Source organism: Mytilus galloprovincialis, chromosome 12 (assembly GCF_965363235.1).
Source record: "Mytilus galloprovincialis chromosome 12, xbMytGall1.hap1.1, whole genome shotgun sequence".
Lineage (NCBI taxonomy): Eukaryota > Metazoa > Mollusca > Bivalvia > Mytilida > Mytilidae > Mytilus > Mytilus galloprovincialis.
In genome coordinates this window covers 50013956-50082737 of record NC_134849.1, presented here as the reverse complement: position 1 = coordinate 50082737, position 68782 = coordinate 50013956, and the positions used below count along the sequence as shown (strand labels likewise).

Here is a 68782-nt window from a genome sequence, read left to right as displayed (position 1 = left end):
TATACCGGTTTTCAAGAAAAGGTTTCTCTATAGATAAGTTATCAAGATGATAGCCAATAAAAACAACAAAACTCTGAAGAGCCAAAATTGCCCAAAAAGGACCTTTACTATAGAGTATACTCAGACACATTGCACTATTTGTTATTTTTTTTTAAATCTATTATAGTTTCCAGGATAAACGTAAAATATTAAAAGCCGCTGCCGAAAATCTTCACTTTGAAAAATTAAAAACACAACTTTCTATCTGTAAGAGAATAACAGGTCTCAGTAAACAATAAATAAATGCATTGTTTAAGTTCATTTAAACCAATCTGATTAGATTACAGGTATTGTGTGTTCAAGCTCTGCTTCCGCCGATCTGGAAACGCTCAATTCAAGACCATTGGGATTCTCTGGTTTTGTCGGATTGATCCACACCTTCAAATATATGAAGGCTGAAATTTCATTGGCTGATGTAATATTAACCAGGACATAAAGTAAAACGAAGTGTTATTAGATCCTTTAACCAAAGCTTAGATAATTTCATTATTGTTTTATTTTGGCCTGATTTTAAATGGAAACAATCTATTTCGCTTCCCTTCTGGAAATATATAAAATTTCTTTCAAGAAATTTGGAAATGTCCCCCCCTCTCACCAAATAATGAGCGACTTCCCACAAAATATTTTATATTGCGGGTTACTGCATGTGGTGGTGCTTTCGTGGTAGCATGTTCGCATAGATTGGGAGAGGTCATGGGTCGACCCCGGCCGGGTCAAATCCAAAGACTTTCAAATTAATATTTGCTGCTTCCCTGCTAAGCACGCGAAATTAAGGAATAAGAGCAAAAGGCTGGCCGGCTCGGAATTTGTCCGGATAAGGTGACATGTCTTCCTTCGGAAAGTTACCTTGTGAACTAGCATGTTAAAAATCCGGCTCAGGTCTAGTACAAATAAGGGTTAATATTCCTATCACATTACAGCTATTTTCCTAATGCATGTAGTTTAAAGGTTTGATTGGCTTGATTGCTTTGTTTTTATAACTGTTTGCTCATGCATTTTTTTAAATTAAGTGTTACAATTCTAATCAACAGAAAACCTGAAAGCAAATGAAATACACCGAGTTGAAGTTTATACCATATCTCCTTTAAACCATTTCGGATGAAAGAGATGGGCGCTCGCTGATCGAGTGGTGTGAATAGTCGAACTACTGTATCACTAGTCTGTCGACACTTAGGTGTGTGAGTCCGAATACCGCATAAGGCAGGTAAGCTCGACTCCTATCTTAATTGACAAGAATTTTCAGTTTTCCAAACGAAGGTCGGTTGGTTTCTCTGGGAACTTCGGCTTCTTCCACCAATATAAATTCACCGCTACGAAATAGCATGAAAGTGTTGAAAGTGGCGTTAAATATTAATTAATCAACAAATTAATCAATCAATCATCCATATCGGTATAATTATGACCTCTAAATCTATATCATTATTCTCATAAAGTCAATGTATGACATCAGTACAGAGATAACAATAATAACTTTACAATATATACAAATTAAGAGAGAGAGAGAGAGAGAGAGAGAGAGAGAGAGAGAGAGGTTTCAAAAGTCTTTAGTCAGGAGGACAAACGCATGTGTTTATATTTTATTTTTTTTTATAAATGAACAAACTTTAAGCTTCTTCAGGAATGGTTTTTGAGTACTCGACACAATATATTAAAAAAGTTACGATATATTTCTAATTCTTTTTTTCAAGTAATATTTTTACTCAGTAAGAATTTTTTTTAGTCAATCAAAAGTAAAGTCAATAGAAAAGGTGATAAGTTTTCTCCTTGTCGAACACCATTGTCGTGGTCACCAAGCAAGCAATGTATTCCGAATTATAATAACTAGAAGATGCCAGCGAAATCGCGGAACAATTGGGCAAGAGTTGAAACAAAGAGTGTGGACACAGTAATAAGGTGGATACAGTAATAAGGTGGATACAGTAAAGATTTGGACACGATTAATGCATTTAATTCTTTTTCTTTAAAGAGACGAAAACAAGGAACATAATGCAAAAGACGGGCATCAACCCATTCATCTCTGTTGGAAAATCAAAATATCAAATACCCTAAATTGAAAAAGTGTGGCAAAGTGTGATTTTCAGTGTTTTTTTTTTGTTTTTTTTGCACTTTTAACTAAATAACCGTATGAACTACGTAAAATCCTTTGACATTACCGAAACGGATCAAAATGAGTACATAATGAAAAAAATCCCATCTAATCGGATGAAAAATAAAATCCAAAACACTTCACCAGGAATCAACCCCTTTGTATCTCAGAAATCGTTGACGCCACCCCAAATCCGTTGACATACTCAAGTTGCAGAATTTTATTAGCAATGACAAAATTCTCCATGAAAATAAGTTTAGAATAAACAGTTTATACAAATATGTGAACATTACCCAACCTGACCATTTCGCATTTCGCGGGCAGTACGTTGACTAAGCATGCGGTCTCCGAATTTGGATATTTTGGCTTTTTCTGTGGAAAAAAGATTGTTTCAAAGACAAATTAAGGAAGTACAAAACACTACATGTATACGTCATATCACAAATATTTCCGACTTTGTATTGTTTTGGAGGAGTAATACTACATTATACACCTTACAATTTATATTATTCAATAACATTTTATAAAACAAACCATCTCGCCATATTATGCATGAGTAGATAATTTTATAGCTAATGTTGTGAAATATTTTTAAAACTGACTGTGAGTTCAATGGTGTATTTTGCAATGAATAGAACTAAGAAAATGTGGTATGAGAGCCAATGAGAAAACTCTCCATCCAAGTCATAATTTGTAAGAGTAAACAACCATAGGTTAAAGTACGACCTTCAACGCGTAGCCTTTGCTAAACTCAAATAGCAAGCTATAAAGAGCCTCAAAATTTGGTTTATCATATTTTCGCCACAGCCGCAAATTTCGCCAATTAGCTCCTGTATTAATTGATCTTATAATATTCTCCCTCCGAAATGTTTGAAACGTTGATTTTGTTAAATTGCATTGTCTCATTTTTTCCTATTAATTGCACTCTCGCTAGTGATAGACACATGTTTGAGCCGGGTTTATAGTTTACAGAAGCAGATCGGAATCAGTTATGACGTAGACAGTATTCATTCTAATCGTATTCATGTTCATTGACCATAACGACGATGAAAGCACATCATATAATGACGTTTCGACATCATAAAATGAAGTAAACCAAACCACATCATATAAGATTACAAGCACATAATATACTGACACAACCACATCATATCAAGATATTTGCACATAATATAATGGTAACTACACATCATATAATGATATGTACACATCATATAAGTATATTTGCACATGATGTAAGTATATTTGCACATCATATAATGACAAGTGCACATCATATAAGGATATTTGCAAATCATATAAAGGTGTTTGCACATCATATAAGTACATTCGCACATCATATAAGTACATTTGCAAATCATATATAAGTATATAAGCACATCATATAAGTATATATGCTCATCATATAAGTATGTTTGCACATCATATAATGATATTTGTACATCATATAATGATGTTTGCACGTCATATAATGATGTTTGCACATCATATAAGGATGTTTGCACATCATATTAGGATATTTGCAAATCATATAAAGGTGTTTGCACATCATATAATGACAAGTGCACATCACATTAGGATATTTGCAAATCATATAAAGGTGTTTGCACATCATATAAGTACATTCGCACATCATATAAGTACATTTGCAAATCATATATAAGTATATAAGCACATCATATAAGTATATTTGCTCATCATATAAGTATGTTTGCACATCATATAATGATATTTGTACATCATATAATGATGTTTGCACGTCATATAATGATGTTTGCACATCATATAAGGATGTTTGCACATCATATAAGGATATTTGCAAATCATATAAAGGTGTTTGCACATCATATAATGACAAGTGCACATCACATTAGGATATTTGCAAATCATATAAAGGTGTTTGCACATCATATAAGTACATTCGCACATCATATAAGTACATTTGCAAATCATATATAAGTATATAAGCACATCATATAAGTATATTTGCTCATCATATAAGTATGTTTGCACATCATATAATGATATTTGTACATCATATAATGATGTTTGCACGTCATATAATGATGTTTGCACATCATATAAGGATGTTTGCACATCATATAAGGATATTTGCACATCATATAAAGGTGTTTGCACATCATATAATGACATGTGCACCTCATATAAGGATATTTGCAAATCATATATAGGTGTTTGCACATCATATAATGACAAGTGCACATCATATAAAGGTAAATACACATTATATAATGAAAATGGTCATAACAAGACAGTGTTGGCGTTCCATAGTATGATAAAACCATATAAACAGGAAAACCAACGGTATAATCTATATAAAATAATTGAGACACGGGAAACGCTTCTGTACGTATATTAGACAAATAAGGACATGTGGTACGATCATCAATGTGATGACTACTATCAATCAGAGACAAAAAAGATGTAGAGAGAGGTGTAACTTCGGCCAACTTTATTATCTCACTTGACAGTCTTTAATGATGAGCAAAATTGTTACATTTTAAAGAGAAATAAAAGATTTTAGCATGAGAAAATGTAAAACAGTTAAACAAAAGAACCAACGGACGGATTAATAATCAAACAATAAAGGAAAAACATAAACTAAACATTACCCATTTTTCACAACATAAGAGCAATTTTACAAAATCTATTGGTATAAGAAAATCCAGCCAGATCGGCATATAGAACAAAAGGAATTAACAACATTTATAGATATGATGCATCGATGTAGGAGCACTAGCAGCTACTAAAACAAGTTTAAAAGCACATTACAAAATACTCATGTCGTCCGACACACATTTATCGGTATGGTGGAATTTGATGCGACTGTCGTACGGTCGAGGGATTTAAAACCAGGTTCAATCCACAATTTTTACAGAAGAGGGAATATGACAGTTGTTATCCATTCATTTGATGTGTTTTGATTTTGCCATTTTATTAAGGACTTTCCGTTTTGAATTTTCCTCGGAGTTCAGTATTTTTCTGATTTTACTTTCTGTTCTCTCGCTTAGTATTCTTTTTAAACTCAAAGACCCGCATAGTGTGTTCAGATTTGTTTTATTAACGTATCACTCAATGCTATCAATATCAAACAAAGTTTTATGTAACACTGAGACATTTACCCATGTGATATCTGACAAAACAAATATCAGCACCAATACATATTGTCCCACCTACACCGTACATGTAAAACAACTGTAAAAATAAAATGGACAAAACATCAATTTAAGTAAGCGAAAGTGCCACAGCTGACAAATTGGTGTCAATATAGATTATTATGCGTCTGTTATATAAGTAAGATGTTTAGCTTGCCTAAAAACCAGATCTAAAAGACGTGTTAGGCGAATAATAAATGTCTGCATGTCCGATTCAAATGGTTTTAATGATCTCGCCAACAGTTTTTTTGGGGGAGGGTATTGTAAACTGTACCGTCTTTCCGTCCTTTTGTCTGTCTTTTTGGCCGTTATACACTTGATACCACTCTAGAATCAACATCAGAATCCTGTTGAATAGCAAGGGCAAAGGTCAAGGTCACAGTTAGACATGCAATTTATTTGATATCCTTTTTAACTCTCTAGATTCGTGATAGTTCGACATAGTTAAATTGATTTAACTTAACATATACGTCACCCGTATGAATATCCCACACTTAATTCATTTTCATGTTCATAGGTCAAAGGTCAATTGAACTCACATTGTTATACTGTTTGGAACATTATGGAGACATCAATAGATCAACTTAATAAAAAAAAAAAAAAAATCTTTTTTTAGCTTAACGTTCAACTGTGTGCTGGACTTGTTTTCGTTTTAAAAAAATGCTACCCAATCATACAAGTCTTAATAAATGTTATGAGGCTATTGAACATACAATCCCAAATATACATTTTTGAAATAAATCAATAAGCATTTATCTTGTATAAATCTTAATTTATTTTTCAAAATCGTTCCAGAATTAGAGGAAACGATAGTTTGTTTTCATTATGAGATAAGATAGGAAAAAACAGTTGTTTCTTTATTTTTGGCAAGAATGTGTTGATTCTCCAAAAAAAAAAAAAACATGTTCCCCTTTTCCACAAAAGGTAAAGATTTACCTTATTGTTTTATTGATTTTTGCATTCTGTAATTAAATTATTAAAATTACAAGTATGGTTATAGTTATCAAAGGTACCAGGATTATAATTTTGTACGCCAGACGCGCGTTTCGTCTACACAAGACTCATCAGTGACGCTCATATCAAAATATTTATAAAGCCAAACAAGTACAAAGTTATAATTATCTTCAATATACCGCGTAATTGATTTTAAAATTCACATTTTTAAATTAATTTTTGGTCTTTAAAATACTCGATTGATTATGTCTTGAATACTATAAGTAACGTATTTCACTAGCCATAAAGGTAAACGAGAGTATTTATACTTTTAAAGATGACCCCTACATCATAGTGTATTCATCTTCCATCCAACACGAGCGCAAACAGTAGTATCGACTTTTCTATCACGTCTAATCAACTATTATTCACATAAGGAAATGTATTTATCTAGGAATATAAAAATTGTTTTTTATTTATCAAAAGCTAGAGATTTTTTTTTTTTAAGAAGGGACTTTCCGTCATGAACTTCCCTTGAAGTTCGGCATTTTTGTGATTTTGCTTTATACTTATCATTCTGTTAACTTTCCTATTTATTTGGCAGTGTACATACTAAAAATTGTAATTGGATAATAATTGGATAATATATATTGTCTATACTTGAATTGTTTCATTTCATTAACTTTAAATTTAGCTGTTTCCCATTCATCGTCATTTAGTCAATAAAATAATAAACCTTATCGCTAATCACGGCTGACCCGGCCGCTTGAACTTTTGACGCATACAACAATCACTTTTCAATTGTGGCGTCAGATATTTTGTTTTGTGACGTCAAAATTTTACGGGAACCTGTGTGATATCCAGTAATGGTGGACAAATAGCGATAAGGTGTATAGTAGTTGTGGTCTGCTTCATTGAATCCCACATAGAACTGATCTGCCTACATTTTTGTCCCGCGGAGATTTTAAACTAAGCTAGTAAATGACTTTTAGAACTATGAAATATATTTTGGGAATCATTAAAGGTCAACTCAGACGAATGATGGCGATTTCGGGTAAAAGTAAAATAAATGGACGAGTCGAGATTGATTTATATTATAGATATGAATACAAGCAGATAAAAGGTATAGTGAGGAGGACCGATAACAATACAACAAGATAAAATCCAATATATTGCATAGTCCCAAGTAAGTTTTCGGCGATCGAGTTAGACTTGGATTGAGAAACTGAATTACTGAGAAAGCTTTTCCGTGAAAAACAAACAAACAAAAATTGAAAATATGAAAATCGTAAATAAACAAAACTACTAGTATATTGAGTTGAATCAGATGCTCCTCTGTTCAGTCATGTAAGACATTAGCCGATTATCGCTTTTTTACGAAATTTTCTTTGATCTTATTGATTGATAATTTTCTTTCTCAGTACAGGAGAGTGATATAAAAAATTATCGCTTGAAACTAAGAATGCACGTGATGTTGACAATGAAATTAATAACATCGTCATAGGTAAGATAGCGTTCATCAGATTATCATTTGCCATCTCGTATCGGCTCAAGCGAGAAAATTAATTTCGTTGAAATGACCATCGATAATCCATAAATATTTTATTGCCAAGAGTGTTTAAGAACGAAACAATTAAAGAACTAACACATGATATATCTCTTTATAATCAGAACAAAAGATATCGAATGTCTCATACACAAAGGAAACCCATCTAATTGTACACCATTTGTCCCACCTACACCGTACATGTAAAACAACTGTAAAAATAAAATGGACAAAACATCAATTTAAGTAATCGAAAGTGCCACAGCTGACAAATTGGTGTCAATATAGATTATTATGCGTCTGTTATATAAGTAAGATGTTTAGCTTGCCTAAAAACCAGATTTAAAAGACGTGTTAGGCGAATAATAAATGTCTGCATGTCCGATTCAAATGGTTTTAATGATCTCGCCAACAGTTTTTTTTGGGGGAGGGTATTGTAAACTGTACCGTATTTCCGTCCTTTTGTCTGTCTTTTTGGCCGTTATACACTTGATACCACTCTAGAATCAACATCAGAATCCTGTTGAATAGCAAGGGCAAAGGTCAAGGTCACAGTTAGACATGCAATTTATTTGATATCCTTTTTAACTCTCTAGACTCGTTATAGTTCGACATAGTTTAATCGATTTAACTTAACATATTCTTCACCCGTATGAATAGACAACACTTAATTAATTTTCATGTTCATAGGTCAAAGGGTCAATTGAACACACATTGTTATACTGTTTGGAACATTATGGAGACATCAACAGATCAACTTAATAAAATATTTTTTTTTTTTTTAGCATTACGTTCAATTGTGTGCTGGACTTGTTTTCGTTTTTAAAAAAATGCTACCCAATCATACAATGCTTAATAAATATTATCAGGCTATTGAACAAACAATCCCAAATATAAATTTTTGAAATAAATCAATAAGCATTTATCCTGTGTAAATCTTAATTTATTTTTCAAAATCGTTCCAGAATTTGAGTAAACGATAGTTTGTTTTCATTGTGGGATAATATGGGACTATACAGTTGTTTCTTTATTTTTGGCAAGAATGTGTTGATTCTCCAAAAAAAAAAAAAAAAAAAAAAAAAAAAAAACATGTTCCCCTTTTCCACAAAAGGTAAAGATTTATCTTATTGTTTTATTGATTTTTGCATTCTGTAATTCAATTATTAAAATTACAAGTATGGTTAAAATCATCTTCAATATACCGCGTAATTGATTTTCAAATTCACATTTTGAAATTCATCTTTGGTCTTTAAAAATAGTCGATTGATTATGTCTTGAATACTATAAGTAACGTATTTCACAAGCCATAAAGGTAAACGAGAGTATTTATACTTTTAACGATGACCCCTACATCATATTGTATTCATCTTCCATCCAACACGAGCGCAAACAGTAGTATCAACTTTTCTATCACGTCTAACTAACTATTATCCACATAAGGTAATTTATCTTACCTCATATACATTTCTAGGAATGTGATTGGTTAAAAGCGCCCTCGTGGAGACCGTGTATATTTGATATTAGGTTAGTAGGGAGGCGGGGCTTATCTCATACACGGTTAGTAATGGAGTTACGTCCCTTAATATTCCTTATACGGTAGAAGAGAGGCGGGGCCTATTTCATACACGGTTAGTATTGGTGTTACGTCCCTTTATAAAAGCAAAACGGTACTGAGAAAAAATCGTAAAGGTTTCAACAGACGAAGAAAGTGATGATTAAGATTGAAATAAATTCATAAAACATTTAAACCTAAGAAGTTGTTATTGTTGGTATCTGTTTTTGTAAGATCAATGGAAGTAGTTTCTTAATGCTAACAGTATTGAAGACTTGCTCATTTTAATAGGACACTAGTCTAAATTTCTAAAATTAAGATAATCGGTAACTAAAGATAAATTCGTTACATCGTGTGCTAGTGACCTAATACGGTATATATGGGGTCAGTAAATTCCATATGGGGATTCGAGCTTCGCTTTCACCCCATATGGAATTAACTGACCCAATATATACCGTATTAGGTGACTAGCACACTATGTAACTAATAGTATTTATCTAAGAATATGAAAATATATGTTTTTTTATTTATCAAAAGCTAGAGATTTATTTTTTTTGAAGAAGAGACTTTCCGTCATGAACTTCCCTTGAAGTTCGGCATTTTTGTGATTTTGCTTTATATTTATCATTCTGTTAACTTTCCTATTTATTTTGCAGTGTACATACTAAAAGTTGTAATTGGATAATAATTGGATAATATATATTGTCTATACTTGTTTCATTTCATTAACTTTAGACTATTTAGCTGTTTCCCATTCATCGTCATTTAGTCAATAAAATAATACACCTAATCACGGCAGAACCGGCCGCTTGAATGTTTGACGCATACAATAACTTTTCAATTGTGGCGTCAGATATTTTGTTTTGTGACGTCAAAATTTTACAGTACCTGTGTGATATCCAGTAATGGTGGACAAATAGCGATAAGGTTTATAGGAGTTGTGGTCTGCTTCATTAAATCCCACACAGAACTGATCTGCCTCCATTTTTGTCACGCGGATATTTTAAACTAAGCTATAGCTAGTAAACGACTTTAATGAGCTGGTCGTTAAATACAGAATTGTTGTTTTCAAGTACTAGTTTTAGCAACTGAACCAGACAGTCGGTAGGGGGATTTTTTCACTTTTCAATTGTGGCGTCAGATATTTTGTTTTGTGACGTCAAAATTTTACAGTACCTGTGTGATATCTAGTAATGGTGGACAAATAGCGATAAGGTTTATAGTAGTTGTGGTCTGCTTCATTAAATCCCACGTAGAACTGATCTGCCTACATTTTTGTCCCGCGGAGATTTTAAACTAAGCTAGTAAATGACTTTCAGAAATATGAAAAATATTTTGGGAATTATTAAAGGTCAACTCAGACGAATGATGGCGATTTCGGGTAAAAGTTAAATAAATGGAAGAGTCGAGATTGATTTATATTATAGATATGAATACAAAGTAGATAAAAGGTATAGTGAGGAGGAACGATAACAATATAACAAAATCAAATCAAATATATTGCATAGTCGCAAGTAAGTTTTCGGCGATCGAGTTAGACTCAGATTGAGAAACCGAATTACTGAGAAAGCTTTTCCGTGAAAAACAAACAAACAAAAATTGAAAATATGAAAATCGTAAATAAACAAAACTACTAGTATATTGAGTTGAATCAGATGCTCCTCTGTTCAGTCATGTAAGACATTTTCTGGATTAACCTTCCCCATGAACGCTGAAAGAGCCGATTATCGCTATTTTACGAAATTTTCTTTGATCTTACTGACTGATAACTTTCTCAGTACAGTAGAGTGATATAAAAAATTATCGCTGGAAACTAAGAATGTACGTGATGTTAACAATGAAATTAATAACATCGTCATAGGTAAGATAGCATCATCAGATTATCATTTGTCATCTCGTATCGGCTCAAGCGAGAAAATCAATTTCGTTGAAATGACCAACGATCATTCATAAATATTTGAAAGCCAAGAGTGTTCAAGAACAAAACAATTAAAGAACTAACACATGATATATCTTTTTATAGTTTAAACATATTTATTTATAGTGGATTGGGAAACAAGTTTTGCAACTTATATTAATCCCTTTCCACTTTGCGGGTGCGAGTGATCTCTTTATAATCAGAACAAAAGATATCGAAAGTCTCATACACAAAGGCAACCCATCTAATTGTACACCATTTGTCTGTGATCCCTCAAAAGATTACATAAATTGATATAGAAAGATGTGGTGTGAGTGCCAATGAGACAACTCTCCAAATAACAATTTTAAAAAAGTAAACCATTATAGGTCAATGTACGACCTTCAACACGGAGCCTTGGCTCACACCGAACAACAAGCTATAAAGGGCCCCAAAATTATTAGTGTAAAACCATTCAAACGGGAAAACCAACGGTCTAATCTATATAAAATTTAAAAAAAACGAGAAACGAGAAACACGTATAAATTACATAAATAAACGACAACTACTGTACATCAGATTCCTGACTCAGGACAGGTGCAAACATTTGCAGCGGGATTAAACGTTTAAATGGATCCAAACCTTCTCCCTTTTTCTGAAACAATAGCATAACATCACAACATAGAAAAACACACGGTAAAATATCAATTGGCAGGCTTAACTTACCTGAAAATTGTATCAATTTCTATAAATGTTATGAATTTTTATATATTGCATGAATTTCTATAAATTGTATGAATTTCTATAGATTGTATGAATTTCTATAAATTGTATGAATTCTATCAATTAATTTATAGGATTTCAAAACCATCGTTTTTATTTGTTTTTAAATCTTTTTTCGTCTCTCTCATTGAGTCCACTAGTTTCAAGAGTTCGTAACTGTTGCATTTAAAATCTCCCTATCTTTTGTCTTCCTTGTTTATCCCAATGTTTGGTTTTCTCAATGATTTGAAATGTGACGTTAAGAATCATGTCCTTCTTTTTAAAGATGTTTTGTGATTAGGCAGTTTCTTTTTTTAGTGTAAAAATCGGTCATTTTAGTCGGATATTAAATGGTGTTTCTGTTTCACCAATATATTGTTATATGTATAACCGACTATAAATAAATCTTGTATGCATATGTTTTATGTTATGCTTATGCTTTATTGCAACTTGCAAGTTTCCCACACGTTAGAACATAAATACAATTTTGTGTTTTGCAATTGGATGTTATAAATATGTTGTATTTTTTTCTTTGTGACTGTGCTATCGAATTCGGTTTCATTATTTGCGACTTTGCAGCACTTACAATTGCTCCTTTCACATGGTTTATTACCTCCACGATATCTCCTATTTATCTACTTTGGATGTTACTAGAAGATTTTGGATGTTTTTGGATCTCCGGTAAGCATGGAAAGCCATGGCGGGAGGTAATGGAAAAATCTCTTTTAAGGAAGGACGGTGCCATATTTGTGGACAATAGATAAAAGATTTGTCAGGTCAGGATGAAAGCTGACAACAAATGGGATTTAATTTGTCTGCGCCGTCTTTTATTTGTATTCAAGTAAGTTTGTTCGGTCTTTTTCTTTTACTTTACCGAAAGCTTCAGAAAATTTGTCCAAAAAGGGGGTTTAACTTTTATACCGATAAACAAATCCGCTTTAATCTGATATCTTGGCTTTACGAAATGCTTCAAGAACAGTGTTTTGGTTGACAACTCTTCGGTGAGAGAAATTGGTGTTTGTCAGTTGTTTTGGTGTGATGGTCGGTTTTCATGACTTCGTTTTCTAAAGTTATGGTGGTGTCGAGAAACGCAATTTTCTCTTTTGAAACTTCAGATGTGAACTTAATAGATTGTTGATAGTTATTAGAGAAATCTAGAAAATCTTGTAGATGTTCTACAGTTTCTGTCCATTTAATGCCGATATCATCAATTTAACGGAGCTAACACGGGTTTGTTTAGGTGTACTACAATAAAACTATGGTACGTCACATCCGGTTGTATACGAAAAAATATTCCCTTGAATTTGACAGTTGTAGGTAATCAATCCTACATTTGATTGTAGTAAATCATTTATGTGTCATAAACATATGTCTTGGGTGTTTCAAAGCGCCATTATTTTTTTATTTGGTGTTTCTATAGAATAATTTATAAACTTGAGGTTACATGGTTACACAGGTTAAATAAGGGGAAAAATTTGATTGGTTAACTTCCATTGATGGTTATTTTCTTATATGCAATGAAATGTTATGTAAAAAAAATTTCTATAGTACTGGACAGGATAAAACTTTACTCATGCCAAGTATTTCTTTATTTGAAACAAAGATACATTCTGCACATTTTTTTTGAAAAGTGCAAATTTAACAAAGTCTAATAGGGGAAAATCAATAGTGGTATTACACCTATAGTACACTCGAAAGTATGCGTACTTTGAGAATCCCCATGAAAATGTTAGTAAAGAAATATGCCATTTAGGTTCCCATACTCGTACCGTTAATCTGCAAGTGGTGCTGGTCGTTAAATACAGAATTGTTGTTTTCAAGTACTAGTTTCAGCAACTGAACCAGACAGTCGGTAGGGGGATTTTTATCCAAAAAATTGTTCCATACTTTTTCACAAGCGACTACTCCTTCATTTTTTGGAATATTGGTACCACACATCAATAGATACCAGAATTGTGTTGTTTTGTAAGGGATTTAATGAATTCTTCAAATAATTCCTTTGATGTAATGAAGGATGTAAACAAGTTTAGAAGTTTAAAAAGGTGTTACAAAAGGAATAACAGACGCATTAATGAAAACATAAAATGAAAATAATGTATTCGCTATCTTGATTAGCCACACTTCTGAAAATAGAGGTCACTATATGTTTTATCGGTAACCATTACAGATTCTCCTTTATGCAACTGATATTTGTTTTCATCAATACACTTTGCAAATTCACCAGAAACCTGTAACAAATAAAATGATATTTTTAAACATATGAATTCAATTTAAAAATTACTAAGTCATTACATATACTAGCAATACTATGCTTGATAAAACCCTTTTTTTTTCCAACATAGACTTTGTAAATAATATTGTTGGTAGTTGTGCCCTTTTAAATAAATTTTGATTTATTGTAGATGGTAATTTTGTAGTGTTTCCTGAACGTCTACACATAATCAATTTTAATGTGTGGGTCAAATCTGTAATTCTTTAAAGATGTGTATTTTAGGGCCGAAACATTTTATAAAACTTATAAAATTGAGAAAGGAAATTGGGAATGTGTCAAAGCGACAACAACCCGACCATAGAGCAGACAACAACCGAAGGCCACCAATGGGTCTTCAATGTAGCGAGAAACTCCCGCACATGTAGGTGTCTTTCAGCAGGACCCTTAAAAAATATGTATACTAGTACAGTGATAATGGACGTCATATTAAACTCCGAATTATACACAAGAAACTAAAATTAAAATTCAAACAAGACTAACAAATGCCAGAGGCTCCTGACTTAGGACAGGCGCAAAATTGCGACGGGGTTAAACATGTTTATGAGATCTCAACCCTCCCCTATACCTCTAGTCAATGTAGAAAAGTAAACGCATAACAATACGCACATTAAAATTCAGTATAAGAGAAGTTCGAATCCGATGTCAGAAGATGTAACAAAAAAAAAATAAAATACAATGACAATAATGCATAAATAACAACAGACTACTAGCAGTTAACTGACATGCCAGCTCCAGACCTCAATTAAACTGATTGAAAGATTATGTCGTCATCATGTGAATATCAGGCACAATCCCTCCCGTTAGGGGTTTAGTATCATACTATCATAAAATATATAACTTGACTCTATCTTTATTCATATATTGTTTTCAACATACTATATAATACTGCAATATTTAGTTAATTTATACATATATACAGATATATATCAAACGTCTGAATTATAGTCAACGATTTTTCTTACGAGGGTGCTGAATCGTTACGAGTAACGATACATGTACACAATAAATAAATTATAAAAACGCCTAAAAAATGTACAAATCAACAACAATAACAACAAAATAAACTATAAATGTAATTATTTAAAAATATTTCGGATAACATATATCATTCATCAGTACGATCATGTTGTAAAATGATCCATATCAATCTACATATGTTTTTTTGTAAAAAGTTGTGTATGCTGTATTAAACATGTTAAAAGCAATCTTACAGGAAATTTGTTTTGGATTCACACGCACACGCGGGTTTTATCCAAATCAATCATAGGTCTGACCGTTGTTTTCAACTATGTATAGTTATCACTCTCAAATAAAAAAATATAATTGATACGTTTTAATGGTAAAGTTATTGATTTCAATTCATACAAAAATCAAATTGGTTAAACTTAAACACTGTGATAACGTAATATAAAAAGACTGATAATGTGATTTTATATATATATGAAAAAAATACCTTTAAATGTACGTTTTGTTTTGAACACGAAATTGCTTTACATATATCAACAGAAACTCCCCAAATATCAACATAATCGCTACATATACCAACCATTACTGGACCTGTGTGCAAGCCTGTATGAAATAAGAATAATATATGTATTAACCAAATCACAGAATAACTTTTCATATTATGAAAGTGATATTTAAAAGACAGAAAAGTCTACTGAGGCTACAACAATTTCATCCTTTTTCGACGACCCACCGGCATTTATTTTTTTCAAACGTTAATCATTTTTCATCCGGAAAATTAATCGTGTCTATTACCCGCGCCGTAAACAGTTAATAAGTTAAAAAAAAAAAGGATCGCAAGAGTGTTTAAGTAAACGTCAAATCTCGACACTTTAACTGTTTCGAGCATTACCACAGGTTTCTTATCAAAGTCAAGAACGATTCTTAAACAAAATAATATCGATTTTCGTTGTTAGAATGATGTACGCAGAAGGAAAAGTGTTACCTTCAACTGCAATATCGTGTGCCGGCGGTACAAAACTATTCACACCCGCTGCATGCTTATGCACCTGTCTCGAGTCAGGAGCCTGTTGTTCAGTAGTTGTCGCTTGTTCGTGTGGTTCATCGGGATTTCTCTGTTTGTAAATAGATCGTTGGTTTTCATGTTTGAAGTGTTTTTCACTAGTCATTGTATGGTCCTTTATAGAATGAAGATCATTCAAACCAATTGAAATAATTATTCAATTGTTCAGGTCAATTTTTGATGTCCTCAGAAATTAACAGTAATAAAAGAAGTCATTAATACGATGCAATTAAAATGTGGGCTTTACACCATACATGTCTTATTGAACAACAAAAACAAAACTTAAGCAGTTAAAATGCTAAAGTACAAGTGGTCAATCAAGTTTTGTACCATTTTGTTTTGAGCAATATTGTCAGAACTTAAATTTTTTTGTTTACACTCGCCTTTCCTTTTTAAACTTTGCCCCAAACATTTGCAAATTAATATTTTTTCATGAAAATTTTCAAATCGCCTGCTCTCTCCAATTATTGGAGTGGAAAAATCCGAAGAACAAAAAAAAATCTTATTGGTGTGGCCTGAAGAGAGAAAACGAATACTGTTTTCTACACTGTTTTTAAAGAATATCAAAATTGTTAAGTAGTATTTGGCAATTTTAGACTTAATTTATCTTTGTTGTTCTCGTTTCGTTTTAAATTTTTCACGTCATGGACTTTTTCTATCATATTCTTTATCATACTTAGTCGATTCCACTGATAGCGGTCTTCGAGGGAACAATCTTCCAAGTTAACACTGATTCGGTAGTGTGTCATTATTAAAATGATACATTTTTTGTTACATTTTTCATTCATTATATATTGAAAGTTTGACGCAGCTACGGCTGGACCGCTATCAATGAAAGTTGCATTTTGCTGTTATATTTTTTTTCTCGGAATTTTTTTTTCAGGCTTTCCAAGTCCGATGAAGGTTATCCAAGAAACACCAGAGCACTGAATTATGTATCTTGAATTATGAATATATTAATAAGAACAACGTTTATGAGATTGGATAATTAATTGTTTTTCATTTTTTTTAGATTAAAGAAACACTATTGACAGGGATAATCGGGATTCTGTTATCTATAAATTATATTATTGCAGAGGTACATTGCAACTATTATTTGACCATTTTGTAAAGATAAAGTTACCCATTTTAAATGCTGGGTTGTCAGTATAATCTGTTTGACATTTCCTTATTTCTTCCTGCACCGACATGGCAAATAACATCAATGATTCATGTGTGGTTACCATCTGCAAGGTTCAAAGTATCTTTAGTATATAAAATCTATATATATATATATGACTGATGTACCCCTATTTTGACATTTTCACCTATTATGTCTGTTTGTTCTATTCCAACATCTTTGTCAATATGCTGGCATTTTATGCAACTGCTATACACGTTAGAGGTTTAGCTAGCTATAGAACCAAGTTTAACCCACAATTGGTAAATAAGAAAAAGTATTTACCATGTCACGATGATAATATGACAGTTGTCATATACTAGCATTCGTTTGGTGTGTTTTTCCTTTTGATTTTGCCATTTGCCAGGAAATTCCGTTTAGAATTTCCATCTGATATTTTTGTTATTTTACATTTTAGACAACAAATTAAATAGAAGTTAACAATTATAGGTTACCATAGGTTCTCAAACAATCAACAAAACCTATACCAGGAAAGCACCTTTAAAAGGGCACCGAAGTGAAAAATGAGAAATAGTTCCAACTAGAAAACTTATAGCCTGATTTATGTAAAAAAAATCAAAAAAAAACAACGAACGAAATACAAATATGATATACAGAACCAAACGAAAACCACTAAATTACAAGCTCCTGACATGAGACTGGCACATACAGAATAAGGCGGTTTATACATTTTAGCGGGCGATTTACCCTCCCTTAATCTTGGACAGTGGTGTAACAACACAACTTATGAATAAACTATAAAAAGCTTGAAAAGGACATAACTCATCAACGCAAAACAAAGCAGAAATAACAAGTAAAAAACCCCACAGACTTAGCAAGGTAGTTATACTTCCTTACAGCAAAGAGTAAAGACGTCATTTACAAACATATAGAGAAAAACCGTTTTCATTGCCACAAAACAGGTATTTTTCAATATAATAACGAAATCAATATTCATACCAATAAAAACAATATTCAAACATCTAATTACTGTTGTCGATTTTCAATCTTTAAGAACAAGTTATTCAAAGGATCGTATCTACAATACCGTGCTCGGAAACAATATCCTCGTAATAATTAAATGTGCTATCCTGTTTCAAATTAGTTTTCTACAGTTTTAATCATCCAAAAATTAAAAATAGGGAAAGAAAATCACCCCTTTATGGTAAGTTGTCGTGTATAATTTCTAGCCCGTTTAAAACTGTATTCAATATTCAAATCAAGGAACGGACACACATCTATGTTTATGTTCGATTTATTCGATGTAAGTAACTTTGGGTAAAATTCAGTAGTATATTCAGAAATTTATTTTTCTTATCACGTCAAACTATCATCGATAGCGATAAGGGTTGTGTATCAATTAAATGCAATTTAGACGGTTATTTACTGAGTTTGGTCATACTTTGTGATTCAAAACAGTACAAGATCAAGTCTCAATTGATGCCCATAGGAATACATACAAAATCTAAGTACACGTTATTGCCTAAACGTGTATAAGTGTTATCAAGGAGAAAATTAACCATTTCAATCTTTCCTCCACTAAGTATATCTTGCAAATTAACTTTCAAAATAAATATTTACATTACTTATTTTTGAGATGCAAATTCAAAGTACAGTCAGTAGTTCCAAAGTGACAAAAGTTGTTATCTTTTTGATTTGATGAAATATTATATATTTTTGACTTTCCTTAAGCATGTATGACGATACATCCTCGAAGTGAATTCCAATGTTTTATATTGCGGAGGCGTTCAACGTTACCAAAAGTGAGTGAGGAAACAATCCTTTTATAATCATATTCAAAACAGTGTAGCTGTGGCCATTGATTGACAACCTTAAATTATCCCATTGACTGGGGCAGATTAGGTGAACGTGTGTCTGTAACGACAAAAGAGGGACGAAAGATACCAAAGGGATAGTCAAACTCATCAATCTAAAACAACGCCATGGCTAAAAATGAAAAAGACAAACAGAAAAACAATAGTACACATGACACAACATAGAAAACTAAAGAATAAACAACACGAACCCCACCAAAAACTAGGGGTGATCTCAGGTGCTCCGGAAGGGTAAGCAGATCCTGCTCCACATGTGGCACCCGTCGTGTTGCTTATGTGATTACAAATCCGGTAAATAGTCTAATTCGGTAGGTCACATTCATGAAAGGGAAGGGGATTGTAGTTACGACGTAAGGAACATATCCGATATCATTTGTGAAACGGTTATTCCATAACGGTCAACCAACTCGTGATGGCGTCCGTAAAATTTACGAAGGGATGATTTCAACTTCACCATTTGGAACTCTTGGTTTAATAGCTTCCTTGTGAGCAGTAACCCTCTATCAAGAAAATCATGATAGGAAACGCAAGCACGGGAATATCGTATCAATTGGGAGATATATACCCCGTATGCAGGTGCTGCTGGAATGTTGCTACTTAAAAATGGAAAGTTCACAATTGGAAAGCTGAAATCATCTCTTTTGTCGTAAAGTTTTGTTTTCAACCGACCCTCATTGTCAATTTCTAGATGTAAGTCAAGATATGAAGCCGACTTAACTGTATCTGTAGTATCCTTTATCTCCAATTCGATGGGATAGATGCGTTCCACATAGTCACCAAATTTTGAATTGTTTAGTGAAAGAACGTCATCTATATAGCGGAAAGTAGAGTTAAAGGATATTGCTAACTTCTTATCTTTCTTCCTAAGAAGTTCCTGCATGAAGTCAGCCTCATAATAATAAAGAAACAAGTCGGCAAGTAGAGGGGCACAGTTTGTTCCCATTGGGATGCCGACAGTCTGTTGAAAAACACGTCCTCCGAACGTTACAAATATGTTGTCAATCAAGAAATCAAGCATCTTGATAATATCGGTTTCAGAGAATTTTTTGTTTGAATCAGAGTGATTCTTTACAAAGTATGATTTATCCCTCCCTAAGACAAGATACTTGTATCTACGTTGGCCATTCTTTTTTATGAAGCAAAGTAATACCAACAACTGCTCACTACTTACTTATTATAGAATTTAAACTGTGGGGTCACCAAAGATTCTTAACGCCTTTAATATTAAAATAAATTAATCAGGAATAACTTTATGTTTTGATTTGTATTATTGATATAAATCAAAACATCGTGTTATTCCTGATTAGTTTTTCTAATTTCTTTATTTAGGTGTTGAGAACCTTTTGCGACTCCACAGTTTAAGTGCCTTTAACAAGTACATAGTGAGCAGCGGTTGTTACAGACAAACGTTCACATAACCTGCCCCAGTCAATAGGAGAATTTAAGGTTGTCAATCAATGGCCACAGCTACACTGTTTTGAATATGATTCTATATGGGTGAGAATCTTTATCATTGATTGATATTCTAAATTGAGTTCTTCGAAGAAATTACAAACTAGAAATTATTTTGTTTTAGTAGAAATGTTTTTTTTTTTTTTTTTTTTGGTTCATGTGTTTCCATAGAATATCCCTTTTGTTCCAGTTATAATTTATTATTGATAGGCGGCGGCAAAATAATTTGAGAGAGCTTTTAATGTAGATCGTCTTTATTAAACATATACCATAAAGAACAAAGAGCAAATAGTGACGATGGTCAATAAAGGATCACGTAGAAATAACAGAATCAAGCTGAGAAGATGGGATATTTAATTCTGCGACTAATGTAAGTAGTTTGAAGATAATATAAATCGATCAGATGAAAGTCCTCAATGCTTTTCAACTTCGTACTTTATTTGGCCTTTTTCACTTTTTTTATTCGAGCGTCACTAATGAGTCTTTTGTAGTAGAAACGCGCGTCTGGCTTTAATACAAAAGTTCAATCCTGGTATATATGATGAGTTTGTCTATTTAAATATTTTACTTTTCTAATGTATAGTATATTTCCTTAATTAGTTTTTTAGTACCTTGGTTTCCGAAGGCATGCCACTAACAACAATATAAGCTGATGTGTGTCCATTTATCTTTGTTAAACCTTCAAACCTTTTCCTCTGTACCAACTGCAAAAATAAACATTGCTGATACATTAATGTTATCTGTACTGGAAAAATCAATCTTCAGATGTCTTGTTATGTACAGAATAAGATACTAAGTCGATCTATCAAAATGCAGTCATTTCGGGACTCCAAAAATTATAATCTTGTAATCAGTTGTAAACTAAATTATTATTTATTGTTCTTCCTCTGTCTAGTAGCATAGTAAAGAAGCGTATTTTTAAATTCCTTTTTTTTTCATTTATGCAAATTCTACATGGTGATTTTTTTTTTTTTTTTTTTTTTTTTGCTTCTGTACATACAGTAACTGTTGTTTGTGAAACAGTGCATAAACGGATACGTATCGCATGAGCAATAAATGACTTCAGTTTTTCTATAATAGAAATACTTACAGAATCAAAAGATCTTATCATTGTATCAAGTGAGTGAATATTGTTCATACTCCAGTCAGAATTCTGTAATGTATAGCTGACTATCAGAATACCAATGTTTGAATATGTCTCATAAGATGAACCCTACAATAACGTGTATGGATAGACATTTATGTATTTATTTGCCTTTTTTTCGATATATCCTCATCGAACAGAGCTTTATCAATGAAGTTGATGAAAACAATTGAGAATATTTCACCAATGTGTGTATTTTAAAGGTAATTCATCTTATATGTCTGTATCAGGTCCTCTAAAACTCTAGAGTCAAACGGGTGAAAAAAACCACATCTAAGGTTATTGTAGCATTAACCGGAAAAGGGCTTTGTTAGATGCCTATATACTCTCTTTTGACATGATAACTTGCGAGGGATACATTTATGCCTTATTTGTTTATTTTTCAATACTGCATTAAATTTTTATAAACTATTTTTATATCATGAACACATATTAATCAGGATTAATGATTGATAAACATACATCATATACAGCGACATTAAGCTATTCTATAAGTTTGTATTCCTCGTGTAGAGAGAATGAATAGGTCACCGCAATATGAGAAATTGTGATTTTTTGCACAATTTGTTAACAAAAACAACCCAAAGTTTGTATTTTAAATTTCTGTATCGACCACTCTACATAATCAACATACTTAAATTGTTCATTTTTTTTCCAGATTATGACGAAATACTTGTCTCTTTATATCAACTTTATAAGCAACTGTTATCACACAAATACACATACTTTGCCTCCTACAAACTGTTTACGGATAATATCCGGTGGCTCAAGTTTTCTTATTACTGACTTCATTTTACTTTCAATATGAACGACTATGCTGTTTTGTTTCTGTATACGTATGGTATCAGATTTTATCTGTTGTAATATAATATCAAGCTGAAAAATAAGTCGACCCTTCAAGATACAATACTCAGAATTGTTTTTTCAATATTTACGCAATTCACCAAAACAAAAGAAAAGTTTAATCAAACAGAAACATCACTGTTAACTGTTAATAGTAAAACAGGACTTGTTTAATTTATCAGCTTGTATAATAAATTTAAATCAACTTGTACAGTAAGCATTGCAGAAAAAGGAAATTTAAATAAATCTAAAAGATCAGATGATTTATTAAAGTTGTTCCGACATAAGTTATAGACATGACCTGTTAGTAAGTCTAAATTAACTCACCATCTTTTGAAAAAAAAGCAAACATGTTGCTATTCCTGTAATGTTGATTAGTGATTTAATCTCAGTGTGTTGTCTAAAATGTTGAACGAAAATACATTTGAAAACAAATAAAAAAAATGTCAGCGTACTAAGATCAATTATTTGATAAATTATAACTTAAATTGAAGGCATTCAAAACGAAACTTTTATCCAAATTGTAATCGATGAACGTGTGTTTGGTGTGGTTTTTTTTTACGTTTTTTGTGTCGTTCGCAAAAATGATGATATTGGAACCTATTTTGCTATTAAAATTTCTTGATTTGTCAACGGGAAACCAAATTTTAATAATAACTGCAAAATTCATTCGATAGTCTTGTCATCGTAGTTATGCCAATTTTAAGTAAGTTCTGCAGACTTGTTTAAGGTCAAAGAGATTAACTGGTTGACATTTGGTAAATATAACATTTTAATTCTTAATGTGATTTTGATCAGAAACAAAAACGTTACCAATTATAATGCACCAGATAGATATGCATTTCGATAAATTAATACATTGAGTGATTCTCAAGGCCAACATATTTTTAAATTTACAGTATGAAATATAGACGTTGAATAGATTGACATAGATAGTTGGATTTTTTATGGTGTACTATTTCAAAACTGTCCAATGTTAGGGGAGGGTTTGGTGCCTGCAAACTGGTTAACACCGCTACATTCTGTAAGTGCCTGTCGCAAGTTAAGGGCCGGCTATTCAGTGGTTGTTGTTTGTTGCCTTTGTCATATTTGTTTCTTGTTCATTATTGTGTACACACATTAGGCAGATAGGTTTCTCGTTTGAGTTATTTTACATTATTTTGTTTATTGTTGGGCCTTTTAAAGCTGACTATTCAGTATGACTTTTATTCATTATTGATGTCCTTACGGTGACCTATAGTTTTTAAATCTTATGTCATTTTGTTTCGCGCGGAGAATTGTTTTATTGGCAATCATATCACAATTTCTTATCTTATAGTATGTGGTTGGTTAAAACATGAATTTACTTAATTCAACATTTATTTATATTAAATACATACCCATTTTTATATCCATGGTATTGATATGAAGTTATTGTAATGAGCCAGATAACTATAACATCTCCTATTAAACATAAATAATTGACGATGCAGTTGAACATCATGTGTGAAATAATTAACAGTGTTAAAATAGTATTATTTGACTGTAAATGGATCAGGTACTCTTCTGTATTGTCTGATATGTTTTGAACTGAGTTCACGTTAAGGTTATCCACCTGAAATGATAATCATTACAAAGGTATAAGAGATATTATGACTTGTGTTAATTCTATGTTTTTTCGTTTCATAAATAAAGCAAATAAATTTATCACAGCTCTTTCTTTGTTGGCACTGTGAGCAAAATAAATAATCTTGAATTCAAAGTAGTAAACAATTTCATCTATTAAACAAGGTTGAGTTTAGTTTGCATTTGCCTTTTGGTGTAGTTCCAGTTTATCAGTTGGTTGACCTTAAGTGAACATGTAGATATATAGTTATCAAAAGTACCAGGATTATAATTTTATACGCCAGACGCGCGTTTCGTCTATATAAGACGATAACCGAGCTGTGTATGGCGTTTAAGATAACAATTTCGATCAGCCAGTCATGCTAGGTTGTAAAGTTGACATTGTCATAGAAACATTTCTGGGTGTTTATATTTAAATTCCGTCTTATTCAAATCAATGCACATTTTAAGAACTATATAACAGAACAACAGAAATATCAAATTTTGATTTTAACCAAAGAATTCACATTTATAGTCCGGCGGCTACAATCATATTTGAGACGAATTGTGCACATCCTGCTACAAGCATGAAATTTGGAATAGACCTTCCTGAACTATTTCTTTTTTATTTCAGATAGGGAGGCATTTGCAAAAATGTCTCACTTCCGGTAAAATTCAAAATGGCGGACTTCATACTTAAATCAGTCAAATGTCGAAGGCTACTATTTGAAAAGGTGTATTTATCATGCTATTATCATGATATTTGGTACAAATCTTTGTTATGAACTACTTTTGGATATATTATATAGATTAGATTTATTCGAAAATCCTACTTCCGGTACATTGTACTAAAATAAGCTTATTTTTTAGGGGTGGGTAATTGAAATTTGTTCAAACGTATTGTTAATATCATTACATTGTACAGGAACCTTTCTTTGTTGCTTCTAATGGATACAATGTAAAAGAAATGTGTCTTTGAAACCCCTACTTCCGTTAATTTCCAAAATGACGGACAGAAATATCAATTCATTATTTAAATATTCAAATTTTTTCAAAATGTTAAGAAAATGTTGTTTTTTTGTGCTGGTCATTAAACTTTTGGCTTTAAGTTATCCTCAAAACCCCTAATTCTAGTCTGTTGTAAGTGTTTAAATACAAAGTTGACATTTCTGGTAAAAAATATGGCGTAAATTTCAAAGATGAGTCTCAATCCATTTCTTCGATGTAGAGTTTTGGATAGACAAAATAAAATCACTATAATACTAAAACATTTTAAAAATTTCTACTATTTGGCCAAAAATGTTTATTCACAGTCACCACCACATGCACACAAAGCAGTGCACTTGAAACCCGATTTTTCACATTAACGGTAGGGTAGACGAACTGTAGATTGTGTTTGGGAGGGCAAAAAACTTTGAATTAATATTTATCAATGACCTTTCAAATGCAATAGGCAATGAGTTATCACACACACTTATTGTGATCGATGCCTTTACCGGTTGTGATACAGTTTGCTTGAAAAGAAAAAAAGACTGCGCGTGAGACATTGATAGCATTTGAAGATGTGACTTTAACATAGAGAATGGTGATTGATCAACCTAAATCACCGGGGTTTTACTGTAAGATCGCAAAATCTTAACAGTTTTGGTTAACATGGTTAACAAATATGAAAATAACTAAACAAAGTTGTTTACTTACAAAATAATTAGTTTTCAATAAGTTGTTTTCGGTTTGCCGATAAGAGACATATATGTCCCTACAGTGATTAAAAGAAGCATTCATTGTTGAAAGCCGAACTGTTGCCTACAATTTGCATCTACTTCATTTGAATTTTGGTGGATATTTTTTTCATTGGCAATCATACTACATCTTTTTATGTTTATATTAAAAGTCAAATGTTATGTTTAATTTTGTCTGAAAACAGTTTTGCCGTTTTTAATCATGGAGATACATTTCCTTAGCTTTTTTTCCTTTCTAGATCTAACTTACCGTATAAAGTACATTGCATAGCAAAAGTAAGCCAGCTGAGAACACAGAATAAAGCAGACAAAATGTTCTGCTTGATACTGGCATTGTCATCACTTTAAACATTTGAAATGCTGTCTGAAATTCCAAAGAAAAACGTAATTGTATTTTTAAATGTAACGTACTGTAAACTCAGAATGTATTGGGTGCATTTATTATAGCGATTCTGTCATTTTATACTATGTTTGCACTATTGAGAAAGGTCCTTTTTAATTCGTATAAAATATTTGAAAATGCGAATCTAAACTATTGCGATTATAACCCTGTCGCATTTGTTCGCATTAATAAAAACATTCTGAATTCAGTAGTTGTTAGGAACAAATAGAACACAATCAAACTATTATGTGATCAAATGATGTTTAGGTAAATATCTAGACATTCAAACAAAGGATGAACATGTATGTCTATTTGAAATGAGAGTGCAATTATGTCATCAATGAAAGTATCGCGTTTGTGATTTCCTATCCAGAAAGGCGTTTCCGATCCGGATATTAAGAGCAATTAGATCCTGTCATATATAATAGTATTTAAGACATTGTCTTAGATCTTCTTTTCTCCTAGACTTAGTACATCTCGTTGCATAATTTGCTTTTAATAACATTTATAGAGAATATGCTTGTAATATTAGTTTACCTGTCGTTTTGTCTTCCAAATAACGCAGATTGGAACTAGTAGAAAGAGTGTTATTGTTATTGAGAAAACAATAGCTTCAGATAATAATCTGAAAAAAAACATTAAAAGAATGTAATAGCAAGTCTGAACATTTGCAAATTGGAAAAATATTTTCTAACAAAATGATGTTTCTAGGCAGCGATTTCTTCAGTGGGCGTTATCTCTGAGATGAAATAAACTCAAGAAACATTTCCATTGATAATCTGTGTATCGATGTTTTATATACAACACCAATGACGTAGGTTTATAACGATATTGCGTTCTCTCTCGACGAAAAGAACTCAAAAATTCATCAAAATAAAAAGCAAAGTAATAAGTTAGAATACAAAACATTGTTTAGATTAAAAAAGGTAATCTTGTTTTTAATGCATAAATAACAAAAAATATGTGCGTGACTATTTAAGATTGAATTAATAATTAAACAAATGTGTTTAAAATACAACCTTTTTCTCACCCTGATAACAGTTCATGTATTCCTAATTTTGTTTATGTTTGTAATTTGTTATGCATTGCTGCCTGTATGCATTCATATTGTTTCGTTAATATTTAACACTGAAACTGAACAACAACAGAAACAAAAATGCTTTTTTTTTGTATTTTGTTTGACTGCTGGAAAAATATTCAACTTGCATAATCATTTACGTTGATTAATAGCGTTTGACTTTGTTTATTTTTATGAACTTCTCCCTATTTAATATTCCTTTGAGTTCTGTATTTTTGTTATACGTTTTGCAGCGAGCATTTGGAATAAATTGTAAACTTACAGTTGTCGCGTAACAATGACTAACAATAACTGAAAAAATAAAACGATTGGTACAGTCGACAATGAACCAATATTGATGTCTCCCCACCGTCGTTCTCTTTTTCTATGTGCTTTATCACTCTGAGGAATCATTCTGCTAAGAAACAATGATACATTAAACCATTTACAATTATACAAAGATCCCATCTTTGAAATTATATAATATTCAAATTTGTTTATCTATTGGAAAGCACAGACTCCAGCTCGACTGAGCTTTTGATTACATATTTTCTTTAGTCTTAAATCCGCCAAACAATATGTTAATTCGTTTTTGTATTTACCAATTAAATCAACACCTCAGCAGGATTTGAAGACACGCTGTAGAGGCATGAACGGCAAAAGCTCCTTTTTTGTGTCAAACGAACAACATCCAGATAGGTTTTATAAAACCTTTAAGTGTCAAGGTCGGAAGAAACCTCATTTTGTCGACTGATTTAAATATTGTATCGATGTTATAATTGTAGCTTAATTAGGTTAATCAATACAATCAGATTTATAACATATTGTAAACAAATAAAATCTTACTTGTCCAGACAATTATTCTGATATTTTTCTTAAATATCTCTTTACATGTGACAACTGTACGACATTTTTATAAAGACCATTCTATATAAGTTATATGATTATGCAAACAGTTTTCTTGTTGATATCTATATAGCTTGCGTTCAATTTCAATACATGATCGATATAAAATTCAGTTAAAAAATTGAAAGTCTGCTTTTAAGACGACAAACGTGCACGCTTATTGTATTAAATATTTTTACAATAATAGTTGGGCGCAGAAAATTTCATTTAACATTTAATGTTTGCAATGAATAATTTCATGTAGATAGAATCTTCAACATGCAATCCCTTTGTAATCTTTGAGCAGTTTTTCAAAATATTGATATTATTAAAGGATCAATAGAAAAAGACAATGACAGTTAATATTATTCTCTCCTTGTAGTTGGTTATATCTTTTCAAGTATGAAATATTCGTCATCATGCATTCACAACAACGAAGACGTCAACGTAAACTTTGTGTGTTTTGTTTCTGAGAGAACTTAATCAGTATCAGTTAATGATAGAATACAATGATGTTTAGAACATGTGTAGGCATCTCAAGTTGTATTTATAATTCAACATGTAGATAGAACATTATCTACAAATATGGTTTTAACAGGTGGCAACACTGAAATAACAAATTAAATGTGTAAAACAATTATGCCTTAACGGTTTCTTAATGGTATGTGGTAACACGGGAACTATAATAGATTGGAAAGCATAAACTCATAATGAACTCCTCGTGAAAATATTTTAAGGGATAAAAGTTATCAAAGGTACCAGGATTACAATTTAATACGCCAGACGCGCAGACCCATCAGTGACGCTCAGATCAAAATAGTACAAAGTTGAAGAGCATTGAGGACCCTAAATTCCCAAAAAGTTGTGCTAAATACGGCTAAGGTATACTATTCCTGGGATAAGAAAATCTTCAGTTTTTCGAAAAATTTAGAGTTTTGTAAACAGGAAATTAAAAAAAATGGAACATATTATTGATATGCATGTCAACACCGTTGTGCTGACTACTGGGCTGGTTATACCCTCGAAAACGAAACGTCCACCAGCAGTGGCATCGACCCAGTGGTGTAAATAGTTATCAAAGGTACTAGGATTATAATGTAATACGCCAGACGTGCGTTTTTTCTACATAAAACTCATCAGTGACGCTCAGATCAAAATAGTTATAAAGCCAAACAAGTACACGGTTGAAGAGCTTCTGCGTATATATAACCGTCGTGCAAATACAAGAGCTTTTGCGTATATATAACCGTCGTGCAAATACAAGAGCTTCTGCGTATATATAACCGTCGTGCAAATACAAGAGCTTCTGCGTATATATAACCGTCGTGCAAATAAATTCATCATAGATCATCAATCACGCTCGAGTCAATAAAAGTTCAAAATGCCAAATCAAATAAAGTATGAAGTTGAAGACCATTGATGATAAAAAAATATCCTAAAAGTTTTGCCAAAAACAGATAAGGTAATTTAGTCCTGAGGTAAAAAGGTTTCGTATTTCAAAACTGTAAAGTTTTTAAACAGTTAATTTATAATCATGACCATATCAATGATTATTCATGCCAACACAAAAGTTCTGACTACTGGGCTGAGGATACCCTCGGGGAATAAAAAATCTACCAGCAGTGGCATCGACCAATAATAAATAAATAAACTTATCACAGAAACCAGGTTCCATCAGAATGACAACCAAAAGAGCGAAGTTAAGAAAATATCAATTTTATAAATAATTGGTGTTATACGAAAACTAGAACCTTCGAAAGTCAAGAGCCTTTGGGTTTTTGTTAGTCTTGTGTTATTTTAACTCTTGGTTTCTTGTGTACAATTTTGAGTTTAGTATGGCGTTCATTATCACTGAACTAGTATATATATTTGTTAAGGGGCCAGAAGAAGGATGCATCTTGGTGCGGGAATTTCTCGCTGCATTGAAGACCTGTGAGTGACCTTCTGTTGTTGTCTTCTCTATTGTCGGGTTGTTGTCTCTTCGACACATTCCCCTTTTCCATTCTCAATTTTATATGTAAATCATTTTAATTACTCATATAATTATACACTTACCAGAATCGTGTCAAATCAGGTTGCTGAATTTCATTTACGTTAAGTTTACTTATCTGAAAATTCAAAGCTATCTATGTTTTTAGATAAATAAATTTGTATATGCTAAGTCGAATGAATTGAAACATACATAATAAATAATTAAGAGGGAGGTGATTTGTAATAAGTACATGTATTCTACAAGTACAAGTACATTGGCTCATCCAAACTCGCAAGAACATTCGCGTTTATGCTGTTTGAATACAAAGAAGTTAAATTCGTTTGTTTTCCGTATTTCTTTGAGACCTTTTAATCAATACGTTAGAATAGATTTGTTTTCCGTTTTCTTTTCTGCTTTTTAAAATGCTTCTTTTTATCTACTATTCCTACCCAGTGTGTCCATCATATTTCCAGCGTCTAGTTTTGAAATGTACCTTAAACATATTACCCTTTCTTTAGTTTGTTCCTATAAATTGAATACATGACCGAAACTTTGAAAATAAAAATAAAATGATTCCCCAAATATTTTGATACATACACAAATTGCGAATTTACATTTTGATTATCTCGTCAACAAAATTAATGTTACAAACAATACCGTTTTCATCGGGTACGAGTTTATACTTATAGAACATTGTAAGGAAATTAGATTTTTAGTAACCAGTACAGTGTTCTGAACTGTAGTTTTACCGACGGCATCCTATTTCCGATTGTGATATTTTACTCAGTGTAAATTAGCAATGCGGGTTACGCAGGTATAGCAAGAGATGCTCACCCTGTTAACTCATCTGTCTCTCTCTTTTCTGAGTTCATACGATTCACTCAGTTTCTGTTTTTTACCACGATTTGTCAATTCCTGCTCGATTTAGGTGATTTGAACATCGATATTCTACTGTCGCCTTCACATGACTTACTTATTTTTACTTACGTCGTTTAAAGTTCCTGTTACTTCAAAACACTTTATACATCGGCTAGAAAGGAATGTATCCGTACTCTGAAATTGTTTTTCCACTAGTTGAAAATGATACCCGATACATTTTTTGATGTGCTGAGAACACTGGACTGTCCTAAAATTATTTTTGTTTTGGTATTAAAAATACAATTGAACAAATTAGTAAACTATCACTACAAATATCGCTGTCGTATTTCGTGTTGAAACCGAAAATAAAACATCCACGCATAGTATAATACATGTAATATAAGAATCTCTCTTTGTCAACAGTTTTGTTTAATTCAGATATTTTCAAAAACTGGTGTCTAGAAAATGTGGTTTGCGTGCCAATGAAACAACTCTCAACCAAAATCACAATTTGTTAAACGTTAACAACTATAGGTCACAGTATGGTCTAAAACAAGAAGCCTTGAATAATTGATATTGATATGAGTCATTATTCTCTATTTTAACTACTGATCACTACTAGTATTCGATTTAAAAATGTTCAACCTTTCATAATAAACATGTTTGCGAATATTAAAGACGCATATTAAATCTTACCCATAATCCCCAGTTTCTAGTATTTCTTTTGCAATATTCAAATCTTCACCAAAAGCATCAGCCGATGAATGGACCTGTCCTAAAAGTGCAATCCATATGTCTCCTATATGTATGCCAGCTCTAACATTTATATTAACTCTTTGTTTCATCGAAACTTGCCTATTTGATCAAAATGAAACGAAATTATTTAGCTAAATTTTTATATCAATTTGTCAAATTACGAAACAAGTAAGGTAATAAGCTGTGACCTAATTTTACTTTATAATCGCCACGTTTGTCTCTCAGTAGCGGGCTAGCATCAAGGGCGGAAGGTCGTTAGTTATCACCCTGTAGGAGTCAAACAAAAGATGTGCAGATTAGTTTTTTCTACTTATCTTCTAATCACGCGGTTTTTAGGAGTAAAGCAACGATTGGTCTCCATAGAATCAGTACGATATGTCCTCCTGTGAACTTTCACCTTTTTTACTGCAACGGCTCAGCGTGTCGGTCTAGTACAGTATCTTTATTCACATTGCAGTATCAAGTTCACGTCCTGTTTATGTATTTAATTTGAAATTGGACGTTTAACATCAGTCCATCCATCCATTTATATTTTACTACGTATGAACAATGTCAACCTTTTATAAACATGAGAATGCATGGTAACCAAATTCATCTTTTAAAGTGAATGTAACTATTCGCAAATAAAACATTGCGCAAAAGATATAACAAGATTTAACCTATACTCACCGTACTTTATTGAGTAAAGATAAACTCATATTGACAGACATTTCAACTGGCATGTACCCAAAATCCAAAACGTCACTTATGAACACAAATTTATTCAAATGTGATCCTATCATTCTTTGTTTACAACTCTGCAAGAAAATAGATATTGACATCTAAAGTTATAGATTATAAGTATATTTGCATGATTTCATTGTATTTCCGTTATAGATTTAAATTTTAAGTAATGATCAAACTTTCGGTTTTATGCATCTATTGTACATTATTTTTATTTAAGAAATACAAAAACATATCATTTCGTCGGTTAACAGTTGTACCTGCTTAAGTTACTCAAGTTCATCGTATAGCCTTCGAATAGATCACATAAGCTGTGTTTGGCAAAACCTTTACGAATTTTTGGTCCTCAATGCTCTTCAACTTCGTACCATATTTTGCCCTTTTTTATTTTTTTTTTATTTGAACGTCACTGATGAGTCTTTTGTAGACGTCATGGCCCAAATACAAAATCTCAATCCTGATATCTATGATGAGTTTCTAAACAAACACTGTCCCGATGCCACTGCTGGTCGAGATTGATTTTATTCCCCGATGGTATCACCAGCCCAGTAATCAGCACTTCTGTGTTGACATGACTTTTCATTGATATGGTCATAATTCTTAATTAACTGTTTACAAAACTTTAATTTCTTTTTTAAAAACTAAGGATTTTCTACCTCAAGAATAGATTACCTTAGATGTGTTAGGCAAAATTTTTAGAAATTGTTGGTCCTCAATGCTCTTCAACGTCTAATTTTATTTTGAACTATTTTTTTATTTTTTTATTCCAAAACTGAGGAGTCTTTTGTAGACGAAGAGCGCGTTTGGCGCAAATACAAAATTTCAATCCTGATAACTAATGATGAGTTTTTTACAACCACTTGGTCGATGCCACTGCTGGTTGGGTTTTTATTTCCCGCGGGTATCGACAGCCCAGGAGTCAGCACTTCTGTGTTGACATGAATTATCATTGATATGGCCATAATTATAAATAAACTGTTTACAAAACTTTAAATTTTGAATTACAAAGGCTTTTCTACCTCAGGAATAGATTACCTTAGCTGTGTTTGGCAAAACCTTCAAGAATTTTTGGTCCTCAATGCTCATTAACTTTAATTCAACCTTGATATCTATAATGACTTTATTTACTACACCTACATCACTGCCATGATACCATCATGATATCTACCATTGTATTATTATTAGGAGATAAGACATAACTGCACTCTACACGAAAAGGACATGAGTGAGAGGTTTAGCTAGCTATAAAACAAGGTTCAATCCATCATTTTCTACATAGGAAAATGCCTGTACCAAGTCAGGAATATGACAGTTGTTATTTATTCGCTTGATGTATTGAGGTTTTGATTGTGCCATTTGCATAGGGACTTTCAGTTTAGAATTTTCCTCGGAGTTTGATATGTTTGGATTTTTTTTAACTTTTTATATGTCTGTGATATTATAGAAGTTCGCAAGTCTATTTTCGTGACCTTATATGTCTTGTTTTTTTCTAAAGTTCTTTGTAATAAATTGATCATGATAATATATTTGTGTATACAAGTAGCTATCATAGGCCCTTTAAAATTATTTCACATCTTACAAAACGTTAAACAGATATAAACAGATGAGCAAAATAACCATTAATTGATTGACCTATTTCTTAATTGAAAGCACACGATATACTATAGTCGGAGCCAGAACATTTCTATGAAATATTGGATGATGTGTGTAATAAGTGTAATAAATATGATACATGTAAACACTACAAAAGTCAAAAAGTCTGAAAAGACCAGTTTTTGTCTGAATTAGCATGAATTTTTACTCGACATTCTTAATTTGCCTGAATAATTTTCAAAAATTCTTGACATAGTATGAATTTGTCAAATAAGGTTCTTGATTTTTCGTGACAAGTATCTTGATAGTATGAACATTGTCTTAAAATTTCTCGACACTTCCTGTATCATCTGATAAGAGTCTGGATTAGTCTCGACCAATTCTTGACTCTCTTAAATTTTCATGACATATTCTTGACATTCTTAATAATGTCTGGATATGTCTTGACATATTCTTGACTTTCTAAATAATGTCTGAATATGTCTACACACATTCTTGACAGTCTTAAATATGTCTTGACACTATCTCAACAGTATAAAATGTGAACAGACTTAGTATACCTGGAGTAGATAATAATTCATTTCTAATCTTTGTGAATTATTCAATTTGTTTTTATGTTAAAATAATTAACTTCATAGTTTTGATGAAGAAAATTCATTTTAATTCAATTTTTCATCATCAAAATGATGATTTTCATTTTTATCTATCAACAAACTTTTTAAATTGTACTGGCATGGTCAGTCAACTGATAAGTTGTATGGCTGATTACAGGTAAATCAGTAATTTCTATTTGACAGTTGCGTGTACTCTGGGGTGTGGAATACCTGAATTTTATGGGGATCATCCTGTCCATGTGAATTCCAACAGGTGACATTACACAAATTGTTCTTTTATTAAATGAATGATTTGTATATCATCATGCTTTTCTATTTATATAAACCACATTTTGGTACAATAATTATTTGCCATATAAACATTGAGTATTATGAATGTTTAATGAAATATGTCTACAGTATAATTGGTTTCAATCATTTAATTTATAAGATTTAGGAATCAAAATTTTTAATTATTTAAAAACCCACATTTTAATTATATCATACTTTAGATTTCATAGCCATATTTGCATTTGTAAATATATTTATTTATCCTGCAATTGGGTGTCCTACTATACAGATACAGCCCTACAGATATCGCTATGCTGTATCTGTATACTATACAGATATCGCTTTAAAGCTCCGCCCACTGCCGAACTGAGTATTGTTTGAACCTGTGTGACCTCAGAATGTGTATTCCAGTTGCATTCCAACGACGATGACACTTGTCGATTTCAAAACTTGAATGTGTATGATTGTGTTACACAATCAACCATGTCAATTTCAGCATGCATGTTTAGTGAATTTCAAGTCTGAAACGTAGGACAACTCGTACACTTCTATTTCAAAATTGACAATGTTTTGGTATTTGTTTTTACTGTTGAAATTAGTTGTTATGTTAAAATAGATAATTATACATCTTGAGCGATGTATTATTGTTGACCATTCGAGATTCTTTTTTTTGCGAACCCGTCTTCAGCGTAATGTGTGATTTTGATATTAATACGCGGGCCTCAAGGGATTACAAATTAAATATTAATTAAATTAATTAATTAAATATGTTAGTTTTTGTGTCTTTCAAAACACAAACAATAAACAGAATTAATTGCAGGATAAAGACAATAACTGTTTAGTGTCTTTAAATATCAGCTGTATTTGTACTCGGCTCGAAACAGGTGTAGTAGCTCGCTACAAGCTCGCATACACCTTGTTTCCTAGCCTCGTACAAATACAGCTGATATTTAAAGACACTAAACAGTTATTGTCTATATATCCAAATTTTCAATTAATTATTTTACATGCCCAACTTTTATTTTGTTGTAAGAAGTGTAACTTGAAACAACAGTATATCATATAAAGAGAAATAAAGATAAAGTTATATCATGTATATTGGTCATGATTTGTAGAGCTCAGAACTGTCAAGTAAATTTTAGACACAATTCAAAATGTTCAGAATATTTCAAGCCATACTGATAAAAAATAAGATTGTCAAGAATATGTCAAGAAATTTCAAGACAGTATTCAAATGTCAAGAATTTGTCAAGAAATTTTAAGACAATATTCAGAATGTCGAGAATATGTCGAGTAAATTTAATACAAATTTAATATAAATGACAATTTGTCAAGAAAAATTAAGACACAAGTCATACTTTTGGTGAATATCGAGTAAAAAGTTCATGCAAATTAAGACAAAAACTGATCTTTTCAGACTTTTAGACTTTTGTAGTGAAATATATAATTATGTCTACGCACACCTTTGACAATATTTCTATAGAATCTAATATCTCTTGTAAGGCCGTGAATGGTGACATTTCGTTAGTTGCTAATAAGTCGTCCAACATCACCATCTGAATCACTGAAATACTAAATAAAACATTGATTACATAGATTCGACCTACATATTAAAATTAACTGTATGAAAATCTCAGCAGTAATCGTTGAAGTGTTGTTCCATAAATACAAAATAATAGCGGTCCGTAATTAACATTTTACGAAGTAATATATTTACCAAATAACAAAGTATCTACTTCAGCAAAACAGAAATGTACCGTGTAATTGTCACTTAAATTATCTAATCTCAGTCTTGTTCCCACTGTAAGCATTATACATATGTCAATATCTAACATCAGAAGATGATACACATCAACGAATAATATATTTAGTATAATTTGATTTTTTCTGGGAGCTGCATTCTACATTTTATTCTTCTTAATCTCGATTTACATCTGTTGGGGTTTCTTTTATTAATTTTTATATAAATATTTTTTTATTAATATTGTCTTCTGTTATCGTACCTAACCGAATTGTAAAAGAATAATTTCTGATTAAATGTTGTTACATGACAAAATTGTACTAAGTCAAGTAAATATATGTGGTGGATACCACCATCTATATACTCTGTAACTGTTACCTAACGTTTTTGAGGCAACAAGTGTACATTTTCTTTTCGATTTCGTCCTGTTTACCATCTGATTTAATGTCCTGGAGCAGAATTGAAGCTAATGGGAATGGCATTCGGTTAAGAAGAGTTTTTTCCTGCAATGCATTCGAGATAAAATTGAGCATACATATATGACATAATATACAATGAACAAATAACACGTGCAGAGAGGATTTTTTCAGTTATCTGCTATATCTATTTATGACTTGAATGAATAAGCTCTTAAGGTCGTCCTAAAATGGAGTAACATATCCAGGTTCAGAACTATGAAGAAGAAAATTAAAATTGATTTGTGACAGATAGTATGACCGATATGACCATTAAGCACCCAAACATTTTAAAAGAGCATAGCGTTATATATAAGAAGTTGCACATTTTGCGTTGCTACGCATACTTCTACTCAAATACTAAATTTTGAATCACAGAAAGCTGTCTGTCAGATCTAAAAAGTGTTTAACATTACAACGCATAATTTCAAGCTACTGAGAAACTATGAAGTCATTACATTAAATAGTTTCTGACAACGGTTTTAGGTAACTGTTATTGATATCCTGTGTTATGCCTCGTTGAAGATATATGTTCGTCGTTATTCTGAGGTTTGCATGTTGAGTCGACTTTTATATTATTTGTTTTTGCGTTCCTCTGTAACATGTGTAATGACGGTTCTTGTAGTGGGTTCAGGGGAGGTTTTTTTTCGATCAATGATTTTGAATCGGGACATCTGATTGGAACCCCAGTTTAGAACATGGTGCACACATGGTCCAGATAGACTGACATAGTATATATGCAAACAATATTTTGTGAGTGTAACTGGGAATATTGCGAAAAATCTTATTTAAATCACGACAGAATTCAAATACTCATATAATGCAACTTAAATAACATGCCATTCTTGTTTATGATTTATACCTGCTCTATTAAAATGTTTACTGAGTTTTCTGTTTCTTTCTTCGCAATGTTTTGAGTTGAAAACGACTTTCTCAGATCTGTATCTAGGTGTAAATTCATGGAAAATCCTAGTAGAAATATTGGTATCGTGAGCAGGAAAAATAGGATAATCTGGAAATAATATAACCATAAACTGTTTTCTTTTTATGAAGTTCTCAATAAATATGAATAAAATAAGATAAACGCTAATTCAACAGAAAGTTAATAATGCCATACTTAATCAAAATAAATGAGGAAGGAAATATAAAAAAATATGAGAATATGTGGTATGAAAACTAATGAGACAAGTATCCACTGAAAACTAAATAACGTAGATGTAAGCATTTACAGGTCATCAATGAGCAAAATCGTTTAGAAAGCTATTAAAGACCATGATACAAAAACATATAAAACATTTTAAACAAGAAAACCAACGGTCGTACACTTATGGTCTAACATCTTTTCAATACTTAAATCATATTTTGATATAGCAAAAGGTAATGTTTTTTTTCTCTTAGTCAATTGGATGTGTTTAGATTGTTGTCGGATGTTGAAAGGGGTGGGACAAATCTGTAAGTTTGATTGTTGTCGGATGTTGAAAGGGGTGGGACAAATCTGTAAGTTTGATTGTTGTCGGATGTTGAAAGGGGTGGGACAAATCTGTAAGTTTGATTGTTGTCGAATATTGAAAGGGGTGGGACAAATCTGTAAGTTTGATTGTTGTCGGATGTTGAAAGGGGTGGGACAAATCTGTAAGTTTGATTGTTGTCGGATGTTGAAAGGGGTGGGACAAATCTGTAAGTTTGATTGTTGTCGAATATTGAAAGGGGTGGGACAAATCTGTAAGTTTGATTGTTGTCGGATGTTGAAAGGGGTGGGACAAATCTGTAAGTTTGATTGTTGTCGAATGTTGAAAGGGGTGGGACAAATCTATAAGTTTGATTGTTGTCGAATGTTGAAAGGGGTGGGACAAATCTGTAAGGTTGATTGTTGTCGGATGTTGAAAGGGGTGGGACAAATCTGTAAGTTTGACTTTTGTCGGATGTTGAAAGGGGTGGGACAAATTTGTAAGTTTGATTGTTGTCGGATGTTGAAAGAGGTGGGACAAATCTGTAAGTTTGATTGTTGTCGGATGTTGAAAGGGGAGGGACAAATCTGTAAGTTTGATTTTTGTCGGATGTTGAATGGGGTGGGACAAATCTGTAAGTTTGATTGTTGTCGGATGTTGAAAGGGTGGGACAAATCTGTAAGTTTGATTTTTGTCGGATGAAAAGCGGTGGGACAAATCTGTAAGTTCGATTCTCTGAAAGAAAATTTGATCATAAAGTTTATACATAGTTAAGAAAAATAATACGATAAATATGTATGCGTTTGAATCTAAATAGTCATGAGACGCAAAACATGACAACAATGATGCATTAATATTCTTTAGGAAGAACCAATTAATTTAATAGGGTATGGCATTATTTTAACTTTGACGGAAAACAAGATTAAGAAGGAGGAAGGAAAACAAATTCTGTTTGAAATTTATGTTTTGCCCTTAAATTCAACAATGGTTTCTGTAAAATATATTTTAGAAATAAATGATTAGGTGCTTGCGTGGTACGAACATAAGTTCAGTTTTTATACGAGTGCAATAAATATTCTAGAGGCATATTGATTAGGCAAAATTTATTTTATCCCCTTCTTTTGGGAAAACAAATCAAATCTGTGTTGTTTTTCGTAGATTTAAACGTAACAAAACTGTGTGTATTGTTGTAAACAATGTTAAAAAAAAGTGTTCCTCTATATTTTTATGACCTTTTTTCGTTTCATGCATAACGTTGGTGTATTGAAATGCTTAAAGTGACAATTCTTTTAAATATCCAACTATATATTTTTCTTTCCATATATTGTACAATATTTATAATGATACATTAAACACAATCTAGGTTAAGTTCTCTCTATTCGTCATTTTTTTGTGCATGTTTACTAATTTCTCAATAAATCTAGGAAATTTTACATTACAATTGAAAATAGGGATATGTGTATATAGATTTAACAATTTCATACACATGATTAAAAAAAAAGATAAATGATAAGAAATACTGCATATTCGCTATGTATATGATGAGAAATACTGCATATTCGCTGTGTAAATGATGAGAAATACTGCATATTCGCTGTGTAAATGATGAGAAATACTGCATATTCGCTGTGTAAATAATGAGGATATAAATGTTCAATTGTCTAGAATGTTTACTTAAAGAAACGTGATGCATTCATTTATATTTAGTTTCTATATTTATCAACTGAAATCGTACATAAAACACATCTTTGTTAATTTCCTTCGTGTCTCAGTTGTCAGGAAATGGATGAAAAAAATTTTGATCAGTTTCTGATATGTCAAATCGATGAAACAATTCACATATTCTTAACTTTGTTTTCCTTGGGTATCTCGATTTTTTCGATCTCTTTTCAGGTGTTTACCTTAAGCGCTATTTTATTGAAAATGTTGAATTTATTTACAATTAATTCTTCAAAAATTCTAACAGAGACATGTCTCGCCTATGCGATTTAATTACAAACTTTGACACTATCATTGTTGACCCGCCAACACCGGAAATACTATGCATAAGTTTCGCGCTTCTGCGATTTCACTACAAGCAAAATCTTCAAAGCATCTTTGGATAATAGCGTTTTATAATAGCTTCTATCTAGCCTTACAAATTAGAGACAGAACAAAAAACATTTCGGTCAATCGGATTCTTGTGGGCACGAACAATTATACCTGCACATCTACTTATTGAAAATATCAATTGACTTTTGAGATATAGAATAAGAAATAAACGAATGAACACACTTCGCTTACCTTTTGTAATATTGATCCGTTAAGTTCCTCGTACTGTGATGTATCCCTAGTAAAAACAATTTTTGGCAAAATTATCGTCACTGCAAAGATGAACCGATATCTCAAACGATGAGGAAGGCAACCAAACATTAGAAATACTAATGTCGTTGGCCAATAATCACAATAATTGTTGTCAAAGATGTAGAATTCAGTGGTCTCGAGTATTATTACTCCAATGATTATATATTTACAATAGTTGTCTTGAATTTGTCTTATCATTGATGTTAGATAAAATGCTACGAAAACTAATAAACATATGCATAGCACAGTTATAGTTGTCATTGATGACGAGTCCCAGATGATTAATGTTACAATCTGTACGATGTTAAATACAATTCCGACAAAGATGAGACATTTAGAGAGTCTTCTGTATACGAACCATTTGAAGACATGATACTGAATTTCCGTTTGTTGGTTTCTAAACCCATTCCATGACATAGGTTCCAATTGCGTCCTAGAACAAATTGGTTCGACTGATGTCATCGTTTTCAAATTGTTACACAATTTTATTCGGAAATGTAATAGTATCTCAGTATATATAATGTTTAAAGAAATAAACGGTCTTGAATTATGTTGCCAAGTATTTCCTGCTATAAGCCATAGTTATGCGTTGAATAATTTCATATTCGTTGTCACTCTTCACTGTAATTCGAAAATGCAAAGTATCTGTCTATGACAAAATTGATACATTGTTTTCTGGTAGAATATTTCCCGGTAACATATCAATTATATTGCTACTGTTGATGCTTAACACAAAGACTTACATACTAGCTGACAATGAATGTCTTTAATGTATTTATTCCGGTAAATCCGTAATTGTGACGTCCGTTTTAATCTCTGATCAATACTAATTACGGACAAATTCGTATGTTCTATTGTCATGTTATCTCTCTAGGAATTCTTAACTTTAATTTGTATATATCACAAAAGAAAACAAATCAAAGTCTGTGAAACAATCAGCCGTCTTACAATAGAACGTAGTGATATTTAAACCAAAGGATTCTGATTCTGATAGCAGTTACAATAATGCTCGTATCATAAATTCAAGTTACAACAATAGTTACGATAATAATAATTATATGAAATGGTTCGTCGTCCATTTTTCGAAACACGAAATATATCAGCTAGCGACTGACTTTGATAGCATTCAATATGTATTTTTATTAGCACATTAATTTCCTATTAGCGCATCCATATCAAAATTGGTCTGAGTATTTGTTAATGTCGTTCTGCTGGAAGGTATGTCTCCTTAATGAAGTTTCCTCTTTGCGTTGTTATATTTTACTTTAATCTAGAACACGTCCTCATCAACTTCCATTGCTTTTATTACCCTAAATTAAATTCTGTCAGATATTAATAGTTAATTAAAACATAATCGATAGTTATTTATTTCAACTGTTAAGAGTTACTACAACAAGTTTATTTTAGACATCATACATGCTGTTTCCAGGCAGAAGATAATTGCTTGCAGAGCCATATACTGTATTTGCATTTGATTTCTATCTCTTTCTTCTTTGGAATTATTGAAAAAAATCCAATAACAACAAAATTCTTCTATAAAAATGAGAGCATTGGTCTATTGGGTCACGTGCAATTTTGTCAGATTTCGTATACATTTAAGTGTACTGCACATGTAACTACAGTAAACAGTATGTATCTTTATTTGAAAATATATTTCGTATTGGCGCATTTAAATCAAACTTGGTCTGAGTATTTCTTAATGTCGTTCTACTACAAATAAACTCATCATAGATACATTTGTACCAGGATTCAAATTTTGTAATTGCGCCACACGCTCGTTTCGTCTACAACAGACTCATCAGACGCTCGAATCCAAAAAAGTTTAAAAGGCCAAATAAAGTACGAAGTTTAAGAGCATTGAGAACCAAAACTTCCTAAATATTTAGCCTAATACAGCCTAATACAGCCACTGTTGATGCTCAACACAAAGACTTTACATACTAGCTGACAATGAATGTCTTTAATGTATTTATTCCGGTAAATCCGTATTTTGACGTCTGTCTTAATAAAACATAAGAATTTAAAACTGCACGGCATTTTTTTTCCTCTACCTAAAACGTCGCATTCTTGAACAAGAAGAAAGACTGGCGTTGGATTGTAGTTAGAAAGAATCGTTTGCGATTGATATGTTTTTCTGCGGTCTTTTACCGTAAGAGGTAGGCTGTTGAAACGATGTGCAAATTTTAATAGTATAAAGTAGACTAAATAGGATTTTGCAATAAAGATGCATTCGCTATATATAACAATATTATTTAATCAAATATATGATGTGTGTTTGAAGAAGAGAATATATTCATATGGCTCTTTTAAAAGGGGGTTATTTAAAATAAAAACCATTTTAAAATAAAATAAAATGATTGTTAAAATAGCTGATAAATGACAAACAAAGAAAAAGGCGGGATTTTCCTTTAATGGGAATTAACGAATTTTGTCAAGTTAGCATCCATTACATTTACTAAGATCATTTTCTAATCGATCGATGTAAGATATGTTCCTTCTGGTTTAGTACAGAATAAAATTGGTTTTGATAAAAAAAAAAAATTAATATGATAGATGTAAAAATTGTATGAATGAATATTTTAGGTCAACCTGGCAATCATCCTTACCAAGAGCTATGTCAATTAAGAAGTAATTTTCTCAATTATCACAGCACTGAACAAAATATTTTTGAGAGGATGTGTCCAAAGTAGTAAATTAATATAATGTATTTCATGTAATCAAGCGCTGTTGTGAGTTCCGTTTTGTATCAAGTGCACCCATTTTGTGATTAAATCGAAAAAGTTTATAAAAAAATGTAATGACATAATATAATATAAATCGATGTCGTCTTTATTTCCAAGCCATTAAATAAAGAGTATAATTAGTCATAATGTAGTAACAAAATTTATAGACACAAATTTTTACCAGCGAGCATTACGAAAACAGCACTTTTGTAGAATTATCTCTGTATGAGGGTGTGGATAGGGGTCCTTCATTTCTGTATTCTTTCGCTCATTATTGTTTAACAGTAAACTTTAAACATGATTTTCTTCTATTATTACTAGATAATTGTATTCAAACATTGTTCTTTTCTGTAATTTGTATATTTTAAACGGAATTCATCATTTTTTTAAAAGTTATTCTTTATGTTTTAGCACCCCTTTATTCTCTTTTCTTTTTGTGTCCATTTTTCTCGATATATAATTGTTTTTTGTCCATTACTCTCTGTTCTGTAAAACCCATGGCATCCACAACCTGTAATATGTTATTGTCCTGAATATAAGTGTAATGTTTGCCGTCGGATGTTTCCCGCCTTTAAAGGGGCACTAGCTAAGAGAAATATAAAAATCTAAAGAATAATTTGTTTTTGTTCAATCAATAATGAAAGTGAAATAGTGAAATAATAATACGCTTTTAGCAGCCAAAATGGTTAAATTTTGTCAAATTGAGCTAAATAATATTGATAATGAATTATTCACTTGCAAGTGAATAATTCGACCTCATTAAATCCGTTTTCATGTGAACATCAATTTAACCCTTAACTAGAGATGGATAACGCATGCATTGTACGTGTACTGGTTATTTAAAGGAAAAGAATGTCAACATTGAAAGTGAAACAAAGGTAAAGCATTTGATGATTGATTCAATCCATTATAAACTTTCTTATACAGTTAAAAACGACGAGAAACCTGTATGTTTAATCTATAGAATTAAATTAAACAGACCTATAAAAACCCAATTGCACGAGTTAGCGTAATCTATTTATATCTATATTTATGTTTACATCGCTTATATGGTCATCTGAGGTGAACTCGATAGTTAATTAGATGAAGTCTAGACGAAAATACACATGAAAACGAAACTATGTATTATCGACCCTATGCTCTGCAGATTGTTTAGTTTAGACTTTTTATAGTTTGGATGAATGTTTTACATTGTTATAAATAAAATATGGGACTTTTGTCAAATCGGTGACCATGAATTTGACAGCTAGTGCCCCTTTCAGCTATCCCATATTTGACTTTATACTTATAACATAAAATGCGTTTGAAGAAAACTTATTAATTTATCAAAGTAAATATAAATCATAACAAAGGGGTTTAATAGGAAATTATCAATATCAATTAAATGACAATAATAAAACTAATAATACTAAACTTCAAGGTTAATTTCTGAATTTAGGAATAATTAATGTTTTTGAAAAACAGGAAAAAACACTTATTATAACATCTAAACGATAATGATAATGGTTGTCAATAGACATTTTTGAAAATAGAAAAATAAATGAAAATAATAAGGGAAATATATATTATATATATATATACATGTATATATTCATAATAAACAAAAATGCAGGATGTAGATTGAAGTATATCCTCATTTTTCTACAGATATTGTACTGAAAAGAACCACAATAGCAAATACTCAGAAATGTTTTGTCAAGAATAGATTAAAAAATTCCGTTTACGTAGGTCGGCTTATTTTCGTCTCTACATTACCGTAAAGTATGGCATAAAAGAATGGTAATATGGTCGTATAGTAAGCCAAGTGTTTCTGTTACCCAAATTTATCGAACGTCTTTTTTCATAAATATGATAACAAATAAGTACAATATAATGTGTACTCCTCAAACCCCCCTGTGTGTAACTTTACATTTCATCCCTGTGTCGATGTAAGAGAAGTGGTGTGAATTTCTAGACATATTTATCTAATATTTTGTGTGTCTTCTGTTCAATCGAACAGGAATGACATTCACAATATACAGAAAAAGGTAATAAATTGTTTTATGAATCTGAATCAATCTGAAAAAACGAAACATATCGCTTATGTTAATTTTGAATTCAAAGGTCATTCTTTAATGAATGATATTTTTTTCTTTTTAGTTAATTTATAATGGCAAATATTACATAAATATACATATAATACCATAGGGTCATTATATAACATGGCATTGTAATATTATATTATTACATTGCATTGTAATTTTATAGTATTGCATTGCATTGTATTACAATTCATTTTTATTGTATTGCGTTTCATTACATTGCATTGAATGCTATGATATGGTATGGTACGACATGGCATGACTCTGTATTATATTGTATTTTATTGTATTATGTTGTATTGTATTTGTATTTCATTATGTTGTATAATTGTATTGTATTGTATTGTATTGTATTGCATTTCATTTCATTTCATTTCATTTCATTTCATTTCATTTCATTTCATTTCATTGTATTGTATTGTATTGTATTGTATTGTATTTTATTGTATTGTATTGTATTGCATTGTATTGTATTGTATTATAGTGTTATTTACTGGCTGTTTCTGTATTGGCACTGGTATAGATTCAAGGTCTGCTGTATTGGCCTCGAGACCCGTAGGTACAGCTGACCGATAATCTATACCAGTGACAATACAGAAACAGCCAGTTCATAACACTTTTATTAAATAATCCAATTTTTCCAATACAGACTTGTTCTGAATGCAGATTTTTGCACATTGAAATTTAAAGTTTTAAAGTTAAATTTAACTTGTTATAAACCTTTTTTCCCCCACTAGTATGTATCTGCTCAACATTAAGTGATTAAAACGGTGTAACTGAGTGGGAGATATCACATAAATCCAGGTGTTTGGTTTTTTTTTTTTTTTGTTTTTTTTTATGATCAAATTGAAACTACAATTCCATGGAATATCTAATTTTTGAAATGCAATATTCATTTAACTTTTATATGTGGATTTTCAGTTATATGATCTTATAGTGTATACTTGTTTTGCAGTTCTAACAAACATTCTATTTAAAGCTTATTTGGCAATAACTATTTGAATTGAATTGAGTTGGTATACACTCTTTCTCCTGTTAAATCTTTAAAAAAAATCTTTTTCTTAGGGGTTTTCTGTACTGAATGAATATCATGGCTTACAGCAACCACTTTTGCCAAAATTTATGGTGAAATTTGAACTAAGTCTTGACCTCAAAAACAATGCAGCGCAACACTTGAAGTGACGTTCTATCACGTGATCATATATAGTAAAACATCTATTTAAATCTATTCATCATACAGCTATTAAAGGTAACAATTTTACCTACCAATACTTCCTCCTTTCATTTACTTTTTCTTCCTGTTATGAAAATATATGTACAATCAAATTTAGGAATTCGAGATGGCAACATCGAAGCCAACTTCTACGACGGATTACGTTTGTGAGATTGACAAGGGGGTACACAGTATGAACAGTCTTCTTGGACATTGTATAGTCGATCTTCGTGATCTTTTAAAGAAGAAAAATTCTACAGAAGAAACCCAGGCAGTTTTACAACTAGACGAAAAATTCTGTGGTGAAAAAGACCATCTAAAAAATCAATTGGACGAATTTTACAATCTCTATGAACAATTAAGACCAGCCACTCTATTGAGGGATAAGAAAGGGCGTAAGTGTTTAAAACTTCAATAATTCAAACTTAAAAATAAACATTCTTTTGAATTTTAAATTGAATCAATCAGGAAGTTATCTCTCAATACACAATAATATTTCATCTTTCACCTTATCAAAATCGGCCATTACATTTTAAGTAACTTAGAATTGTACAATTACACTACAGAAGTTCCATACCTGTATCTTTGTCTGCCGATGTGTCACTGTTGCTGTTTTCTCACAATGTCATAACAGTTATAAGGACTCCAAAAAAATATCACACAAAAACAGTTTTTTTATACAATATTATTTTCCTAAAAGGAAGAAAACAGGGAAGTCTGTTAACAGATAAAGAGATCAAATAATTTCTGAATGAATAATTTATCATAAAGGAAAGTTTTATTGATATAGAGGAAATTATTCGACCATATCCATTAACAACATGTCCTGTACCAATAACTTTCACAGCAGAACATTGGCAATTCGTTTCATTTAATATACAAAAAAAGGGGGATGTAGAATGATTTCCAATAAGACAACTTTCGATGACGATCTATCTATAATGACCCACAAGACTGATCGTGCCACTTTCAACAATAGTTTACCATAACCCAAAACCTGATACACAAGTTGATGTTCGAATTGTTCATGCTAATATTAAATATATACGTTGATGCAAAGTTGTCTCATTGGCAATCATACCAGATCTTCTTATGTATCTATCTAGGGACAACTTTTCCTCATATTTCAGTTTTTTATATGCGCATGTGTTTGCAGTGAAGTCTCGGATTTCAATAAACGTAAAATGTACATTACTTAAAGCATTTAAAACAGGGATATCATATAAATATAATAAAATTGGTCAACACATTTTTTTAATTTTGCAATAAATATAGAAATAAGATTCGGGTTGATATAATGCGGCGTTTTGCATCAATATTTCTACGGATTATAGTGTATCAGAGTAACAAGTTTTGAGGGGTTTTTCTGTAATTCTTTCTTTTTAGCTTCATAAACTCACTTTCTGTGAAAGTTTTGTCTGTTGTTGTTTTATTACCTATTCGTTTTTAAACCTCAATTCAATTATTTACAGTTTGAAAAATCGTAAGGATTTCTTCTGTTTTTGTAGTGTTTTGTTGCCCCAAATGTTTATTCTCTGCATATATATCTTTTTGATAGAATTTTCAAAACTGAAAATAAGCATATAATGTATTTTTAGTCGCTCCTTAATCCGTGACCCTCGACTTCAAACTGTATGATATATGGTATATGATATATGGTAAGCTTGGATTTTTAATCCACGTTACAGTGATGTCAAACTTAGGAGGATGATCTCAATAAGCATGGGATTTAAGTCAAATTATTCCTCAATCATAGGATATTGTACCACTTGTATCGTACCAAAACATCGATTTCAAACGGTTAACATTTGTCAAACAGATTTTTATGATAGCGGATTTCTTATTCATCAAACACAAGACTATTAGGTTGGTGCTGTTTGCAGATCTTCAATAATCTAACCTTACTTTATTCATTAATCATAGACTCGGGACGATTTAGGGCTTGGAATATTGTATAGACTGTACGTTTCCCTCTGGATATTTCCTGGTTATTTTTGTTTTTGGTTTGCTGTCTCATTGACTTTTACCCGTGTTCTCATTTTATTCATGAACGTGTAACAGTTTTATTTTATAAATAGTTCATATATAAAGGAAGATGTGGTATAAGTGCCAATGAGACAACACTCCATTCAAGTGACAATTTATAGAAGAAAACCAATATAGGTCTTCAACACGGAGCCTAGGCTCACACCGAAAAAGCGAGCTATAAAGCATGTATATTGAACGGAATGATGGTAATCAATTTAAAGTGAAAAACCAGTTTTACAATTTTGGAAAATATAGATAAAGACAATTACAAATTTAGACATTAACACTTAGGATATTCAAACAATGAAAATGATCATATTAAATACAAACAGAACGGATATGCACTCTTCAGCGGAGATTGATAAGGAATATTTTTCAAAGAAAGTGACACAAATAAGCACGAGGAAATAGAATTTGGAAGATACAAAACAATGATGAGAAAAAAAGTGACGATCGCCAGGAAACACAGATAACTAACAACAACAAAAACACATGGGCGTTTTGATCTAAACTATGAAAAATTGTCAAATCAAAACTGATGCAATAGTTGAGTCTTTGGTTGTTGTCTTTTTTTTAAAATTGGAAATACAGATTTATATTAGTTATAAAAAGAATGCCTTTTACACACCCGTTATCAAGATGTCCATTTCCAGTTACGCTCGAGCTCATAAGTTCGGAAGTAAAACAGAATATTGTAGTGAACAATTATAACATATAAGTCAATAATAATTTTAGCACTCTTAATCTTCATGGGTTAATTTTGACGGGGTGTTGGGGTTTGAGGTTTGGGGTTTGGTTGTAACTTTAGATTTAGGGACATGTTGATACCTTTATATAATGAATCTTTGCCGATAAATACGTCAGTTGACTACTAACAATACTGAAGCACTGCTTTTCAGAAGAATTGTACATCATATGGGAGCTGACCGTAATTAAGCATGGATACCGTCCGGTCTACTTACAATATAATTTTTGAACAGTTTTATTTAGAATTAACTTCAGTAGGCACACACGAGTTCGAGGTACAACCAGATTACCTTCTAATTTTCATTTCATTTGAGGTTCCTCACTTTTGAGTCACAGTGACACAATGGTATATTCCTATTTAACAAAAGTACAATCTAAGTAAAACTAGAGATATCCCAATAGTAATTCAGGTCAAATACCGGTATTCGGGTCAACCAATTAAAGGTTACAGAAGGTTAAACAAGGAACTAACACCTTTTGTTTTCTGTACGAATATCAATAAGTAATTGTCATCGCCTATAGAAGTGAAAGAGTGGGAAAGACAAATATGTTTTAAACGTACACAGCTTTGATAAAAATGTTAAACAAAAATTCCGACCATGATTTTTTCGGCCTTCTCAATCTTCAGTTTTTGTTGAAATTGCTTGAAAGTAGTTTGGTGTATATTTTACTGATTTACAGATTAAGTTATATACACATAGAGGCGAAAGACTGTATATTTGTTTCTTTTCTGTTGATTTTACAAGATTGGAATGCGTATTTATGTTATGTAAATAAACTCATCATAGATACCAGGATTGAAAATTTATATTTACGCCAGACGCGCGTTTCGTCTACAAAAGACTCATCAGTGACGCTCGAATAAAAAAATGTTAAAATTGATTCTGTTTTATAAGTAATATGGAAGGCCAAAATCTGTTTAAATCTCTTACTTATCATCAAACAAGAAGCTGTATTCACAAAACGACCGACTTACATTCGGTACTTAATATTCAGAAGTATTCGTAAAATCTTAAAATTCATACTCATATTGTTTACTACATATTGTAAGATGATCTCTGACAAGCGGTAAACATGCATACCTTTCTATTATTTCAGTGTACATGTATTGCATGATTAAGTCATATTATGTTCATTACATTGTTCAACTTCCTTGGTAGTGTTACAGGAACAAACGCACATCAAGGTCAATCGTCAAAATGCATCAACATTTATGAAAGTGTATCGGGGTGGTTTTTTTGATTTTTTTTTTTGCTTTTTTTGTTTTTTGTTTTTTATATATTATATGTTTACCGATGGCATATAAATGTTCTACCCTGTATCAAATCGGAAATTGTATTTCTTTTAAATGCATCTCTTCGATCCCGGAATTTTATTTATCAGTTTACAAACAAATGCATAATAAAAAGAAATATTCTCCTTAGTTTCTAGTACTCATAGAACACTATTACTAGTTTTAAATAGCATAAAAAATAAGGATGAATATGTATTAGGTATATGTTATGTTCATTTGTAAACAATTGTTGCATTTTTCAGGCCATGGGGAAGAACAAGAGGACAGTGGATACATGGGTAGTCAAGACTCAAATCTTTTTGAAGGCGGTAAGAAATCAAACGTATTTTTTAATTTTCATGCTCCATAGCAATCGCATATTTTCACTTACTAATTGGTATTGTTTATAGACATGTAATTGTTTGTTTTCTGATTTAATTCGAAAGTAATTGGTAAAATAAAACTATTAAGGTAGATAGGGTGTCTTCCTCCATCTTGGATGTTGAAATACTAGAAAACAAGGTCTAGATCTTTGATGAAATGTGCAAATTTTTAGAGTAGTAGGTAATTCATGTGTTAGAATTTTCATTATAATATAGAAAAGGCCATGTTTGACCATATTTATGATTGTATTTTACAAAAAAGAGAATTCTTTTGTTTGATTAATTTTTTTTCAACTTTGTCAAATAAGGGGAGGCGACTCAAATGCAAGGGCAGATAATTCAGATAGTGTTACTTTTACAATAGAATGTGTTAGGAATTTTCCCATTTTTACATGAAGCAAGAAAACGAGTACGGTGACCCCATTTTTTCTTTTTCTTATCTGAAAGCATAATATTGGAGCTATCTTCTCATATTTTATCTCAAAATTCTATGGTGTGGTTTGCATTTTATGGCGGAAAATTGGGTTTTCCATGCATAATCTATACAAAATCTTGACAATTTTGCACAACCTGTAGTGTGAAAATAAGTCCGGTGACCCTTTCTTTTTATTGATGTTTTTAAACAAGCAGGTTATGAACTACATTTTAGCAAAGTATTAAAAGATTCTATGGATTATAATTTAGACACCCCATCTACCTTAAATAGTTTGGATTGACAGCTAATCAGAACATTTGACTTTAAACTGATTTTTCTTTCTTCAAACCTCAGTCGCAGGTTTCTGCGTCACATGAGATACAATGCACATAAGAATAATCACAAAAAAATGCTATGACGTTGATTAATTAATTAGTACAAATTACGTCAGATATTGCTACCATTTAGTGTAACAGAAAAATGACGTTAAATTGAAAACGCACACTATCTAATTCTTCCTGCTTTCCTTTTTTGGTAAATGCAAAGTATAACACACAAATCTAAATGCCGTGAGAAATTAATCCAATATGATTTTATAATTAACATAGGAAATGCAATTTTACTGCTAGTAATTATGTGTTTTTTGAGGAATATTGATGCATTATATATTAATCAACCCGAGTATGATTTTATTCAAGTAGCAACATACAATAGCTTATACATGTAGTTATGATACTGAAGTTTTTTTACTTTTTGATCGTCTTATAGATGTGTATTTTTGTAATGTTTTGTTGAAAGCAGGACATATATATTTAGTGGAGGAAGGAACAAGCGAATGCAGTTTGTGCCGTCACTTTAGCTAGCATAACGCTTCTGGCGACGTCAAATTATGATAACGGACAAACTTGCAAGACATTTTCATTAATCCGTATTTTTTATAAATAACCCTGTAATGTTAATGCTATTTGGTGTACTAACTTCAACTTTAAAAGTACTTTTTATTGGTATGGTTATCAAAGCCGAAAAATAATCTTCACGAAATCTAATCTCTGTTTTTTGGCCGTAAAAGTTTGGTGAAGGCATGAAAATTTAACTCGGACATTTCCGCAAGACATTGCAAATCTATTGTTTTGAATTGAATATGCAGCTCAATTTATTTTTCAATTCGAATTTTGGAAGATTACACTTAGTACAAAACGATTGTGCTTACAATTTAATGAATTTTCTGTCAAAATTTTATTTTTGAACTGAAATGTTTGAAGTTTCCAAATTTAATTTCCGATGGGACATTTCCGTACATCATATTCTTTTGAAAATATGTATGCACATTTTAAATGGAGACAGCCATGTTAACAAATACTGAAATATATCACGTCATAGAATGTTCATGCAAAATTTGGAAGAGTTGCGTGAACATTTCGCGAATTGTGCGAGTTTTATGTCCCGAGTTTGAATGTTACTTGTTACATGGGACAACGTTAAGTAAACGTTTTTTTGGATAATCTGTGTCTTCCTAAGCCTATGAATATTATATTTTTATTCTTTCTCTATCATAATGTGAAAATGTAAGAATCAATCTTTATTTTCATGTATAATTTGAAATATTTATTTCAGCATTTCTATAAAAATTTTCCGGTCAAATATTTACTTAACGCTATTTTTCGTGGTAGTAGCAATATCTATTGGTGTCTCTTTGGAAATAATGAGTTAGATGGCGGGTTATTTAAGTTCAAGTTCCTTTACAATAAATACCCATGTTCTGCATATCATTCGAAAGGAAATAAACCATAGCAATCAATAACATTGGTGATTTTGTGCTTTGTCTATTTTTTTTTTAATAAAGTCTTTGCTATATTGAATTAAGAGATTGAAGATCATAACCGCGAGATCTCGAAATAATATGTTTATTTTGAAAGTGAGTCTACATGATGAGACTTATCTTGCAAGTTGTATTCTCTTTTTTTTACAAAACATACCTTGCTCTTTATTTAAGATTACACATGTTGATAATATTACATGTTTATATTATATGACACATCCTGTCCTCACTAAAGATGACATACGTTGTTCTTCATTTTAGATGACATATGTTCTTCTTTATTCTTAATGACATATCTTAAGTCTTTATTAAAGGGGACATACGTTGTTCTGTATTTAAAGATGACATACGTTGTTTTTCTTCTGAATGACATATCTTGTTCTTTATTTTAGATGACATATCTTGTTCGTTAATTATGATAACATAGCTTGTTCTTTATTTTTGAATGACCTACGTTGTTCTTTATTTTAGATGACATATCTTGTTCACTATTTCATATGACAAGTATTGTTCTTTATTTAAGATAACATATCTAGTTCTTTATTTAAGATGACATATCGTGTTCCTTATCTAAAATGTTATACGTTGTTCTTTATTTTATTTATCTTATATTTTTTCTTTATTTTAGATGACAAACGTTGTTCTTTCTTTTCTAGATGACATATACATATAAATAAATTTGGTGTATTAACTGTCTTCTGATTGGTTAAAATAATTAGTTTTATTTTCAATGTTGTCAATTTTCATGGCGACACGCCCACTCTGACGTTGTGTATTCATACGCCAACATGTGTGTACGTTGTTATTGTTAATATAAATAATATAAAAAGTTCTTTGAGCTTTATTTTTGATAGAAATTTATTTATAATGAATGGCAATAATTTATTTTGAATCTATTGAACCATAAAATTAATTTTTGACTCTTCACATTTTACATAATCCGCTTCGCGGATTATTCAATGTGAAGAGTCAAAAATTAATTTTATGGTTCAACAAAATTCAAAATAAATAATAGCCATTCATTAAGTATTGTTCTTTATTTTAGATGACATATTTTGTTCTATATTTTAGATGACCTACCTCCAAAGCGTGGAATACAGGATGCTACACCACATGATTCTTCACAGGTAATATGAAGTCTTATGGATAGCAAAGAAACTTTTTATTAACTTTGTAATTTTATGTTTGTTTATGTTAGATCTGTCCTCTTAAGTTTTAAGCTAATACTTTGTTGTTGTTTAAACAGGTACCTTACCTTTGAACATTGTTTGAGTATATATTGTCGTTTGTGTTTTATTGCAAGTGAAATTCATGCAGGCTTTATTTTGAGAGACTAATTCAAAGTAGAAATTAATATAGCAAAAGGTTCATAGCCTAAGATTACGAAGAACTTTGTTTTTATGTCTACTCATTTTCGATTAGTTTTTTTATAATTATAGATTTCAAAGTTTGAATGTGATAAGTAAAATTATATCTCTGTAGCCAATTTGTTAAACGAAATAAATTATGTTTTTTGACTTATGTTTGTCATTCGTCTTTAGTTCACTTAATTCTTAGTTGTTAAATGAGCTATGTGTTTCTTCTCTTGTTGTCCGTCGTCGTCGCAATTCATTTTACAAAAAAAAAACTCTCATTTGAAATTATTTGGCCAATGTGAACCGAAATCTGTCGAAATATATGACGCTTATAAGAAGTAATTTTCGATATTTGCTTGTTTACTTTTACTTTTGAAGATCATAGATAGATAGAACTTCAGATCACAGGGACTCGGTTAGCAGATTAAAATTTTGTAAATCAATGATTTTAATTTATTTTTTATTATTTCCTGTCTATTTGCATTACTTTATTATCGTATTTAACGTTGCCATCACTATTTCTTTGTTTTCTGGCAATGTGCAGTTTACTATCCATATCCATATACTTAAAAATCCTAAAGGGATCTAAGTTGCCATCTTGAATTGCCTTCCCTACTTTAGATAAAAAATAATTAAAAATATCAATAAATTTCTATATGCCTTACAAAAGCACTCATTTTCTTCCGAAATTATTCTTCTATCACATGCCAGTTTTGATTTGTGGATTAACAGAATCCTTACGTAGCTTCAGTTGCATTCGTGTCAGAATATTCAAATTTCCCGGCGAAAGCAACGTAACTGGCAAACATGTCGTTTTCAATATGATAGACGAAATGGGAGATAACTCTTTTCATTCGGAAACTTCCGGGTCGATGCGTTTACCACAACGATAACTCCTTATAATACCATAATAAAGTAATGCAAATAGACAGGAAATGATAAAAAATAAATTAAAAACATTGATTTACAAAATTTTAATCTGCTAACCGAGTCCCTGCATGTGCTTTAGATATAAAATAGATAAGCGAGAAAAACAATGTTCAAACCAGTTAAAAAAGTCTGAGATCGTCAGTCAAATCCTATCATGAGTTTCTGCCATAAGATGACAATGTTGATCAATTTTTGCGTTTAAGTTTATTGTTTTGTAAATAAAAAATAAATAGAAAGTTTAATCTGCAATAATGATCTTCGGACGGCATGCAGTTTGCGAGAAGCTATGGCTGCCACAGTTTCTGTGTATTTTACTGATAAACCTGTCGACCAATGCTGGTAAATTTTGATATATTGATAATATTATTACATAAGCATGATAAGGGATGTTAAGCTAGATATTGATGGAAGGTTCAAAAGAACCTTTAAAAATACTGAGAAAACACAGTTTGCTGTCCATTCAACAGCTCAATCACGTGATCATTTTTTTTTTCTAATTTGTAAAACAAAACTCTTACAGATAAGGAAAACCTGTAGCCTATACATTACAAAAGATAAGCAAGAAAGCGTTTGTAAATATACCAACATAGCTGAAATTGTCAGTTTATACGTATAGGAGTGTTTAATAACTTCCTAAGTACCAATTTATTTATGATGTTTATTTTATGCACTAACTGTAATTAATAATGAAAAATGTACACACTAAAAATCATCAGTAAGACATGATCCCCTATAACTAGTTCTAATCAATCTTCAAGGTTGAAAATGAACATAAATTCAGGTTAGCGTAGTACATGTATAACCATTCTTATTTTCTACCTCTTTGCACATGTGTTTTTTTCGTTCTTTCACCACCAAAAAAAATAAATCTTTCTTATTTTTCAAGGTCAGAAGAGCAAGAATGTTGACCGAATCTTTCATTGAACATCTAGAACTACCCTTCAACAAAGATTCCTGATTATGCAGCAACACTCTTAGAACATCTTTTAAACTGACAAAGGATTACTTTTTACCAACGTCTACCACAGTTTGATTTTTGTCGAAGCTTACCTCGATACTGTCGTTTTGATATTGTAAACCTGGATTTGTCGGAACCAAAGTAATGCTGGCTGAGCGAGCAGGTATTTAAGACTCGAGTTTTACCGTCCGCTAAATACAACTATGCCTGATTTGCCATTTCTGTGAGAATATTGTTTTCTATTTTGGTTGGAGTTACAATTACAATGGATCCACACTTGATCTAAGTCTTGTATTTTAAAAGAGTTTGTATTTCTATATGTTTCTATATGGTGCCAGTTATACACTTCAAGTGATTTAAGTCTTGTATTTTAAAAGAGTTTGTATTTCTATATGTTTCTTTATGGTGCCAGTTATATACATTTTTGTGATAGATTTAATTTTGTTATTTGTCTTATGTAAATACGTGTAAATATATTATTCCTGTTATGAATCATCCTCATTTATTTACATACCTCATTTTCCATTTTTTTATTGTAACTGTTGTATTTGAGGGTAAGTCATTTGCTCTACTTGTATTTTTTAGATACTTTAATTGGCATAATTTTAATATGCATAATATATATAGTTCTTTTTGAGACAGTTAATGTTATAATATGCTAACAGAATGGTATCATTGTGTTCTCTTGTGAAGAGTTGTCTCATTGGCAATCACTATACATCTTCTTTTTTATATTCACTAAGACCCTTTCTACAAAGATTCTTTGACGGGAAGTCAGATATCTCAACAATACTGGCACATATACATCGTGAATAGGAAATAATCGTTCAAAATAGGATTTCCTGTATTGTTTCAAGTTTAATAGAAGAATAAAATTCATTCAATAAAACTGTTATGAACAACCTGTTTATCATTTAAGCCTTTATTATATATAGATTCTCGATCAGCTGTATTGGCCGTCGACTTTTTTGAGTTTCGGTGCCAATGCAGCTAGCTTCGAATCTATAACAGGGCAAATACAGAAACATATAGTTTTAAATAACACTATAATTATTATTGATCTAACTGAACAAGAAGAAACGAGAAGGTATAAAATGTTGATATACAGTATCCCCAAAATACGACCTAAATGGACAAACATAAAATACAAGATGGGGAACATCTATCAATCAGGAGAATAACCTGGGATGCAACAAATTTGGGGTCGCTATACAAGACTGTATAGATGGGCGGAGTGTGGGGGTCCTTCATATCTGAATTCTTTAATTCTTTTTCATTTTTCTCTATTCTTTATACTTTTTTGTCCATTATTCCCCTTTTTCTGGTCCATTTTTCTCTCTTCTTTATACCCCACCCCATTATTCTCTATTCTGTAAACACCACCCACATCCTCATACAAGCAGATAAATTCCAAACTATCAAAATAATACATGTCTTAACCTATTACAGAAGTCTTCATTATCGAACTTGTGAGGCAGCAGTTCCTTTGTGTCAATTGTTCTATTTAAGCTGTTTCATTTGCGCTGTATTTTATTTTTCATACCCAGAAAACAGATTTCATATGTGTAAAATAACTTGTAAAATACGTATTCATTAAAGTCATTGATTTCAATCCACCAGCTGTGACATCAACCGAGTAGTAAACATGCGAAATTAAAAAAATGCCAATTGGAATTTAATAGCAATGACGTAACTTCAATCCCCTTCCCTTTCATGATGTGACCTACCGAATTAGACTATTTACCGGATTTGTTATAACATAAGCAACACGACAGGTGCCACATGTGGAGCAGGATCTTCTTACCCTTCCGGAGCACCTGAGATCACCCCTAGTTTTTTTATCGGGTTCGTGTTGCTTATTCTTTAGTTTTCTATGTTGTGTGAGCTATTGTTGTCTGTTTGTCTTTTTTTCATTTTTGGCCATGGCGTTGTCAGTTTATTTTCGATTTATATGAGTTTGACTGTCCTTTTGGTATTTTTCGTCCCTTTTTATATATATAAAAAAACATTGTTAAATGTATCCATTCCATCTAGTAAATGATTTCCGTGCTACACATTCCTCCTGAAGATAATTCATTCATGTTTTTTTCATGTTTTTGTTAAATATATTGCATTAATGAATGACATCGTTTACTTGAATCTGAGATATAATGAATTATTTTTTACAGAAATTTTGATAAACAGTGTCCTTCTATTTTTATGTTTACACCATTATACGAAAATACGCCAAAATGTTGTAAAATCTATTTAAAAAATAACTTTATGAATCTATGAAAGAGCGAATGTTAGCAAAGATTAAAGGACATTTAGAAAAATTACCCTTTTGTGAAATAGATTCATGGGGACTTGACCCCACATTCGTTATCAAAAGAGGTACATTCATTTATGGCTTTGTTAACATAAAGTGTGTAGAAGTTAATAAAGGAAATTGATTATAAGCACTTAATAAATCTTGTTCTTCTCAAAATAAAATTTCAAACTAAATAATTGGTTTCAATCTTATTAGATTTACAGTACTGATATCGGAAAATCAAATGTGGACCAGGCACAGCAATACATATTTTTCATATGAAATCTAAATATATATGAATTGAAGAAGAAGAGTTATTTTGTTGTGAATCAGTTTCATGTAAATGTATTTTGTTATAAATATTACAGTATTACATGAATCTTTTATTTATATAAAAAATGAAAATATATGTTTTAATATTATTGTTTAAAGTTCGTCACGTACAAAGTTGCCTTGTTTTGTACGTGCATCATTAAATATTCTAGAAAGATGTACAAGTTTGTTAGGTTTTATATTTTCCAAGTGGTCTCTGGTCAGCTCTGTCTGTCCAGGTTTATCTGTTAGAACATCGAATGCCTCTCTGGCTGAGGTATGGTCAGGATACTATAAATAGAATAAAGAAAAGTATTGTTTCAAAAAAAATAACTATAGAGATATTGGTAAAGAAATCTAAACAAATCATTCAAAAACAAATAACTTGTAAGCGATGCTTTAAATGCTTCAATACACCTGTGTATATGTTAAAGTCTCTTTGAATCTGGCATTTATATTAAATAAATCACGGTTCTTTTCATTTTTATTTGTATGAACAAACTTTTGTTTACAGTCGGCTAAATATTTTATGAATAGTAACATTTTGTATGAGGCAGACGAAATATGTACATGAATTAAAATGAGTAGTGTGTATAAAATTCAATGAGATAGCAATTTAACGACAGATTATTTTACAAAATAGACATCTCAGTGTCAGCATGTGATCTTCCACCAATGGTTACATTACATAAAAAAAAAGATGTGGTATGTTTGCCAATGAGACAACTATCCACAAAAGACCAAAATGACACGGACATTAACAACTATAGGTCACCGTACGGCCTTCAACAATGAGCAAAGCCCATACCGCATAGACAGCTATAAAAGGCCCCGATAAGACAATGTAAAACAATTCAAACGAGAAAACTGACGGCCTTGTTTATGTAAAAAAAAATGAACGAAAAACAAATATGTAACACATAAACAAACGACAACCACTGAATTGCAGGCTCCTGACTTTGGACAGGCACATACATAAATAATGTGGTGGGGTTAAACATGTTAGCAGGATCCCAACCCTCCCCTAACCTGGGACAGTGGTATAACAGTACAACATAAGAGCGAACTATAAAAATAAAATGAAAAAGGCTTAACTCATCAGATGGACAAAAAAAAAAAAAAACAAGTGGGCGTGGCTGGGTACTTATACATCCCAACACAAAAAGACACAATGAACAAATCTGAGAGTACTCGCAGTTATCTGACAGCTAGTTCAAAGCCACTAACAACTAATAAAAAAAATTCATGCATCTAAGACTAAACTATCAATCCGTACACATCCAACATCCAATGGATTTAGATAAAAGACGTCATAAACAGTCAGAGAAAAACATGACCTTGTGCAATGCCAAGTTACAGGTATCGACAGGTTGTAGATCCATGAATGTGTATAATTTACTGATAACAAAATCAATATTCATACCAATAAAAACAATATTCAATGATCTTTTAACAGTGTTGAATTGGTAACCTTTAAGAATAAGTTTATTCAAAGGAGTGACAAGTTTACATGGATCATTTCTAAATTATGCCTAGATTAATAATAAGTTTATACACTTTTCATTGTAAAGTCTATTTTAGCTATGTATGTAACAAGCATTACAGATCTACATCTGGATGTATGTAACAAGCATTACAGATCTACATCTGGATGTATGTAACAAGCATTACAGATCTACATCTGGATGTATGTAACAAGCATTACAGATCTACATCTGGATGTATACATTTACCTGTTCCAAAGCATCTTCAAAGAAATGTTCAAATTTTTCATAGTGAATTTCATCATCAGCCCTCAATAATAAATCAAGGTATTTCTTCAAAATAGATGGTTCCATGTTCATTGCAGATATTTGCTGAAATAAACAAATCATTTGATGAAGTATAGCAATAGTACATTAGACTTATAATCCTACGCATTGACATCAAAGATGCAGCCTTATTAATGGTTGTTCTTTAACCTTTTCTTATTTTAGAGAGATTTCTTATTTTAGTACAATGAGAAAAACCTAAAGGGCTGTGCATTTTTTTTTTTTTTTTTTTTGTGAAACGACTTATTGATTTTTAAAGTAGACTGATAATTAATTTACCATATTCCCAAACCTAGTATACCTTAATGGCAAATATGAAAAGAAATATTGTATTCTAAAATCTTCAAAGATATATCGGGAAAACATTTTACATGCATTATATTATCAATTAACTTACTCTTTTAGAATCTCTAACAACCCAAACATACGCTGCATCAGACAATCTTTCTTCTTTCTTCTGTCCATTCTCATCAGTGGTAAGCTTACAATCTGATGAATCAAACACTTTAGACGGAGCAAATAATATGCTGAAGGAGATACCACGACCATATGACCTGACCTGATGTAAATAACCTAAAAAATAGTTACTTTTACTATTATTTTAGTCGACGTCTGCAATGATGGGTAGTCAGTTATGTGCCTATCTATTTTCTTTCATATTATAAGAATGTCATGCAAAATGTCACGAAAAATGCGTCCATAGTACACGGGTACCCCACGTTCACTATAATTTTCTATATTCAGTGGATCGCGAAATTGGGATAAGAACTCTTATTTCGCATTAAAATTAGAAAGATCAGTTATAGGGAACATGTGTTCTAAGTTTCAAGTTGATTGGACTTCAACTTTATTAAAAACTACATTGACCAAACACTTTTAACCTGAGTGGTACAGAAGGACAGACGCCCCAGGTGCATGGGGCATAAAAATATTTTTGTCTATATTTACCAAATGAATATTTTTCATTTCTTTTTCTACCAAAGAATTTTCGATTGAATTAATTTCAGTAAGAGTTATTTCCCTTCACCGCAAATATTGTTATCAACGTGCGCAAATTCCTTCATAAATCATACATATGTATTGAATTGTAATCGCTACAACAAAGAAAAATGCGTAAGCCTTGTTTTCTTCAACGATTTGTATTATTAAAGATCTTTTATCAGATATGCTTGTACCACATCTTTTAATTCGGTGCCTTAAATTGGTGAATCAACCAATATGGTGGCCGAGGGAAACGACTATAACTCAATAAGGTGCCTTTACTCTGAACTTTCATTGATTGCATGTTTCTGTGATTATTTTCACAATTCTTGCTTTATTTCAGTGCTAGGAATTCACAAACATCCGGACGTTTATTTACAACAATATATACTACATAATAACCTACCAGCTGGGATGAGTATACAGTCTCCCTGATTTATTGTGGCATACGACCATGGTATATTAGCAATGTCTTTATTTTTGAACATGTTTATCATATCCATGTCTAACTTTGAGAATCCAGAGCCGGCATTGTGGTACTGACAACGATAAAAAGAAATATGTTTATGAAATTACTTAGTTTCGTGAATTCGTCTAAATGATGAAAAATAAAAATAACACGACAGGTGCTTTTAATGGACAAATACCTGCTAACTTTTCTGAAGCATCTACGATCACCACCACTTCATGGTGGGGTTCGTTTTGTGTTGTGTTTTGTGTTTTGTGAACGTGTTGAGTCTTTCGTCGTCTTTCGTTTGGTTGTTGTTGTTTTTTTTGCTATGACGTGATATGTTTCTCACGACTTATGGGATTTTATAGTCCTTTGGCATCTTCCCCCTCATAATTTATATTTCGTCTAATGACGAACAACTAATGAGGTTAGGAATAATTCATCAAGGTGTACCTAATACTTAAATACGTTAACAAAGCCATAATATTGTGAAACAACCATGCAAAATTACGAATACAAATATATAAAGCGAAGAAACAAAATATAAAAGATCGCATGTGTCATATTATCTTCTCTTTTTTGTATAATTTCACATGGTATTATGGTATTATGGAGAAGACTTCATACATATGATTTACTTGTGTCTCATCTAGTTTGCTTTAGTTTAGACAAAAGAATATGCTTAAACTACTAATATACCTTCTCTGTATATTCAAAAGACGATTTGTATTGTTCATCTATCACAATAAAATCTTTCCTTCCAAACAGAACACAATGGATGTTATGGTCGTCATGACTATGGAGTAATGAAGCTGTTCCGCCACTACTCATCCACAGTTCTGCTTCCTGTAATCTTTGTCTGTATGAGCCACATCGTAAACAGTCGGGAAGCTAAGGAAAAGAAGTGGCAAAACTAAACAAACATTCACATCACAATTTACTAATAAAGGAAAAACTATTTACACCAATATTAGCATAAACAAAACAAAGGAAAAACTATTTACATCAATATTTACTACATAAAACATAAACAAATATATTTAAGATAGATATACAGGTTAAACAAAAATGTTTATCTCATCGAATATAACAATAAAAAATTATGATAATTCATTAATTGATAACTTTAAAAGTGCAAGATGCAGTTCTTAATTAATAAATGCAAGATTAAATTGATATGTATATTATATATACAGGCTTTTTTTACGTATAGCACAACAGGATATAAATGCGGTTTTATTCATTCTCTTAAGTTCCATAAAATTAGTATTCCAAGCACTGCTTCCTTTTGTACACTGGCATTTACTTAAAAAAAATGAAGGGCTATATTTCAAAGAAAAGTACCAGAATCTATTTATAGAAAGAACAAGGCTACCTACAGGAAGTTCATCTGCCATTTCTTTTGGCATCGTGGTCGCAAGCCACCAGTCATCATACATATAATCTAGAAGAAATTTTTTGAACTGCATAAGGCTCTGAACTCGTCTCTGTAACTGTTTCTTTATTGTCGTTGTTATACTCAGATTACCAAATCTACAACAATAACAATTTGCTATAATAAAAGGACTGGCGTACTGTTTTTATTCGGTTGATCAGAATAGTTGATGGCTGACAAATGAATGATAAATAAGTGTTTAATTGTTATTTCGTCCACGTTCAGTGGCAAATATAACATGCCTATAAATAACATAACAACTAATGGGTTGGTTCAAATAGTTAAAAAGAGCCAATTTATATGTGCAAGATGTGTGGAATATGATTTAAGTTTTAGAAATCTTTTAACAACCTTTAATCTTGTGTTAAGCTAAAAAGAAATGATGTCAAAAGTTATTTTATATGATTAATTAAGAGAAAGCATATAAGGGTTAGATTCTTTAGAATCTGAAAGGATTCATAGTTATTGTCACTCAAAGAAGTGAATATGGTATAAATTGGTTAGACAATGTTAGTTTTAATGATATAAACATTAACACCCCTCGCTATCGCCTCGGTCTAAAATGTTCATCCAATATGTCCAAGTAATGCCTAATCTATTATTGAAAACAGAGAGAGTCCTGATATTTGATATTTGGTAAAAAGGAAATTATTATGATATTATATTGTAAATTTTCTCCTCAGACTTTTTGCAATCGTTTTAAAATTGAAGGATCGTGAGGGAAATGAGAAATTAAAATTTGGGAAAATTTGAATAATGTGGCTCTTTAAGCCTTGCTTTTACATATTTTTATGCGATTTTTATTCTATCAGATTCATGTGGAATTTTAAACCCAGTACATTGAATTTTAAACCTTATAATAAAATTGAGAATGGAAATGGGAAATGTGCCAAAGAGACAACAACCCGACCATAGAGCAGACAACAGCAGAAGGTCACCAACAGGTCTTCGATGCAACGAGAAATTCTCGCACCCGGAGGCGTCTTTCAGCTGGCCCCTAAACAAATATATACTGGTTCAGTGATAATGAACACCATACTAAACTCCAAATTGTACACAAGAAACTAAAAGTTAAAATAATACAAGACTAACAAAGGCCAGATAGTACCTTTCTATCAGTTAACTTAATATGCATTCCCTATATCATGAGAAAAACTCGTGTGCTTATACTGCTTTAATTTCCGTTGAATTTGCAAAAGGATATTGATTTTTTTTTTAAATATATAATATACCTTTAGTCTTCATCATTTGTAATTCTCTATTCTTAAAGTCTAATGAATCATTGAGGATAAATTGAAAGATATTAATAAGAAATTCCATAGTAGGCAATACTCTACTCGATCTACCTTCTAAGAGTAGAGGGTTAGGGCGGCACAAATAATCTACATACAATGTAGTTTTGTGTTTTCATTTTTAAACATTAGAAAAAATAAGCTGAAATATAAAATATTATAGAAAATATCTGTAACACAGAAAAATTGGGTCATATCCCTACATGGTGTGGTTAAAAAAAAGGGGGTTGGGGCCTGATTAACCAAACACCTCCAAGTATACCTGAACCTGCCGTTGTTAAACAATAATTCATTCCTCATTAACATTTTTGCTTTATATTGTAACTGTAAATTTCATTAATCTTAGCGTTAAAGATGTGTGTTATATGGAGACAGACAATACAATATATGCATCAAACCGGAATTTTCTAAAATGGTTAAATGTACATCGACAGAGGACAAGAAAGGATCAACTATATAGTATAGTAATTACCAAAAACCTATCGTATTCTAACTTGACTTACTTGTCCTTTAAATATTTATCTTCTTTCCAAGTATTAAATACCGGTAAGTCTTTTAGTGCTTCCCGTATTACAACAGGTCGACTTTGTTTGACATATTTCATCTCAAATGAATGGGCATCGGGCATGTCTAAGATTTCTTTAACTTTACCAGCTGGTTTCCGTTGATATCCTTTAATAAAAAAACAAAATAATATAGAAACTATAGAATGCGTTTATTTTGTACCTATTAGTCAAGAACGATTGGAATTAATTGAATATGCAACAAAATGAAGTATTCATTTCGACAGATGTGTTATAGAGCAGAATCTGCTAACCCTTCCGGAGCACATAAGATCACCTCTAGTTTTTGGTGGGGTTCGTGCTGCTTAATCTTTGTTTTTTTTTATATTGTGTCTTCTGTACTTTTATTTGTCTGTTTGTCTTCTTGTTTTTAGCTATGGCATTGTCAGTTTATTTTCAATCTATGAGTTTGACTGTCCCTCTGGTATCTTTCGTCCCTCTTTTATAGCAAAATGCACTAACACAAATATTGCTGTTCCTGCTATTCAAAATAAGGGGCTAAAAACGTTGAAATTCAATGGTGTTTGTCAGTTATATCTGTTTTTATGTATTGGTTTATGAAAATACGGTATGCATGGGTTTCACTAATGGTTGAAGGTCGTACGGTAACTTGTAGTTACTTAAATTATCGTCATCTGGACTCTGTTTGACTTAGTTGTTTCGTTGGCATTCATACGACATCTACTCTTAACCAGATCGAAACCATGACTTCTCACACTGAGGACGAACAAGCTACCACAAGAACACCGTGATGGTTCGAGCATAGCAATTGGTCTGTGCGGTACCGTCTAATAACATTGACTAGAATTTACCTAGTGGTCCCATAGGATGACAATGAATATAATTTTCCTAATTGTGAAATTAAAAAACATCAACTAAAAATTACCTATTGGTGTCAGAGAAAACCATGACTAGAACTGACCAAGTGGTCCAATAGAGGAACATTGACTATAGACTAAGCAAATGTTTTCATAGCTAAACATTAACTAGAATTTAACTAATGTTAACAATAAAAAATATTGACTAGAGCTTACCTAGTGGTGCCAAATCAAAACGTTGACTATAAATAACCCATTGACTATATAGAACTTACCTAATGGTCTCAGATGTCCGAGTGGGATGGCAGATGATGATGTATGTTTGATGACCGGTGGGAATGCAATATCCATAGACATGTCTTTATGAAATCCTACTTTGCATTCAAATATATTCAAAATATCACTAAGTATAAACAAGTAAGTACAAATGGCCGCAAACGAATTCATTATTACTGCTAAATTTTAACAAAACTGCTAGTTGCCTGTAAAAATGTCTATTGAATCGTCAGTTCCGGTCTTACGTTGATATTTTTGTATATTTTCGCCACGTCGATCTATTATATATGCAGTTGATATTATTGAATTTGAGATAAAAAGACAAATTGTTATATTATTGACTTGAGTGATAGATTTCGTAGCAACAGCTTGTACGGTGTGTAAAGGTTTGAAAGAGATTTAATTTTATCAGTTAATGTGTATCGTTGAGGTCTAACAAGTAGAAAACAATTAATTATGATGGTTTAAAAACGTTTTATTTTGAAAATAAGAGTTTAAAAAAATATCGAGAAACTATCGAATTTTCGAATGTCTAGATTAAATAGAGGATATTCTTATCTTTACAATGCAGTAATACATTTAATAAAATGTTAGACTTCTTTCGTATTCAGAGGCGTCATGTGTTGTATTAGACCGAACTTCGATTAATGAAACTTTTAAATATTCAAATTATTTTTTTTTGTGATTTGGGCCACCTTGAATTTATAACGGAGATTAAGCTTTTTCTCTGTGTAGAAGACCTCATCGTAACATTGAGATGTATAACAGCATAAAAGTGTTGATTGTTTGCTCTGCTTTTTTTTTAATTATACTTTTTTTTCGTTTATAGGTGAGCAGCGATATAATTCAGGCAATTTATATTTTAGATTTGAATGTTTTTCATTAGAAGACAATTAATGTTTGGTCTAGTATGTTCATGGCACAAACATCACTTTTATACAATATCGATTTTCAAGCATAACTTAAGTACAGCTCTTTGTAAGAACCAGGCAGGCTGCCATATACATGTGATTTATGAGGGTTTCAGATTTTATCTATAAATGGCCTAAAAGAAGCAGTAACTGAATACTGCTCAAAAAATAAATATGAGTGGGAAAATACGAGTGGTTGCCATGGTAACGGACACTCTATTTTTTGGTTGTGAAGCATAGTAAAATCTTCCAAAATTCATCTAAATCACGACAATTCAGAGCCTGAATAGGAATAGAATCGAGCATTTTTCATTAATTTTCATATGTAACATTGATACAACTTGGTTTTAGCATCATTTTAGTTCAGATTGCATGTAAACCAAATTTGTAAATTTTTTGAAAAATTTTGCCAAAAAATGCATATTTTCAACTTTTCTGAATTTGGGATTTTTGCGAAATTATCAAATTTTCTGTGGTGTTTTTCAGAAAAGAGCAACTGTGTATAGCATAGTTAGCACTTTAGTTATGAAGTTTGGATACTACTTTACCAAATTAAATAGAAAAAAGCTTGG

At 31.4% G+C, this 68782-nt stretch overlaps 3 protein-coding genes across 5 annotated transcripts; 1 reads left to right on the top strand and 2 right to left on the bottom strand.

The window, feature by feature from the left end:
* Positions 1-14063: 14063 nt before the first annotated feature.
* Positions 14064-47880, bottom strand: LOC143054108 (uncharacterized). Of its 3 annotated transcripts, none has more exons than XM_076227007.1 (20): positions 47740-47880; positions 41086-42455; positions 38217-38366; positions 37278-37402; positions 36622-36730; positions 32628-32755; positions 31899-32057; positions 31332-31470; positions 30428-30480; positions 27771-27905; positions 26968-27055; positions 26299-26412; positions 24105-24319; positions 23053-23125; positions 22609-22758; positions 21829-21951; positions 21350-21442; positions 17416-17518; positions 15717-15832; positions 14064-14219 (listed from the first exon to the last, which is right to left on the bottom strand). In XM_076227007.1, exons 2-20 carry the CDS (start codon positions 41605-41607, stop codon positions 14103-14105), a joined length of 2712 nt encoding a protein of 903 aa, XP_076083122.1. In that variant the 5' UTR covers positions 41608-42455; positions 47740-47880; the 3' UTR covers positions 14064-14102. The 3 variants fall into 3 exon arrangements, with proteins under 3 accessions (XP_076083122.1, XP_076083124.1, XP_076083123.1); XM_076227009.1 differs by having other exon boundaries at positions 21829-21891; XM_076227008.1 differs by having other exon boundaries at positions 22609-22737.
* Positions 47204-57705, top strand: LOC143054110 (uncharacterized). The gene is made up of 4 exons (XM_076227011.1): positions 47204-47557; positions 51474-51539; positions 54899-54954; positions 56999-57705. Exons 1-4 carry the CDS (start codon positions 47290-47292, stop codon positions 57068-57070), a joined length of 462 nt encoding a protein of 153 aa, XP_076083126.1. The 5' UTR covers positions 47204-47289; the 3' UTR covers positions 57071-57705.
* Positions 57706-59728: 2023 nt separating this feature from the next.
* LOC143054109 (jmjC domain-containing protein D-like) lies at positions 59729-67602 on the bottom strand. The gene is made up of 8 exons (XM_076227010.1): positions 67299-67602; positions 66146-66314; positions 64295-64448; positions 63615-63806; positions 62871-63003; positions 61881-62056; positions 61406-61528; positions 59729-59963 (listed from the first exon to the last, which is right to left on the bottom strand). The coding sequence occupies exons 1-8, from the start codon at positions 67468-67470 to the stop codon at positions 59787-59789; spliced, it is 1296 nt and encodes a 431-aa protein (XP_076083125.1). The 5' UTR covers positions 67471-67602; the 3' UTR covers positions 59729-59786.
* Positions 67603-68782: the final 1180 nt, after the last annotated feature.

What these genes read in the sequence shown, in the direction of transcription:
- LOC143054108 (XM_076227007.1), bottom strand. Translation starts at nt 41,607, where the DNA reads ATGACATCAGTCGAACCAATTTGTTCTAGGACGCAATTGGAACCTATG. An exon ending in GTCATTGTTACGCGACAACT is followed by an intron (nt 27,056 to 27,770) that starts GTAAGTTTACAA and finishes GTTTTTTTTCAG; the next exon opens with ATTATTATCTGAAGCTATTG. An exon ending in GCATGCCTTCGGAAACCAAG is followed by an intron (nt 17,519 to 21,349) that starts GTACTAAAAAAC and finishes TGAACCTTGCAG; the next exon opens with ATGGTAACCACACATGAATC.
- LOC143054110 (XM_076227011.1), top strand. Translation starts at nt 47,290, where the DNA reads ATGGCAACATCGAAGCCAACTTCTACGACGGATTACGTTTGTGAGATT. An exon ending in CTCAAATCTTTTTGAAGGCG is followed by an intron (nt 51,540 to 54,898) that starts GTAAGAAATCAA and finishes TCTATATTTTAG; the next exon opens with ATGACCTACCTCCAAAGCGT. An exon ending in CACCACATGATTCTTCACAG is followed by an intron (nt 54,955 to 56,998) that starts GTAATATGAAGT and finishes TTATTTTTCAAG; the next exon opens with GTCAGAAGAGCAAGAATGTT.
- LOC143054109 (XM_076227010.1), bottom strand. Translation starts at nt 67,470, where the DNA reads ATGAATTCGTTTGCGGCCATTTGTACTTACTTGTTTATACTTAGTGAT. An exon ending in AAATGGCAGATGAACTTCCT is followed by an intron (nt 63,807 to 64,294) that starts GTAGGTAGCCTT and finishes TCTTTTCCTTAG; the next exon opens with CTTCCCGACTGTTTACGATG. An exon ending in TTGAAGATGCTTTGGAACAG is followed by an intron (nt 59,964 to 61,405) that starts GTAAATGTATAC and finishes TTCTATTTATAG; the next exon opens with TATCCTGACCATACCTCAGC.